Raw genomic sequence first — 63,565 nt, 5'->3', positions numbered from 1 at the left:
CCCTCCGTCTCTACCTATTTGAGGACCTAGCCTAAATCCGAAGATCCCTAGACAGAAGGACGGGCATGTTATGTCGCCCCTCGTGATACTCAAGATTAGGCTTTTCGGTTGATCACTTGCTTTTTAGAAAAAGTTTATATAAGGTTGTAATTTTAAAATGTAGAGTTACATATGCATTTCAAAATTTTATTAAAAAATATTATTTTATCATTGAAAAACCCTCTAATTGATCATCTCGACAACGAAATGTATGAATGCTATAAAAAAAAAACATTTATTTTGAGTCCCATAAATAATACAACTTAAAACAAATTATCTAGACCGTTCATTTTTAATATATTAATATGTTTATATGTCTACTTGATTTTAACCATTTATATAGCTTAAAATTTATAATTAGATATGAAAATAAATTTTTAAATAATCTTAAAAATATTTCACACTAAACTATTATATTATGATAAGTTTTTAAGATGAGCTTTAATTGGATTGTTTAAGGTTGTAACCTTATAAAAATCACATCCATTATTTTTATTATCGTCATCATCATTATTGTCATAACTTTTATCAACTATTTGGGTCATTTGTATGAATCATGGTATGCTCTTTTGCTTTATTAAATATCATACATTTAATAAAGTTGTAAATCTCGTTTTTTTTTTTCTCTTTTAAAGGCATTTAAAGCTTACCATTTTTTAGTATAAGGTGGTCAAAATAAATATTTCAATTTATCTCATGTCAAGTTTTAGTATAAGGGGGTCAAAATCCAATTTTCAAGCTATCTCATGTCAATGTCGGTCATAATATTCAACAATCTTTTTTTGGGATTTTGTGCCCATGAAACATCCTCAAACCCAATTTTACATCTTAGGACGATAACTATCATGATATTATGATATTGGTGTATCAAAAGTCAATGACAAAAGTTTATATAGAGCTGAGGCTCTAAATAATCAAATTAAAGTCCATCTCAAAAAACTTCCTCATAAAGGTTGTTTTGAAGCTCAAGTACCTTCAAATTGATCATCTCGACATCAATACGCATGGTTACGAGAATAAATGGATTTCAAGTTTTGAAAATAGTGCATCATGGAATGTCTCTTTTTACCTACAATTTTCAAGATTTTAAAGTTTTTATCCATCTACTTGATCTATAATATTTTTACGCTTTAAATTTTATAATTAATAATGAAAATATATTTTACGACTGTCATAAAAAATTCCAATATTGAAACCACAATTCTCGTTACTATTTGAAAATAGGCTTTACGTTGATTGTTTAGAGCCTTGGCTCCATACAAACCGCACCCTAAATAAAGTAAATAGGCTTGTTATATGGGAACAATTTAGACGTAGGGTTGCAAATAACACAAGGGGCCTCACAAGGCCGAGTTTGGCACTTTCAACAGGGCTTCATTAACCCGGATGTGGGACTATGTTTAATGCCCATTAGCCTAATAGATAGGGCTTACATTTACAACCATGCGATTTGAAATTTGCCATACGATAGTGATTGCGAACTCTTTATATTAAGAGTGAATAATATTTTTGTATACTTTTTCAATACAACTAAATGAATCCAATCTTGCCCTTAATGGTTTCTTGATTAGTCAGTGGCAGAGGAAAGCCATGTGAATTTTAGAAGAGACGGGTCTGTGCGTCCATTGATGCACATGTTGCAGCATAAGTAGGCCCCATAAATCCATATTGGATTTGGAGTTTGGATTCCAAATATTGGAGGTCTATCAGCTAGATCACCATTATCATAAATTAAAAAAAAGGAAATCAAACCTTACAAATAATGTTTTAATGTATCACCTACTTAAAATTTTCAAACTACCGATTTTTAGTTATTAAAAGATTGATAGACCCACATTAATTTTGGGCTCTAAATTATTTCATGCAGCGGGGACTAGATTTCTGCTTTTGCAATCCTTGAAGTATAAAACATCTATCTTAAAAATGGATGTAAATAGGTAGTCCATCTAAAAATAATAAAACTAACGGTCCACAAATTATTTAATAGAAATATTATTTTAAATTTAAAAAATTGATTTATTTTTTACATTCCATGATATTCGTATTAGAGATTACATGTTCTTAAAAATTAAGTAAAAAATCCATCTTAAAAATAAATTTTTATGTGGTGATTCATATCTACATAGACTTATAGAAACCTTGTCCTCCATAGATTTGAGACTGAAGTGGAATTACACTAACGAAAAGTCCTTTATGCACGTGGGGACGCACTCCGATATTGCTTACCCAAGGCGTCGTACATCCAGATGGATGTAAAGCGGTAGTCCTTCAGAAAGAATAAAAACCAACGGCCATAAAATTTTATTTGAAAAATATCAGTTTTACCTTTTTTATTTTTATTTATTTATTAACATAATAGTGATCTCCATTTAAAATCTATCTCAAAAGTGGATCATACGCACATGGGGATATGAGTCATGAAACCCATAGAAACCTTGTCTTACACTTATTTGGCATGTATTTCGAGTCTGAAGCTATCTTATTTGGCATTTATTTCATTGTGTGACAATGATTGAGCAATTTGTTGTTGGGATTGTCTACAAAGAGACCATTTATCTTAAAAAAATTGTTTTATGCGAGTTGGATCACATTTTTACATAATGCGATCCTAAAGTATAAAACATTTATTTTAAATAAAAATGCAAATAGGTGATCTATCTAAAAACAAATGAAACTAACCGTCCAAATGATTTATTAATAAAATTATTATTTTTATTTTTTTTTAAATTTTTGTATTTATTAATATTAATGATCTCTATGAGATTACATGTCCTTAAAAATTAAGTCTAAATATCTGTTTCAATAAAATAAAATTTTAAAAAGTGACTCATTTCTACGTGGACTCATAAAAACAATGTTACGTTTTGTACATGGAGTTCACAGTTATTATGACATATTAGATACTAAGTTGGATTATCCAGAGTAAGTCATGAAGCATGAGATTTATGGGTGCAATTAATGAAAATATTGGTGCGAATAGGAAACCCAAAATAAAACATTAGTAAATCACGATTAGCCGAAGGCGGGAAACTGCGTTCATTTAAGGCGGGAAACTCCATGGCCCCAAAAAAGTTGCCGCGCTTCTCAGTGAAAACCCCAGTAGAACTGGCGAAACCCTAGGAAAAATGGCTTGCAGTCATTACATATTCAACAAAGGTTTTAAATTTGGAAGGTCCTCATTGTGAAAGCCCTAGAACTATGGCCTGCAATAGTCATATATTCCATCAAGAACCAGCCATTGAAGACCCCATCCTGAAACTTGTGGACATGGCCCGATCCATGATATCAGAAGCATTCAAGGAATCGGATGAGGATCTTGGACCTTCGTGGAGCTGGGTCTTCTCTCTAATTCTCAAGACTTGCAGAGCATACACCACTGGCGTCACATCTGCTATTCTACTATCAGATGTGTTTCAGGTTTGGGACAGTTATTTTATAATAATTATTAGAAATATTTGACATTTGGAAGTATTTGACATTTGATTTCTGCAGTTTATTTCATTATGCTTCAAGTTTGGTGCGTTTTTAAGTGGATTGTGGGGATTGATGCAATTATCAATTCATTGTGTGAAAATGATCGGGAAATTTACCGTGGTCTGTTGTTTGCTTAAAGAATGTCGCAAATGATGGTTTGATGATTTGATCAGTGTGCTTCAGTTCTCTCTGTCTTTTGTATCAAAGTTGATTGTGGTTCTTTGCATTTTAGACAATTTTCATTCATCCATTTCTCTGTTTGCAAGAAAGTTATATTGTGACGATACCCTTTACTGGTTTGATGCATTTTTGTGGTTTCTGATGCATTAGTCAATTACCAAGGACGGAAATGATATTCATAACTCTTCTATTTTTGTGATGGTGTGCTATATAATCAAAATTTTGAACCTGGAGTATCCGATGGAACCTCCAGTTGTAAAATGATTATGGATTTGCGAGTATAATAGATTAACATCACATTTTCACTTCCCACATCTATCGAGAGGCCAGCATGGTAGTATAAACACTTGCCAAGAAGGCACTATCTTTCTCTACTTCTTAATTTGGCACAACTGCCCTACTATGGTGTTGTAAAGTTTTGATCTGTATTTCCTCCATTCTCATTTATGAAAATGGGTAGGGGGCCTTCTCCCCCACTGACTTACCCAAAAAAGATACCACATTTTTACATGCTCTTTTCTGTGATATGCTGAACTACCAGAGCATCTAAATTGGCCGTTACTTATTTATGACTGTGTTGTCTTCCCTTTGTCTCAGTTGTCAATAAGGCATTGTTGTTTGTTCAATAAAAGAATGGATTGTGAGTTGTCGATTTCTATTAATGCAATATTTAATCCTTCAAACCATGAACACACTTATAAGTATCAAAGATCAATATGAGATTCTTATAATGCTGATGCAGTTTATCAGTTGGTACTCTGTTATGTTATGGAATTGATTTTCTTTGGAATATCCCAAGTTCATTGCATTCTGAGAAGTAATTGTTTTGGAAACTGATCGTGTTTCTATATTCAGGCTTGGTGCGAACAGCACAAGGCAGAAAGTTCAAGAAGGAGATTGAAATGCAAGATTGATAACAAAAAGCAAAGGAAGAGATCGAGAAACTCAAATACTGTCACTATTGATTCAATATACGAGAAAAAGTTTTTGTCTATCGAGGGTGTTTTGGAAGTGGCTATTTTGGATGCATTTAGTCTCCCAGGTGACTTCAAGCTCAAACTCATCTGGGTTTTAATTCTAAAACCCTTTATGTTTGGCTTTGTTTTTTGAAAGTTTAATTTCAATTTACCTTGTTAATGATGTTCTGAAAAGGAAGTAATGTTGGTGACTCAAAAATTTTATTTATGACTTGGAATAAGCTCATATACATGTTTTCCTTGGAGAAATTCCCAATGCAAGTCCAGAAACTATAATGTGTTGTTCTCATGTTTTATTAGCTAATTGAAATTTGAATATGCATCTGTGACTGTGTTCTATACTCACTGATGTACATTTTCATTTCTATGCATGTATATATGATTTGGACATACGTTTCTAATTATTCCAACATTTGTCAATACTAATTTACATGGCCAAGAATAATTTTGTTATTCTTGATCATCTATTTTTTGGGGAGGATGAATGATCATGTTGATTCTCAACATATTAATGCTTCATTGTCAAATTTACTTGTTTTTCATATTGTAGGTACCAACATACACATGCTTTCTTTGGGTGACGTGTGGAGCTCGAGCACCATTGACCTTTACCTACATCGCAAGTAAAGCTACCTTAAGCACGTAATTTTTGTTCCAATTCCCGAATATTCTTGTGAAGACTGCAAAATTAATTAAGGCGCTTTTTCATTTAATTTGATTGTTTGCAATCCTTATGTTAGGACTATGCAATTTATGACTCTCACAGTGATGTTAGCTTTCGATATTTAAACTTGTTTTTAGCAAAATGTTTAGAATGTTGTGTCTTTTAATTCCCAGATACTATGACTTGGTTGATCCAGAATATGGTGTCCTTAAGAAAGGCCGAGAACTATTTGTCACAGGATGTTATCTCAGGAGCACAGCTGAAGGATCTGGCCATCCAAGACTTCTACCCACCGAATACCTTGTGATTTTGTTAGATGAGGTAGCATATTTTTCATGCATTTCCTCTTTTTTTGTCTCTTTGATCTTTTTCTGGATTGATCAATGCTAGCTGTTTGTGCTTAGTTTGTGAACTACTAATTTCTTTCATTGAGCAGGTAAATTTCCTAAAAGACTCAGTTTATCTTAGAATCTGAGCTCAAAATGTGTCACGTGCATAGAGATTGTTGACTGGTTCTGTGAATCTCATGATACTATAAAGCTACATAAATTTTTAAACAACACATGAGTATGCTATTCTGAAAAATGTTCCATATAAACTTCAGCATACCATGTCGGACTGTCCATTTCTCTTAAATTGAATATTTGTATTACCATTACGGATCATGTAGGAAGAAGTTGAATAATAACTTCAGTCATGGTATCCATAGTAACCAGATCAGGTGAGAAAATGGTAGTGCTGTTGTAGGTCTTACTTGTCCTGGCAATAACATGGGCTAGTTTATGTCATAATTAGCTTGTTGCTATTTGGATTTATTCTAATTGTTTTGAAATTCAGGACTTTATCTATGGCGTTAAATCCTAATGATGCTGCTATCATTTGAGGAGCATAACTTTTTATTTGTGTCTGATCCAGTACTTCAAGTTGCATCCTGAAGATCTCTCACTTATCTATAAAGGCTGTTTCTACGGTTTTTTCATAATTCAGTTCATTAGGCATCAAATCTTAATTTAAAGTATAAGTGTTAAAATAGCAACAAATTTTAGGACTATGGTTATTGTTTCATATTATTTTTTTGTCAACAGATGGATTTATCGTTTTTCAAGTTTTATAGTTTTCTTTAAAGTTGGGATTCACATGGAAGTCCTCAAATTGTGGGTAACTAGGATTGGGTTGAATTTTAAGTTTATAAATTTCGGAATGGATTCTCGATTTTATTGGAACTTTAGGGTTTATAGATTATAAATAGAGTATTATGTGTCAAAGGTTGAATTTTTATTCTATTTTATTGAAATTGTTGCCCTACCCAATTATTGCTATATAACTGTATCCATTGTATGCTGGCGTCAAATGCCCAGATTTTTCTAATATTCATTCAAATTCTTGGGGGTACTTTGAATGCTGATGTTCATGTTGTGGACTTCTTAGCTTGTTCTAGATATATATTCAGGTTTTCAGTTTTATGGAGGATCTCTCTCTATCGAGCTTCTTTTCTGTTTGTTTATTTTTGGTTGTGTCCAACTGAATGTTTGCTTTAGTTTCTGCTAGATTCTTATGTATTTAAAAGAAGTTCTCCTTTTCTATCTTATAAATTTTGATTTTGGATGGATATATCATTTGCAATTTTGGAGAAAATATTTGGAATATTGGTTTTCATATTATTTGATTCAACAATCTCTATCTCCTTGGTAGGACCAAGATGAAGATATGATGCTTCTTGGAGCTCAGTTCTGTTCAGATTCTTTCAGTTCTATCTCATTTGAAGCATTTAAAAACTGCGCAGATTATTCATTATATGCAAGGTATAGGAAAACTTTCAAGTGGTCATGTCTTGCCTCTGTTGATTAAATATCAGTTTTTGCTTTTGCAATTGTTTCTATTTTTATCACTTTGCATTTTTATTAGCTGTGATTTGGTTTTTATTGTGAAAATTAGAAGGGTTTGTTGGGTGTAATATGGGAAAGAAGTATATGATATAACGATGATAGAGTGAGCTAGCAGATCTATTCCAAGGCTGCATTCAATTTGCATCCCAGAAGTTTGGGTTTTAACTTCTATACATCATGAAAGAATGTGGATGCCTGTGTCTTCACTTTATCGGTTTCTTATCCCAATTTTAAAATATGACCTGGTTTTGGTTTATTTTTCTTTGGTTGTTACAAGACCTTCAACTATCAACCCTGCATCACTTTCTAGGTTTCTTAAAACCTTTATTACCTTGTTCTTTGTTATTGTTCTACAGAATCGAATCAATTGGACCATTAGAGATTTTGGGTGCATATGGTTGTTTAAGGCGGAAACAGATCACTCTTGTTGACAGTGATGGTAACAAGTTAGAATTTCTCTTATGGGGTGATCAGGTTCTCCTTGCAAACCTCTTCAGGTGAGTTTTTGTGTCCTGCAACTTGGTCGTTTGCCATATTTGACTTCAACTTGTGTTTTTCTTTTGTATTTCATCATCATCATCTGAGTCTCTTCCCAACTATTAGGGGTCAACTATACGAATCTTGTTGCGCCATTCTGCTCTATCAAGGGCCACAAATTTAGTTAGACCATAAGTCATTATATATCGTTTCACTACTTCTATTTATATCCTTTTGGGCCTTTCCCTTGCCTTTTAGAACCTTCCACCAAACCAAATTGCCCCTCCTGACTGCATTGTGTTAGGTCTACGCTACACATGACCAGCCCACCTAAGTCTACTTTCCCTTGTTTTATTGCCTATAGGAGCCACCTTTACATTTCCTCCCATGTATTCATTCCGAATTCTATTAATTTTTGTCTTGCCACTCATCCATCTCAACATCATCATCTCAATTGCACTTATCCTAAGGATACATTTTCTTAACTGCCCAACATTCTGTCCCATAAAAGCATGAGTGGTCTTATAAAACTTTCCCTTCAGTTTCATTGATAATATGGCGATCACATAAAACTCCGGATGCATATCTCCACTTTTCCTACACAGCTCTAATTCTATGCCTAATATCTTCCTCAAATCTCTCCATTTTCTTGGATTATCAACTCAGGATATAAAAAATAATACCTTTTAAGTATTTCTTGGCTATCAATTTGAACTACTTCCTCGTTTCTACTCCTATTATTACTAAGCTTGTATTCCATATATCGTGTCTTATTCCTGTTAATTTTAAAACTTTTAGATTTTAGAGCATCTGTCCAAATTTCTAACTTTGCATCGACGCTGCTTCTGTATTTCATGCATTCCTTTTATTTAATTTTATGTTTCAGTGTAGGGAGTACACTTGCATTGCATAGGCCATTTATTGCAAATGCTCTAGATAGTCGCATTGACACAAGCGCAGAAATTTGTCTTGAATATGGTAGTGCTACTCAACTCTATTTAATGCCATTTATCCAGCCCAAGGAACAGGTAAATTTATATTATTGTTATATCTTGTAATAATGATATGCACGTGATGCAGCTACTTGTTCCCATTGGTGCTGCACATGCAACATCTACTTTCTTCTTGCAAGTATAACTATTGTGTTCTTGTCTTTTGTATGAAAGTGGAAATGATTTGCATGGGCACTAGGTACTTGTCGCTTCTTCACAAAGTAGACTTTCTGATTCAAGGCTCATGAATGGAACAAGTCAAAGCCAAACTTTTAAAGTCTCTCAAGTGACATTACCCTGTGATTCTCATGGTTCTCTTGACTTCAGTAATTATCCTTTCCGAGTAAGTTTATGTGTTGTATTTTTTGAAGGAATGTCTTTTGCCGATTTGATGTTTCTTTTTCTTGGTTTTGCTCTAATTTAGAATTGACTCCAGTCTTATGGTTAGCAAAGAAGTGGTTATTAAATTCTAAGTATGTTAAATCCTTAAAACTGAACCTTTGCCCTCATATTACTTTAAGATTTCATGATTATGGTATGGATTAGAAAGTGTTTATAGTCCTGAAGTACTGAGGCAAATTATTTGTGCATAAAGCAAAGGGAAAATTACAAAAAACCCCCAATAATAGATTTCCTATGCAACTTATCCCCAACCAAACTTTTTTTCTCACTTTTTACCCCAAATTATACTTTTCTAACAAATTCCCCCCAAGTAAGAAAAGGTACACTTTTTGGATGAAAATACCCTTTTTTCTTATATAAAAAATTAATTTTGGCCTGACATTCGCATAGGCTTATGCATAGTACCAAACGCTACATGGGAACAGCCATGTACCAATTAGTGGACCCTGTTAAACTAAAAAAGGTGCTGGACCACCTTCATTATCTGCCGGACCGCATATAGATATGCCGGACCGCATTTTGTCCAGGCAAAAAGTGCTGGACTGCATTGTACATTTGCTAGACCGCATGTTTATCCAGAAAGAATAGTGCCGGACCACCATGTATATCCGTCAGACCGCACTTTTGTTCATAGGTGAGAAAGGTGTGGGTAAAATCAAGGAAGGGTAGTTTACTCTTTCTTTTATTTTTATTTTTGGTTAGGGAAATTTGCTAGGAAAGTTTATTTTGCGGGAAAACGTAAGCAAAATTGGGGGTTAGTTGCATAGGAAGTCTATTTTTGGGGGTTATTTGTAATTTTCCCTAAAGTAAATAATAAATGTAGATTTGACACTTTCTTGACTAGAGAGACGTGACCTCCATCTGCTTGTGACCTCCATCTGCTTTTTATAATTTGTTTTGTTTTGCTGAGGAGCCTTATATGGATGATATTGATTCTTATAGAGCAGCTATATTGTTAATTGTGGATGCGACTGTTCTGTCGCATTTTTTGTTTTATTTCTTCTGGAACAATTACTATCAGTTCTGCCATAAGCTCTCTTCAGAAGGATACTAGCAATAACTTCTTTGCATTTTGATTCATAGTCTTTTTCTTTTATTTCTTTGCCAGACACTGCCCATGAAGACCAGATTTCTTACTTTATTTTTCTGCTTTTAACATGCATTGTGTGGCAGCATGGCTAGAACTTGCTAACATCTCACTGGCAGCAGAAAATGAATGTTGCAATCAGGCATATCAATTAATTTGGTACTATTCTCAAAATAGAGATGGACATGGTTCTTGAACTTGCTGGTTGTAGCACTTGAATCAATCAATTATTGCTGTTCCCAATGACCACCATCACCAGTGTTCGAAGACTAAGCCGAGTCAACCTGGACTCGATTGAGTTACTCGGTCTTGGCAGGGTGCTGAGCCAAGTTTAGCTGTGCATACTTGCTGGGGGGTAACCTGTTTTGCTCAGCTGCTTTTACAGCTTTATGCTGTATCTTTTGGCCATTTTGGTCAGTAATTGATCAATACAATTATTTGTTGGGTTATATTAAGCCCTATTGTTGATCAAAATCGAACATTTGATTAATGCATGGAGAATTTGTCTTTTTTTTCTTCTTCTACTTCTTTTCTTTTTCTTTGGTGAAATACACCACTTTTTTTTTGTTTTTGTTAAACCCTACTCCAATCCGTCACTGCTTAGATTTTTCTCTTATTTTTGATCTACTTTCGTCAAGGTTCTTGTTGAACGTGATTCAACCCTCTACTAATTTGTTGGATCAAAGCCTAGAATTTGAGAGATTTGGCCCAAAAATTCTCGGTTTTGGGGAAAGAAATGCAGTTTTGATTTCTGCCTCATTTTTTATCCAAATCCATTGAAATTTGGTTCTAGTTGAATATGATTTAATTCTCTTCAAGTTCCCAATACTAATTTGTTGGATCAAAGCCTGGAAAATTTAAGAGTTTGGGTCAAACATTCTCTATTTTGGGGTACTGGGTAGAATGCAGTTTCTTTGTTAAATCCTATGATAGTCTGCCAATGCTTAGATTTTCCCATCATTTCATCCTGATTCATCTTTGTGTTCTTCATTAAGGTTTTTTTTCCTCATTTAATTGCATTTACATTTTTTGGATTTTTTCTTATTTTCTGGGCCCTTTGTGGACTGGAGCAGAACTTGGGCAAGTCCACTCGGACTTGCCTGAGTTACCGGCTTGGGCAAGGCTGAGTCCTAAGCCTGAGCCGTGTTTTGAAAACTTGACAGTTACTGATTTGTTTTGTGCCGTTAGATTGAAATGGAATCTTCTTCTACCAAGTCACCTTGTCTTATATATATTCTATCCTGTTTAGCTCTTCTTAGTGATGAGGTGAAAATTTGACCGGAATTGCAGAAAGAAATCCCTGCTATCGAAGACCAATCCCACTGAGAAGAGTTGAAATGGTTACAATGAACATGCTTGGCTGTTCTCATGACTTTCATATCTGTCTCTTCACATTTGATAGTCCCTTTAGTTTAACATGGACACATGGACCCACCCATGTTCAGCAACACACATTACAGATAATACATAATCCTGATCCTGATCCACATCATAATGTCCATACATTTATACATGCATCTGTATATATATAAAGTCTGAGCCACTTTCCAAGTATAATACAGTACTCTTGGCTCAAATCTTTTTATTTTTAAATCGTTGTTTGTTTTTAGACTGCATTCCATGTGCATCTATGATTGAGTCAAATTTGTTTCAGTAACTGATTATATTGTAACCACTAATTAATTTTGTTTCAGCAACTGATTTTAATGTAACCGCCACCAATTTCTTCTAGTTTATCAATTATTTTGGTGTCTTAGGGTTATGACTATACTTTTTTATAGGCATGCTCTATATCCATGATTTATTATTATATGGAGCATGCACCGTTTTGTACCTTTTGGAATTTTTTGACTTGCATACTCTTGCTGTTAATAAATCGTACCATATTCAAAATGTGCAGTTATGTGTGGCTGATCTTAAAGAAAGGATGACAAATATCAGCCTGTATGGTTATGTTACAAACATCCGCCAGGAGCTCAACGGTGAAGACATCATATTTTCCATGAACATTAATGATCATACAGGCACTATTGCTGCAAAATTACATCTTATTGGTTCTCAGTATGTTTAAGTGATATTCCTGCTCATGTCTTTATTATATATTTATCAATTAATCGTCAATTGAACCAATGTATTCTTTTGTTGTTTTCATATGAGTCTTACTGTGTTATATTAATCCAGTGAGAAAATACATGCATTTGGGGTAGGTCTGCTAATCAGGTCAGACCAGTCCGCTGGACTCGTGGCCTGGCTTGGACAGCCCTAAAAGTAAGAGGCACATGGCGTGAGCCAGGGCCTTGCTTAAATTATTTGGGCGAGGGCCCGAGCCTGAGCTTAGCGATATAAGTTTAGGCAGGGCCCAGGCCAAGATTGGACTGGCCCGAACGTGGCCTATTGGCAGCCCAAAAGTGTAGGACTTACATCTGGGATAGGCTGGCCTGGTATGTAGGCCATTGGCCTTGGCACTGTGCAGGCAGGGCTTGGCTAGCCCTACAAGGCTCATAGTCTAGGCATGTCCTTGCTTATTATTAGGCCCTGTGCTGAGCCAGGGCGTAGCCAGGCGTTCGGCCCAGGCCCAGGCCGACCATTGCCTGCCTTGGTTGACCCATTGGCAGCCCTAATTAGAGGGATTCTCTCTTTCTCTTTGAGAGTGTCTCTTAACAGGAATTCTCTAGATTCCTTTTCTCCTTTTCCTTGCTCTATGGGCAGCAATGAAGAGTGTCTATTTTTTGTTTTGGTCTCTTTTTTTGTATCTTTCTTCATAAGAATAAAATATTTTTATATTAAATTCATATAGAAATGCTAGTATTTGACATGAATTGGAATAGTTCTTTGATAGCCTTTCTACGCTTCGTGAACATTGTGATTTTTGTGACTGATATTTACCGTATTTCCAGGTCGTTTGGCCAGTTGTCCAATGGCCACATGGTATTTATCTCTGGACTGTCATGTTCTCGGACTGCCCAAGAATTGTGAGTCATACAAATTCATTATGTATTATATTCTATTTTTCTATTCTTGTGTTCCATGAGCAGGATATGGTGTTTGTCTCTGGGTGGATCGCTTGATGCCAAATGGGAAAGCTTTCCTCTCTCTTTACAATGGGCTGTTATTTTGTTTTTTTTCATGCATTGATCATTAACTATCATTTGGAGATGGTTAAATTGTGTTTTATGAAGATGCTCCAGCCAAATATGGCTACTAATTATATAATTTTTCTTTTATCTGAGACTGTTTGAAGGGATTGTACATTATTTATCTCATTTCTTGGTGTCATGGGATCCTTTTTGTCTCACAGGCTTGAAGTGTCATGGTTTGAGAAGGATTGTAGGGCTTCTTTGGTTAATCTGAGTTGCTTGCCAGCATTATTGAATTCCCCTTGTCTCCATAAATTATCCATTCTTTCTGATCTTGCAGACCGGCCTGATATGATGCATGTATGCTCCTTTAAGCACAACTTTCATCTGTTCCATCATTCAAAACTATAATATTTTTGCTGTCTCGTTTGTTTGTATCATATCATTTGAATAATATATTTGGTGATGCATGCTTTTATCTTATGGTAAGTCATTGGACAAAATTATATTGAACGGTAGCTTGAGAATTAATTCAACCACTTATACATATGAGGTTTTGCTCCACTGTCTTATTCACACTCATTATGTTGGTCACAGAATGCCAATACAATTTGATAGAGTAATTAAAAACCTTTTTCGTATTCTCTGTGAACTCGTTCTACCTGGCCTTACTGGTGAATGGAATGTGTGAACATGTACTTTTATTCTCTTTTGTTGCAGTACTTGTAGAAAAAGTTAGCTTCTAAGAGGATCTCTTTCGTCATCTGGGAAAGCTGTGCTTTCGTACTAGGTGTTAAAGCATATGAATCAAACCATCTCATTCTGTTCTCTAAAAGTTGATATGACATCAATTCTCATGGTGACCAACCTCAGGTAAAGGACTTTCGCAAAAGACAAACCTGGAGTGAGTGGCTATGTCATTGGAGAAGAACCCATTGAAGAAAAACCCTAAAATGATCTAGCTCTTGTCTCCTCAATCCAGTAGGAATCTGCATCTCTGTATTATCCTAGTTTTACCTCTCTCTGCCAAAATTGTGCAACCCTCTACTTCTTTCTCCGTATTTTCTCAAATCCCATATTTCCTTGTAAAATGGTGAAGCATTTATCTTCCTCAGCCAAGTTGGAATGCTTCTTGCCTTCTTGGAGCTAACATCATCATCATCATCACCATTATCATCTGAGCTTATCCCTTCTACTTGGGGTCTTATCCCTTCTACTTGGGGTTGGTTACATGAATCTTGTTTTGCCATTCCGCTCTATCAAGGGGCCATACCCTGAGTTAGATCATAAGTCACCATATAAGGGCCATCACTTGTTCCCTTTATTTAGCCTTTGGTCAGCCTCATATTCATCATCTTTAGACCTTCATGTATGTTCGCTTCCACCATGGATTATGGAGTGTAATGTGCGAGGTGCTGGCAGTGTATGTTTCACTGGTTTGGGAGACACTGTCCCATGCTCAGTGTAATGCAAAACACTCAAATAAGTCATGCATTACATCCAAAAAGGGGTTGGGACCCCTTTTTCTCCTGAACTGTACAAGGAGCTTGTAGCGCAATGGAGCATTGCGTGCAAGGCATTATGCACATAAAATGAAGCCTGATCTGTCATCTTCTGAAGTTTTAGTTGCTCCCCTTTTTCTACTGTTCGGATGTAAACGTGTTCCTACATATGTAAAATGTTTGAACATATTTTTAATAACTTTTTGCAGTATATGGATTATACCTTTTACTTCTTCTCTATATGAAAGCAAACCACTAGTTTGGCTTCTCGCACAGAAGTTGTTTCTGTATGATTTGGGACTCATCATTGCGCTATGATTGTTTTCTGAGTTTTTTGACCTCTGCATGTGCCAAATTCTTTCCTTCTGGCTATATTGCTCGTCGCTTATTGCATGTCTGATAAAGTGCACACATTGCAACACATTCCTTATTCTAAGCATTAATATTCTCAATAAAATTATTGCTTTTTTCTGGATAATTATTTTTTCATTTTTAACTTACCTTTGAATCATAAGGCAGGTATGCAAGGTTCAATTCAATCAAATAGATCTCCATGCGAAGGCAAAGTTTTCACATTCTTTATGTGGACATTTTGTGAATGAAGAATTGGACGGAAGTCCAATATGCAGCTTTTGCCTTTGTAGTTGTAGCAGCAAGTCACTTGTCTTCCATCTTAAGGTGACCCTTAAGGATAAAAGTGCCAAGGTTTTTGCACAATGTTCCAGTCAAACTGCAACAGACCTGCTACAAATTTCTCCATCGGAATTTTATGAATTGCCAGATGTAAGTTTTGTTTTTATAGGAAACTGATATCCTGTAGTTATATCTATTCTATTAGTAGTCCTGATAAGTGCCCCAAACATGTGAGAAAAATTGCTATGTTGGAGTTCTGTGCAAATCTATCCAATTTTATATTTGTTGAAATGTTGACAACTTTGCCGTTGTAAACAATTATATTAAATGTTTTCTTCTTACTTGTAGTTTTCTCTACTCATTTGTCATATAGCATTTCCAATAAGATGCAAGATATTTCATATTAAGCAGAGATGCCTCTGTATCTTTTCCTTTTTCTTTTTTTTTTTTTTTTTTTTCAGGGAGACGCATTTGTGAAATTATGGCCATATTGCCATCATTTACCACATATTAGCTAGAATCTGATTAAAAAATTGTCTGGTCCTTACTAGCTTTTCTGTCGCCATTTCAAGCATTTTTGTTTTTGCCACTAGCACAATCAAATGAAGTTCTTAGTGTTTAAATTCTGTCTGCCAGTTGTTCCTTTCACATCGTTAGTATTTTACGTAGGCCATTAGAAACTCTTTAAATTGAGTAAAACAATTAGGAACTAGGAAGACAAGGTAAATCAACTGTCTTGCCATAATTGAGACATCAAACTTGACGTCAGTGTCTGTTCCTGTAGTCAGTGCCCTGGTGAATCCCACCTCTTGAAGAAGCCCTTCTAGATCTCACCTATTTGAGGACTACTGCAGGGCTTGGGCTTCTATTCTCTCCTGCAGTTTTTTTCAGTCTCTTGCTTGTTAGCTTGTTATATATTTAACTATTCATTGGGCAATATTACCAAAACAGGAAAAAGAAGAAAAGGAAAAACACTAGCGTGTTGGACATTTCTTGATTGGATGCATGTTGATGGTGATGGATAGATTTGCTTTTCTGTGAAGAAGCACTCACAACTGTGTAATGACAAAATGATCCAGTATAACCACTTCCCTGCTCTGGTTGCCATTGTGAAAGTCATTTGTATTTCCTAGGAACTGTATAGTCACATTCCTTGGTCTATGAAGTGTTACACCTTTGATGTATCTTGAAGAGGATAAGCTCTGACTTGTCAGGACATAGAGCCATAAAGTTTATTTACTAGGCGTGTTCTGCTAGAAGACATATAAAAATATCATATGTTGATGAGTGATCATCAATGGGTGGAAGAGTTGCTCCATGAAGTATAGATGCCTGAATATTTCTTAAATCAGTTAAGAGCACTATTAACCATGAATAAGAAGAAAACAGTTCTAATTCTAGTAACAGAATGGCTTCAATAGTATAGATTGTGAAAAGAAGTATATGATTCTTGGATATAGGGATCCTTTTAGTAAGTGATTGTGCTGGTTTGGATTTTGGTGATATCATCATCCGTGATTCCATGTGTCTCTCACAGCATTATAGTGAACTGATGCCTAGGTAAATGAGTAATTAACAATGCTAACCAACCATGGGAGAATCCGCTATTTTTAGATCTTTTCACTGAACAGTTATCAGGTTATTATGCAATTAACACCTTGTAGGTGCTTGGATGGATCCATCAATGTAACACCGAAGCTCTTTGCCTAAAAGATAATTTAATTTAGCAACATGAATAAAGAGTACGAGATAAAAGATTTTCCAAGTGGTTAAATAACCATTTCTGTATCTCCTTAAGCAAAAGTTACAAAGCTAAAACCCAGAAAGCTTGCCAGGTATAAAATAATCATTCTTAGAACACTTTTTAAACAAAACTAAAACACATAATATTGACTATTATCATGCCAAATTTGTTAAAAAAGCCACTCCTCAAGTTCAAGATATATGGACCCTCTAAAATTAAGTAATATGATCATGTGCCTGTAAAGAAAGTTTCAGTATACTTGATTCAAATCATGGTTATAAAGGGTTTCCGTGATCCATGGCTAGATCAAGGGTTTTCATTATATATATTTAGCAGGACTTGCATTGTGAAATGAGATTGTGGATAAATAAAAATATGGTTTAGCATATAGTTTGATATGCTATCGTAGATTGAAGCTATTTTGTCCTATGTCACTCAAGTTTATGTTGCCTTGCAAAGAAAGAGATTCCTTGGCCTAAAACAAATGAGATATTTGGGAGATAGCTAGTAGTACATTTTCCTTTAAAGGAAGCTTGGCCATCTGTAAGAACCTAAAGCCGAGGACCTCGTGAGAATATACTAGTAATGGCTTGGAATTAGTTTCCATGGCTTACTTTTACATAAACATATTCCATTGTAGTGTCTTCCACATAGGATCTCCATTTACTTGGAATATATTGAGCCAGTTCAATGCATCTTATGTGGGTGGAATGTATTATGTATATAATCTTTTGTCACAGAGGTAAATAGATAGGCTGATTGATCCATTGAAGTATAACTTATATAACACCATAAGGGTGTGCTCTCCCCAACCACCATTTGGTATTTTTATGGAATGGATGAAATAACTGATACTGTGGAAAACATTCAAATGAGAAGATTTAATTAAAAAAATCTTATCTATTTGAAAATAAAGAGTCGGTTTGTCCTTATCCCACAATTTTGTTAGAACTTGCTATTTTAAAATTGAATATCAATGGTTCATTTCTTGGTAACTCAGGCAATCCGGTTCTGGTGCGTTATTAGGAATTTACTTTGTAACTTTGCAAAAAATTGGTGTTCCATGTGGGTTTTCATCACAAGATTTAGCTGAAGCTGATGATTTGTTGAAAGTCCAAATGGATGTGCTCACTTTGAATCTCTTTTCGCAAATTATCATCTGTGGAAAATCTAGTAGATTTATCAACAAAAGTATGGTTTCTGTTGATTTATTGGTGTATAGAGGATAAGGATGGGATAATGCTTAATTTCTCCTTGTGCATTCTTATGTGTTTTTTCTTTCGTAGGGCTCATGTGCAAGTCTTGTGTATTAATCTATGGTAGGGTTTTGCATTAACCCCATCTGTATTGTCTAGAGAAGGAATCAACTAAAGTTTTCCAAATTGCAAGATGAATTTTAATGAATCTTTATACTAAGATGGGCACCTTCACTGGACTTGTATCTTAGATGCAAATAGCTCATTTAACTGTTTCTATTTCACATTTTTTTAACCATTTCTCAGTAATTATAGTGTACTATATTTATGACACTCCTGGCATATCCTCTCCTTTCAAACATTCCTCTAAACGTACTTGGCTTTGATATCTTTTACACTCTGATTTTCCTCAATCTCAGACATAAACTGACATCCAAACACTGCATGGACACGGAAAATTTTTGGCTTGATTCTGAATTGTTAGTAGTTCAGAAGTTTGTTTATACTGGTTTCTTCTAATGAACTAAAAAATTGTTTTACTGAAATACCAGAATAACTTCTAGTAAAATTTGCTTATACTAGTTTCTTCTAGTGATCTTGTTTCATGTGTCACTGGTTTTTCTGCTTTAACTGAACGTTGTCCGGGTTGTTTCCCGGGTTAGTACTTGTTGGAAAACTAACTATGCTTCAACAACTTTTTTTGGGTGAGTATGCTTCAACGTCTTGCAACTGCAATCGTGTTATTTATAGTTATATGCACAATGACGTTATCTTCATCAAAAGCTAGTATGATCCATATGGTCCTGATAAAAACATGTTGATAATGGTTATAACCATTCAATCAGGGAGTTGGATTTAACAATCATTTTCTTGTAAAATATACTGATTCCGGACTTTATGTGAGCATGTATATTAGTTTCCCTTTAATGCTCATAATTTATCTTGTACAAACTATTTGTGTTACTTATCAGGACGAACAAGCTATGTGTCTATTTGGGCTTCAAACAGAAACATTCATCGTGATACTTGTAAATAGTTGGGGACGTAGTAGCGATACTGTGCATGACAGGAACCAGGAAGGTCATGTCACATGGGAGATAGCAAGTGCTCTGAAATGCGAGTCAGATATTACATGATATTAATTCGAGTGCAGATGCTCATTTGGATCTCTCTCTCCCCCTCTGCATGTGCGTGTGCGCACAAGGGGTTTGTGCATGTTGGTGTGCTTGCGCACATGCTGCTTTATTGAAGCACTGCACCGGCAAAATAAGAGATGTAAATGTGTAAATGACTTGGTAAATGATATGAGTTAGATAGGAATAATTCAATTGCCGGTAAATATTTTGATCACTCAGCAACATTGGCACATTTGAATTCACGTTATAATGTTCTGATCCATACTTGGCATAGTAATTATTTCATGGGTGTGGTTTGTATAAGGCTGACACCCTAAATAGTGTTAAAAGATAAATTCAGTTATAAACATCTGTGATGGTCTGAAAATTCATTTTCATCTCATAAGTAGAAATTTTAAAGATTCAAAATTAGTGTAGATCGAGTAGATCTATAAACTCTTGAAACTAATGAAAATTGATGGACTAGATAAATGCATTACAAAATGCACTATTTTCTATATTTGAAATCCATTTTTTCTTTCTATACATGTCAAGGTGGAGATAATTGATTTGAGGATTTTTCAATACATAATCTCTGCTAGTGAACTTTTCGAGGTGCACCTTGATTTGATTGTTTAGGGTTTCAACCTTACAAATTTTTTCCTTATTTCATTGTATTGCATACGACTTGTTCTACCATAAATTGAATTATTTATGAGAGTAGGAAATTTGAAAAAGGTGCAGTTGGCATACGGATGCCTATGTAGGTGTAGAGGTAAGGAACCCTTCAAATTTTATCATGGTATATAATTTTGATGTAAAATGTTAATAGGATTATCTCAAAATCTATTTTTATATTTAATTATAAAATTTTATATTTAATTATAAAATTTTAAATTTAAAAAATGGTTAAAATCAAGTAAATCTATAAACATATGAAAATCTTGAAAATGGATGGTGTAGATAATATGTTGTAAAATACAGTATTTTTGAGACTTCAAATCTTTTTATTTTTCATAGTTATACATCTTGATGTCGAGATGATCAATCAAGGGTTTTGCAACATTAAAACTACCTTTTCAGATTTTTGAGGGGCATCTATAGATCTACTTTATAAAGTTACATCTTTATGTAAACTTTTGGCATTTGAAAATGGAGGTTTATGATTTGCAACAGCCCTTTATGGTTTAGCTTTCCATGGCTCACTGAAATCCATTTCATCTAAATTTAATTATATATTCTACTAAATCCATAAATCAAGTGATTGTTGAAATGATTGCAATTTCATATTCTATATGCATTAAGTTTGTAAAGTTTTAATGGTTCTGAAAGGAAACTGGAAACTTTTCCAATGTCAACTCAACAAAAAACAATGATACAAAATACTTAAATACGGGTGCGGTTTGTATAGAGCCTAGGCTCTAAACAATCAAATTAGAGCCTACCTTCAAATAGTGTCAAGAAATGTGGTTTCAATATTGAAAATCTTTGTAATAACCTTAAAATATATTTTTATATTTATTTATAAAATTAAAGCTTAAAAAATAGAATAGATTGACAGATCTATAAAAACTTGAAAATCTTAAAGATTGACGGCTCAAAAATGCATTACAAAATATACTATTTTCAAAACTTGAAATCCATTTTTTTCTCATTTCCATGCATCTTGATGTCGAGATGATCGATTTGAAGATATTTGGGCATCAAAACAATCTCTTCTAATAAAATTTTTGAGGTAAACTCAAATTTGATTGTTTAGAGCCTCTACCTAAACTTTTCCCAATATTTAAATTATAACCTCTGAATTTTGAATCCAACACACAAGATTAAGCTCAATTTCTCATCAACCGAATAAAATTATACTCAAAGAACACTCTTCTATTCTTTTTTCATATTTCTATTTTTAAGACTGGGAATTGTCTCCTTCACTGAGCTCGTGGGCTTCTCCTTGGTGTATCTGGTTGTTTCTGTTCTGTAAGGATCTTAAACACATTAATCAGCCCTCGCAGCCTATGCCAGACATTCAAACCATACAGAGCTTCAACAAGGGACTCCTGAAACTCAAAAGAATTGTCTGCAATAGGATACTGCAAAAGGGTAACAAACATTAGGAGCAAAGGAATAAAAAAAAGGCATCACCAAATTAAATAATTTAGGAACATCATATAACCTCAATTTAAAATGAGATTCATATGGAAGTATATCATAATCTAATTGACTTTGTTCTGTGTTATTATATTGACATCCACCTGTTCCCACTGACAGAAGGTTGGAGATTAACTGTGTTTGGGTGAATCTCCTATGGGCCCCACTCCAGTTAATCTCTATACCTTCTGTGAAGGATGCCAATTCACTGAGTTTAATCTCCTATGGGCCAAACACAAGTTAACCTCTAACCATCTGTCAGTGTGAAAAAAGGGTGGTTGAATAGACTAGGAGTAACATATACCATAGAAATCAGACAATGGAATATACCTGTAGTGGATTTGGTATCTTAGTCTTGATGTATGGCCACCACCTATCCTCTACAACCGACTTCACAAGGCAGCAAGCTCGCAGCCCTTCAACACCCGCAAATCTCCCAAACCCACTATGTTTTACACCACCAAATGGCAAAGACTGCATTGGTAAAGCGAATACATTTAGGTACTCGTTAAGGGAGAGGGTGAGATCTCATAGAAGTCAGATGCATAGGAGATGAAACAGTATTCACTAGAATGTATGTCCCTTGGTAAAAGACCAGCAAATGAATATTGATCATTGCTCCTTCAGAGATAAGATACAGTTTATTAATTCCAGGAGTGGGATAAGCATGTCCACAAAATATTTTCCTGGCAATTACTTGGCAGTTTAAAAACGAGTTTTTTAAGATTAAAACTTCAAAAATATCATAAAAAACAGCCTAAAACTTGTCAAAAGATTAGGTAAGATACTAAAATCACATATCTAAGTTAGACATTGAAATGGGATAAAAACTGAGTTAAAGGCAATTTTAATTAAATTGTTAAAAATGGTTATTTTACTTTCAAAACTGAAGGTTTCTAGGTCCAATCTTACTTAGGTGAAAGATATCTATTTTTTTTTTTTAAAAAAAAAGAATCTATTCTTGTGACTATATAACCATCTATTTTTATTGAGACTAACAGGGTACCTGGCACATATAGTTTGACGCAAAATCATTGATTGCAGCAACACCACAATGTAGCTTTGAGGCAATTTCCCTGGCTCGACGTTGGTTTTGGGAAAATACAGCACAACCAAGTCCATAGTTACTATCATTGGCAAGCCTGACAGCCTCTTCATCTGTACTGAATTTCATAATTGGAATTATTGGCCCAAAAGCCTGCATAAAACCATGGGAAACGCATATATCATGAGGAACTTGTAAACTGATCAAGATACTTGGCATCTTTAAATTGTATATGGAAAATTATACAATAATCCAATGGTGTAGCGTATACTGTGCTCCAAAGGGGCATTCCTAATGATGAATGGTGAACATTTGTTGTAGTGGGCTGATTGTGACATTTATAGGGGTACAATTAAATTTAATGCCCATCATTGGACAATGGATGCCCTTGGAGTACAATTATACCATGCTTCAATGGATTATTGTAAACTTTGCCTTGGTTAGATTACCTCTTCCTGCATCAGCTTCATAGAGTGATCTACATTAATAAGTACGGTGGGAGGAAAGAATTGGGCAACCACATCTCCCGTGTTCTCAAAATTTCCTCTACAAACAATTTGGGCCCCTTTCTCTAAAGCATCATTCACAAGGTTTTGAAGCCTGTCAGGATGCTCTTCCATACATATTGCCCCCACATCATACCTACCTTTCAGTGGAGGCCCCTGCACATAATAGAGCATGATGAAATAACAATTATAATTTCCAGATTGACATGCATAAAGTTATACTAACACTTTAGGGCAAATTCACAGGATAATAAATAATGACAAAAGCCCAATTTCATTTTTATTTTATGATTGCAGAGAGTCACCTTGTTTCCAATAAAAAAAAGCATAAACCCACTTTTCTTGTTGATAATTGTATTTTTAAAGTTGACTTGAATCAATGAACGGTTAAATGCTGCAACTGTAGGAATTCGGAAATAGACAACCATAGGATCTTATAAGTGCAAGTTGTTCACTAATTATAGTTCCAATCAGCTCCAACTGAGCATAAGAAGTGATAATGAGGCAATAAAAGAAAGAAAAAAAAAAATTCACAAATCACTAATAGGTATGCAAATCATTAATATAGAAGAGGTGTCTGAAAGTACTTACAACACGAACAGATTTTATAATTTTCACAATTTGTGCAACAAAATCAGAATACACATTCTTGTGGACATAAAACCTCTCAGCGCCAGCACAGTTTTGCCCACTTGATTGAAGAGAAGCTCTAACTGCTATTTGTGCGACCTAAACGATAGGCCATCATGTTAAGAAGTGCCATAAAATTAAGTTAAAATGTTTGCATCAATGGTGCCATTCAGAGAAATGTTTTTGGTAGAGTTGTAAATGCATACATGAGGCACATCAACATCTTCACACACAATGAATGCATCTTTTCCACCAAGCTCAAGTGTTACAGGTATTAATGTCTCAGAAGCATTCCTCATAATCTGTAAAGCAAATGAGGAATAAATTAAATCAACAAAAGTTGAAAGATAATATGCAAAACATATATAAGTTACATGAAAATTGAAAGATAATATGCAAAATATATATGAGTTACATGAAAATTCACAACACAGATAATATCTTGCATGATAAAGGTTTTTATTGTAGTTAGTTTTGGTTAGACTCTAAAGACATGTAAATAGGAGGGATTCCCAGAGAAAGATGGAAAGGTCCAATATGAAAAAAAATCTAGAAGTAAAAATATGGGACCCGTTATTAAGATGTTTTAGAAGATGATCCACTATAAGGGCCATTTTTGTAGTGCCCTTGGGGGTTCTATTTATATCCTTAGTAAGGCTAGTTTGGCTACCTTTCCAATTTACTAACTGGCACTCTTTTAGATGCCTGTGTAAATGGTCTTGAAACTAGAAATATATCAACATGGATTTCTTTGGAATAGAAAGTTGACATTATAAAAAAAAAATTTCTTTGGAATAGCTAAAAGAGAATATTCATGCATTCACTAAGCAAGGTGCATAAGAGGTTGCAAATAAAAAAGTGGGGATTTAGGGATTACAACTTTAATGGCAGCAAATGAAGCAAGCTCTTCTGAGTTCTGGAAATAAGGGAGATTTTCTTTTGTCAAGGTGGATAGGTAAATTCCATTGCAGGTGAAGTGGGGTTTTGCAGAAGTCATACTGGAAAAGGGTGGTCTTGGAACTTTGTCAAAAAATTTGGTGTGCAGGTTTATGAAATTGGGGGAAAATAAATAAATTTATATATCAACTATAAACGGCTCAGCCAAGGAAAAAGGCATACCATCTTACCAATACCAGGTGATCCAACAAAAATGACTTTGTCAACTGAAGAAACAAGTGCTTCTCCAGTTTCAGCAAATCTGCAGGGTCAAACACAAATCAGAATTACACGAATATTTGATTATCCACTCCAAAGAATGGCTGGGCCAAACTACATATATCTACCCAGTTATAACATGAACCAGATTCTCTGGGGCTCCAACAGCAACAAGAGCAGCTTGAATAATTCGGAGGTAGAAACACCCTGACCAGCTTGCATGTTCTGAAACCTTCATCAAACTAAAACAAATTTACTTGGAAACTTAAGAGGGCCATGATGATGAATACATACTATTGTGTATCTAGGATTTATGCTTTACATCATTAAGAGAGGTGAAAAAATTATCCGCATGTTTTACAATTTATGAGATGAATATACCTAAAGAAAAGAACAGACAAGAAAACCATATCATCCACAGTACCTTTATCACAATGCTGTTTCCTGAAAAAACTGCTGCTAACATGGGATTGAATAGGTTGTGGAATGGATAGTTCCAGGAAACAATCGCCCCAATCATTCCAAGGGGATAAAATTCCACTCTTGAAATTTTGTGCAGCATGGACCTACCAGAAGACCTAAAAGAACGGGGAAAACTCATGAAGTTGCATATCCAGTTACGTTAATTGCACTTATATGATGTTGTAATATATGCATTGAATATGACATTAACAAGTGTAGTGTTATTTCAAAGGATATAAGTTTCAAGAATGTGATATTTATTTCACAAATACAATTCCATCATCTGTTCTTGATGGTATTCCTCTTCCAAACTGCTAATCAGATTGATTGGAAATAAATTATTCTTATACCTGTGCTTCACAGTGGAAGTGGATATGGGAGCAGTAGTTCTGATAAGGTTCAGGGTGAACACCAAAGCAATGGATGCATTCCCCCCCCCTCCCCCCTCTCTGGATAAGTAGGTGTACATGAAGTTCCCCAAGAAAAATGAGAGGATGTACAAATGTTAGTGAGTCCTGATCCTGAGTCAGGTTGGACAGACACAGCTGAGTGCAACCAAAAAAATAAAATAATGGGAACCAGACAGCAGGCAAGTGAGTTGTGCAAGTCTTAAGTAGAACTGCCCCAGTTTTCCAGCAGTGATAAACACTACTGTAATTATGTAATGAACAATTAATTAAATTTGTACCTACAGTTATCCGAAAACACATACTGGCATTTGTGAAAATAATGTGACTTTCCAAAAACACATACTGGCATTTATGAGAATAATGTGACCTTTCTCCAAAATTAAAGTACAAAAATGACTAACAAGAATATGGGCATTTTGAGAAATCAAATTATCATTCCAGTTGTTAAACTGAAGAATAGAAGTCTTGTATCCTATAATAGAGTAAAATGCAAGTTATACTTACTCCTAGTTGAATGGCCAATGGCTAAGAATCCAAAGATATTGTACTAACCATACAACATTACAGATCCATAAGGGAAAGTCAACCATCACCAAATGGATATGAAAAACGAACATTTAATTGGGTCGCATCATACATTGAGAAAATGATTGGTGATGGGGAGAGAGTGGAACCGACCATTGGGGTCCCTGCATGTTCTGCTGGGTCCCGAGTCTCCATCAATTGACGGCTATGACTCAATAGATCATAGTTCTCCTAAAGTCTGTTGGACTGTAGCAAGCTTTGCCAATTCACAATGCAGTACAGCTTACAACATGTATTAGGAATCAATAACACTCACATTTGTAGATAGGAGAATCAGAAAGTAACCTGTATTCAGGCTTTAGCCACTTCTCACCCTCTGCCAGCAGCCAAGTAATTTTCTCACATGTGGTCATTATCTCCCCTAAAGAAGCATCCACCATTGTCTTTCCAGTGTCTCGAGAAGAGATTCTAATCATTTTCAACATGAGTACGTGTAAATACAGAATTTGTAGAAAACCACCCAGCGGATGAAGACATTAGATAGTGAGTTTAGAAACAAGCAAAAGCATTTAAATCAGATACCAAAGCAAAATAAGCAGCATCACTTACTAATTGATAACTATAGAGACAAACCAATTCATTCTGATTCCATTGTCCATGGTATAGCATTGTTCCAAAAGGCAGATTACCAAGCAAAAAATATCATGAAGCATATCTTGTTCCCCAAACGAGTGAAAATGATTGGGTGAATTTGTCAAACTTCTCTTGATAACTTTTGAAACTTAATTTTGGAATGCACTTTGATGCAAGTCTTGGATGGGACATCAACCAGGGTGCTATAAATAAACTAATATAAAGAATATTAGGGCATCGGTATTTATCATCAAACATTTAAAATCAAAAGAAACATACATTCCGAATAAAAAAAAAGTAACGGTATTTATCATCAAACATTCAAAATGAAAAAGAAACATATATTCTGATTCAAAATAAATCACCCTAAGTTCCTAATCACCTCGCCCCCTCCAGTCAAAATAAAAACTTGAAATCAAATGGGATCTATACATTACATTCCCAGTTTGGAAGAATCTATGGACAGAAGTAGATATGTTGAGGATAAATTGGAAATAAAACTATCAAGGAAATCTAGCTCACAAAAGTTTTGTTTTTCAAAATACACTGGGTTCATTTAAGAGTTCTTACAAGTTACTCGGTCTCCAACTCAATAAACTTGTCCCCAAGTTTTAAATTACACAGCTCAATAATTTAATATAATAATCATACTAATATTCTTCTATGTGACCTCGAAAATTCCAGAGGTGCACCCCTATGCGTTCTCAATTCATTGCAGATATGAGTATTTGCACAAATCTACAATTCTAGTAACACATAAATCACCCACAGATATACAAAATGCAGCATCAAAGCCTTAAATGTAAGTATAACAAAATTTATAATGAAAGGATGTGCTTTAATCTTTACTAATTGTCACTGTTCTAATGTTTCCTAACTGAACAATTTCGGATGATTGTCGCTTTGCAAGGGACAAAAGTAACAGGATTTGTGACCCCTCATATCCATAATTATCAATCAGTAGACATGCTCACCAAAGTAATAAGTGAGAAGCAATACCTGTTTTTTATAAGAGAATTACCAATTCCTGGCAAATATCACAGGCCTCAGTATTTTAGTGTTGTTCCTTTTGTGAAATCCATGTGTTTATGTGCTTTTGTTTCTTTGCTTGTTTGGAAGATACAATTTCAAATGTATAAATAATTAAGCATGGGTTTTTTTTTTTCTTTTGAATGTTGGATAATTAAGCATTGGCATCGGTATTAAACTATGGCAGTAATCAATACTTACTCGCAAATAAGTTCTTGATGTTCTATAATGTACTTCAGGAGTATTCTCAAAAACTGACGTCGTTGTTTGAAAGTACTCTTTGCCCATTCCTTTTGTGCTGTCCGAGCTTGTTTAACATGTTGCTTGACCTATTCAACATGTTGAACGCTTTATCTCAGCTGAAGGAAAATTTGAAGTCAATTGTAACTTCTCACATCATACTTGTAATGCTATTTTCAAAGAATAAAAGTATAAAAACCACCACAATGAGGTAGAGTTAATTGTTTTCTAAAAGAAAGAAAAAAAGAAAAGAAACGAAGGTTGTAATGATCATAGTGCTGCAGCCCTTATGCTCTAACCACTAAGCCTGGAGGTTGAACCCCGAATACATAAAGTACACAGAAAGGTAACAAAATCTACACCTTGTACCATGACCATGTGTGAGCAGGAAGTAGCTTCTACATACAAGGAGTGATTCAGTAGCACACTTCATGCATTTAACTGTTTCTATCATTAGATGAAATATTACAATAGGTAGCAGACATGAATACCAAATAGCATAGAAGACACATTTAAAGACAGAATACAGTGAGACACTGATACTGTTTCAGACTTTTCTTTGGCTATAAGATCCAGTATCGGCGTCATTTGAAGGTGGATGTGACTATCTCCATATCTTCATATTTGAGTTTTATAACAAGTTCGGGTATCAATAAGAAGAGTAGTACACCCAAATCTCTCCAGCATGTCCATTGAAAAGTTTGACAATTCAATACCAAAGATTCTTTCTTGAAATTAATTTAGAAACTACTGAATTAATCTAGATCAATGCAGATAAACAGCACCTCGTCGGGGGTCAATAAGAAGAGTAGTACACCAAAATCTCTCCAGCATGCCCATTGAAAAGTTGGACAATTCAATACCAAATATTCTTTCTTGAAATTAATTTAGAAACTATTGAATTAATCTAGATCAATGCAGATAAACATCACCTCGTTGGGGGTCAATACAGGGCAGTATCCTAGATATCTCATTGTTGCAGGCTCATAGCATTGAATCTTGTCTGCCTGTGCCAACTTAACCTTCCTTGGTACCTGCATGGAAATTCATAAGAACAAGAAGAATTATCTGGTCATTGCAATAACTCAAAAGCAGTGAAGAATAACCAAATAGACTATATTCACAATGGAGGACTTTATTTCAATTTTTGCATCAATGAATGCTTTCTATATTACATTAGAAATTACCATATTTGTTTGGATGTTCAGAAATGCTCATATCTAACACTAAACTAATAAGGCGACAGTTTTCTCAACATTATCGAGTATGACTCAAATAAATGACGAACCCAAAATTCCAACTAACAATGTAAGAGGAGTTTTTCTTTGTCAGGCTTCAATGGAAAGGACCTTTTAATCATCCCACAGTTTGAGCCTAATAACTGACCAGGAAATTGCGAATTCTTCTACAGAGGCTGGAAAAACCTATACATATGAAGAGGCAAAGAGGTCCAAGCAAACAAAAGAAGCAAAGTCATCCTGTCTTAGGCTACAAACATTTATCCACAATAATGGTGTCCTCTGAACCATATTTTGTTGTTTTTTATTGCCCTTCCTACACTTTTGAGTAGAAGATGGATTTCAGGTCAGCACCGATTATCATGGGTTGGTATCTTCTGTGAATAGAGGTGATACCTTTGCACAACGTAGCTCCCCAAGAATCAAGATGGCAATAATAATAAGAAAATTAATATTAAGAAAAAGCAAAAAGACCAGAAAAGAACATCAAGCCATTGTTTGAATTTGTGGAAAACAAGATAAAAGGAATGCTAAATAAAGATAAATCACTCGGTATCAACTGATTTGAAGGAATTGCAAAGCATAATTAACATAAACAGCAATATTTAATCAACATAGCACTAGGATGCATCATAAAATGGTGACAATAAAAACTTACATAGATGTAGGCACCCTCCTCCGTTTGGTTTCCATCATCCAACACTGCATCCACCACCCATTATCAAGTAAATAAATAAGCTCATTTTTTTCAATTATAAAAAACTTTGAATAAAAATCCAACAACCCCATTAACAAAAAAACAGAGGAAAAATAAACCTATATTGTAAAACATCAAAAAGGGTTTAAAGAAGCAAACCTTACTACTAATTATATTTCACATCCATGAACTAAATAAAGTAAAATAAAAAATGCAGACCCATCTTGTGAAAAAAACATTGGATGATCCAATATGTTTATTCAGTACATGACCATAACAAGGGAGAGAGAGCGAAAAAATTCATTACGTTTATTCAATACATAAGCGTAACAAAGTTCTCGCTCTAACAGCATGAATGAGAGAGAGAGAGAGAGAGAGAGAGAGAGAGAGAGAGAGAGAGAGAGAGAGTACTATCAGAGGCATCGACATCAATGGAGGGGACTACAGGGGGTATGAGCATCAGCAAGAGGCGACAGACGGCAAAGGCGCTCCCAAGAACCAGCAAAATCCACCAAAGCTCCATTGAAGGAGGACCACCAAAACTATCGCAGACCCACTAATTATTTAAGTGATCACTTCTCTTCAAAACCCAAATGCAGGATCAAATTGGGGGGAGTCCCATCACAAGAAGAACACCAACTCGTTCGGAAGGAACTCTTATTTCCGAGTTTCTCTCTCTAGAACCCCAAATGCAGGATCATATTGGTGCGTGATCCACTATGAGTAACATGATAACTGCTTCATAGAGCACTCCGCTTTTGAAGTTCTTTCTCACTCTGAAACCCAAAATGCACCGTCAAATTAAAGGTTTTATAGTGGGGTAAAGGCAATGAGATTCATTTCTTTTCCTTTCGGGTCTTGACCAGTATTGTGCTCTATATCGATGAAAGAAAGGAATCAAGTATAGGAGAGAGAGAGAGAGAGAGAGAGAGAGAGAGAGAGAGAAATTCTAACTCTATGGTAGCTGTGTGTAGTTGTGTTTGAGAGAGAGATTCTAATTCTATTGTAATGCGGCTTTTTCAAAAATTAAAGTAGATGAGTGGGGTTCGATGGACGGTTCAGATCGGCCTGTTTTTATCAGATAGTCGTATGCTAACAGCTACGAAAGTGTTGCCCGTTTTAGAGATAAACTAAGAAAGGGGCTGGGGTCGTCGTGGTGGCATCTTGGTACCGCATGTAACACCTTTAAATCGTTGTGGCATCCTGGTACCACATATAATTTAAAATGTAATTCCCATTTAACAAAAAGAAGACGAACGGGCAGAAGCCCGTCTTCCCCACTGTATTACCGGAAAAACAAAAGTGATGCGTAGCCCCACCTCTCTCTCCACGGAATCAAGTGCCTTGTCTCTCTCTCTTTAGAAATTAAAGACTACCTAGCCCCCAATCTCTCTTTGGGCGTGGGCGTCTTTCTCTCTAGTCCCCTACCCACCCACACCCTCTCCCTCACTTTCACTCTCACTCTCACTCACCTCTCTCGTACCGAGGTTTAAAAAAATGGACGTCGGTCACACCCATACCTATGTTGGATCGGATCGAATTAATAATTTTTGTTTTAATTTTTTTTAAAAAAAGTACTTCAAGAAAAAGCTGTGCATCTTTTTTCTTTTCTTTTTTTCTTTCACTTGACTCGGTGAATAATCAGTCGGACTTGGTGAAGAGTCGTCGGAATCGGTAGTTCCACAAAAAAAATCGGCGATTCTACTATTTGGAACCGCCCGACTCTTGTATTTTGGCCTAATCCAGAGCGTCATGTGTGATTCCCAATCCGGATCGCCCGATTCAAGATTGGGTCACCAATTTTTTAAATCTTGCTAATAGAATAAAGTTTAAAGTTTGGGAAAGTTCATATAGAGTCAGGGCTCTAAACCATCAAATTTGAGCCTACCTCAAAAATTTTACTAAAAGAGGTTGTTTTGATGCCCAAATATCCTCAAATTGATCATCTCAACATCAGGATACATAAACATGAAAAAAAAAAAATAGATTTCAAGTTTTCGAAATAATATATTTTGTAGCGTATTTTTGGACTGTCAATTTTCAAGATTTTCAAAGTTTCATAGATCTGTTGATCGACACTATTTTTTAAGCTTTAAACTTTATAAATAAAGATAAAATATATTTAAAGACTATCGCAAAGATTTCCGGTATTAAAACCACTCGACACTATTTGAAGGTAGGTTCTAATTTGATTGTTTAGAGACTGCACTCAGTTTGTTTATAGGGTGCGGTTTGTATAGAGTCGAATCTCAAAATAATCAACGTAAAACACACCTTCAAATAGTATCGAGAAATGTGGTTTCAATACTGAAAATCTTTGTGATAGTCTTAAAATATATTTTTATCTTTACTTATAATTTAAAGCTTCAAAAATAGTGTAGATCAAGCATATCTATGAAAACTTGAAAATCTTGAAAATTAACGGTCAAAAAATGCGTTACAAGATGCATTATTTCTAAAACTTGAAATCCATATTTTTCTCACATCCATGCATCTTGATGTCGAGATGATCAATTTGAAGATATTTGAGCTTAAAAACAACCTCTTCAAATGAACTATTTGAAGTGGGCTCTAATTTGATTGTTTAGAGCCTCAGCTCTATATAAACTTTTCCCTTGTTTATATAAGGTGTTAAACTTGTGCTTGTTCCGTACTTTAAAACCTCAAAAATCATTAAGGTGTTAAACTTGTACTTGTTCTGTACTTTAAAACCTCAAAAATCATTACGATGAGAGTGTTTTAATAATTGAAATCCGCTAATTGATTATCTCGGTCTTGAGATGCACACATTGAAAAAAAGGAGTTTTAAGTCTTAAAAATAGTACATTATGTGACAAGTTATTTGGACAGTCTATTTTTTAAGAGGGTGCGGTTTCTATAAGGTTGCAATTTTAAACAATCCAATTAAGGAGCACCTCAAAATTTTATCATAACATGTAATTTTGTTGTAAAAAATTCTTAGGATTGTCTTAAAATCTATTTTCATATCTAATTATAAAATTTTGAATTTTAAAAATGGTTAAAATCAAATAGATCTATAAATATATGAAAATCTTGAAAATAGACGGTCTAGATAATGCGTTGTAAGATGTACTATTTTTGGGACTCAATTTTTTACTTTTTTATATTCATACATCCTGATATCGAGAGGATCGATTAGAGGATTTTTCAACATTAAAACAACATTTACAATAGATTTTTGAGGTGTATATGTGATTCTACATTTTAAGGTTGCAACCTTATATAAACTTTTCCCCTTTTAAGACTTTCAAATATTTATATTTTTCTAATTTTAAAATTTTATAACTTAAGAGGAAAATAGATTTTGAAACATCATTAGATTTTTCGACCCTTAAACAACATATCTAGACAAAACAATGCTATGAGACTATACAGACCTCGACCAAATTAATATAGGTAAAAGGTACTTTTGAACCCTGCAATTAAGATTGGGAATCGTTAATCCGGACCTAGAATCAGCGAGACCGAACCGATCTTAAGAAGGTAACAAACGGCTAGTTTTGGCCTGGTCCTTTCCCCTAAAACTCCCATGTTCATTTTCTCTCTTTTTTTTCTTCTCTTTCTTTTAAGCGTATCTAATATTGTAAATCCATGTCCCATAAGCTCCTATATTAAATTTTATTTTACTTTTTATTCTTTAAATTTTTTAGATTGCCAATCCAGATCACTAATCCAATGATACAACATGAACATGGATACATGGAGATGATCCGGCCCACTGATCTGAGTTTTGAAACAGTGAGTAAAACACCCTCACAGGATGCATGGTTTGACTCGAAGTATTGAAACATAATTACGAGAAATTCACCAAAGTACGAGTAAATCATAAACCATTTGAATTTTTATCCTTTTTTGTTTTTGTTTTTCCTTTCTTCAATTTCAAAAGTAAGACAAAGAATGGCAAGTTGAAATACTTGGAGAATGATACAATGTTTAGTAGTTGAAACTTTTAATGCATTTTAATAAACTTCCCTAGAATTATTAGATGTATATTTCAAAAGATCGATTTTTAAATTCCTAACTACCTAGATCTAAACATCCAAATAATAGATGGGCTGTGTTGGCTCTCGAGACTAGAGTTTCTAAGACCGTTGAAGGGACCACATTTAACTTAGGGTTTGTAGATCGGGTAGGTTTTTACCAAAAATTTGGGGTGGAGAAAGAATCCTCGATAGGTTCATGTAACCAAGAGATCGGAACTTTGAAGAGATTTTTTAAGTGCTTTGAGGTTGTGACTGGGCAAAAATTTTAATCTTCAAAAAAACACAAATTAATGACGTAGCTTGTGAAGATGATAGAATAGGCAGTTGTGTGGTGCAGAGAATCTCCTTATCAAATATTTGGGGTTGCCTTTAACAACAAATGTGAGACCTATTGTTTTGTGGGATCCTTTAATACAAAAGATGGAATACAAATTGGATTCTTGGAAATTCAATTTGCTATTATAGGAAGAGAGATTTACTTTAGTAAACGCAGCTCTTGCAAATTTGCCCATCTATTATATGTCTCTTTTTCAAATACCGAATAAGGTGATAAAGAAGTTCGAAAAAATTATGAGAGATTTTTTATAGGGAAGAAATGAAGATAAGGCAGTTTTTAATTTGGTAAAATAGAGCAAAGTATGCACACCCACTTGTGACGGTGGTATGGGAGTGAAGAAACTCAAAATGATGAATGGTGCACTTTTAACAAAATCGTGGTGGAGATGTGCAACAGAGAAATACTAGTTATGGAGATGCATTCTTTCAGAGAAATATGGTGAAGATTTAGAAAATGGTTTGGTGGCAAAAGGATTAAAGAAGAAAGGTAGATCAATTATGTGGAAAGGCATTGTATCCTATAGAATTTTCTTTCAAAATGATTCAAGAATGATGGTAGGAAAAGGAGATAATGTGAGATTTTGGCAACAAAATTGGATAGGCAATATGCCTTTGAAAACACAATTTCCAAACTTGTTTGCAAAGGTAACATCAAAGAGTAAGATGGTAAATGAGATGGTAGAGGGTATAGGTTTCAATGCTACCTGGAATATTAGATGTAATTACAGAAGAGTAAGCAATCAAGTTTCGGATGAATATGTACAATGTATAAGTACTTCACGCCAATTCTTTTATAGCCCCAGTATCAAAGACAGAGTGGTATGGGAGCAAAGCAAAAGTGGTAAATTTTCAGTTAAATCCAGTTATGCATTATTTTATTATGACATAAATAGATGGAAGGATAATGATTGTGCTAAAATATGGAAATGGCCTATTCCCCAAAAAAATCAGGTGCTTTATGTGGTTGGTTCATTTGAATAAGATTTTAAAAGTGGATATGTTAAGAAAGAGAGGTAAAATCATGCCTTTTGATGGGGGATGAGAAATCTGCAGATCATTTGATCTTAAATTGCAGGTATGCTAGAACTATCTGGAAATGGGTTTTAACTTGGCTGGACAAACCGATGAACATTCCATCTCAGGCTGCTCATATAATCAATCATTGGATGATTGAAGAATAAGGAAGAAAGGAAAGATTATATGAAAAGTAATTAAAGGAGTGGTGGTTTGAAGTATTTGAGAATTTGAGCAAATGAGATGGAGATACTAGATATATTATCAGGGTATCAGTAGCAAAATGGTTGGCACTGAGTTGAATAATGGGGTGTTAGTAGAATTGATATTATGTATATTGTTCATGAATTACTCAAAGAAAAGACGACAAAGAAAATTAGAGTTGGAATATGGAAAGCACCTGATATGGGATGGATCAAATTAATTTTTGATGGAAGCTCAACTAGAAATCCAGGTCCAGTCGGTATAGGAGGCATAATTAGAGATTGTAGGGATAATGTGCTTTTGAAATTTTGGGGACCCTTGAGAAGAACTGCAAATGAAGCAGAGATGAGAGCTTTACTTCAAGGATTAAAATTAGCCAAAGAGTTTAACAGACCTTAGATGGTGGAAGGTGACACATTAAATGTTATAGAATGGATGAAGAAAGAGAAAACTGGTGACACATTAAATGTTATAGAATGGATGAAGAATAATGTGTTATAGAATGGATGAAGAAAGAGAAAACTGGTGACACATTAAATGTTATAGAATGGATGAAGAAAGAGAACAACTGTCCATGGATTTTGCAGAAGCCAATTAATGAAGCAGGACCAATATGTAGTGATATGTAGAAATGCGGGCCTCTTAATAAATCCATTTTTGAGATGGATTTTAAAACTTAATTTTCAAGGACATGTAATCTCTAACATGGAGATCATGAATATGAATAAATAAATAAATTTTTTAAAATAAAAATAATAATTCTAGTAAAAAAAACATTTGGACCGTTAGTTTCTATTGTTTTTAGATGGAACACCTACTTGCATCCGTCTTTAAGATGGATGCTTTACACTTTCTGAATGCGGTCCAACCCACATGAAACAAGTTTCCTTATTAAATGGGTGCAGTTATTAAATGGGTGCAGTTTGTATGGAGCCAAGGCTCTAAACAGTCAAAGTAGAGCACACCTTCAAATAGTGTTGAGAAATGTGGTTTAAATATTAATTTGAGATAGCCTTGAAATATATTTTCATATTTAATTATAAAATTTAAAGCTTCGAAAACAATGTAGATCAAGTGGATATATGAAAACTTCAAAATGTAGAAAATTGACGATCCAAAAATGCATTACTAGATGCACTATTTTCAAAACTTGAAATCCATTTTTTTTTCTCAGGTCCATGCATCTTAATGTTGAGATGATCAATTTGAGGATATTTAAGCATTAAAACCTCTTCTAGTGAAATTTTTGAGCTGGACTCTAATTTGATTGTATAGTGACTCAGCTGTATATAAACTTTTTCCTTATTAAAAAGGCTGAAGGCTGAGTGCAGTACAAATTAAAGTACGGAGCCCTCGACAATTTCCAAGGAGCTTAAAGAGATAACCCATATAGCTAAAGAATACGCTCCTTCAGCTCTATAGACATGATTAAATGATACCTCCATACCACTGCATAAATCAAGTCTGCCCAAATTGGTAGTAATCGCCTAAGGGGGTTTGCTCTTATTGGTTCACAAATTTAGACACATATCTTCCCAAATCTTCTAATTTTTTCAAGATTTTAGGATTCCAAACGTCACAAAGATATATCATAGCTTATAGTTAGTTTAACAGGTCCGATCAACCCAAAGTAAAAATTAGAATTGATAAAAAAACTGATCACTCCTAATAGTTGACCAGTAGGATCGAATGATTGGATTGGTAAAATAAAATTGGGCAATTACCTTTAAATGTAAACTATTATTCTTATTCCTTCTTTATTTTCTCAAAATCCAATCCAACCAGCAGTGGAACTGATTTTGACTAAGCCAAATTCCTCATAAGTTCAATAACCAATCTTAATAACTCTAGCATTTTGTTTGTATAAACCACCACGTATTAACTTCCATACAAAAGCAGCACTTGAACCCCCCCCTCAACAAAGTCCCCCATTATCTCTCTCTCTCTCTCTCTCTCTCTAACCATTGTACATTGATTACCCAACTTATGATCACATGAGAAAACAACGCAACATGCACCACGAGGGAATGGATGAAAAAAATTAAAAGAACAAAATAACCATCTCCTACATATTCCACAATGCCTCCACAAGGGGCCACCAACCATATCCACCATCTCAAAAAAACAGGCAACCAAAAGGAGTGGGCATCGTTGATCATTTCTTGGCATAGGTAATGAGCATTGGGTTTTGTGGAGTTATCTTGAAATTTTGAAGCCCATTCATAGCCATGGTCGCCTGCACCTCGTCCCCATACTCCACGAATGCAATGCCGGGCTTTGCTTCCACCATTCTGACCTCCTTGAAACCCATGTATTGGCAGAAGAGCATCTGAAGCATCATAGGTGTTGTCTCGTTCGGTAGACCTTGAATGAAAAGGATGTTGTTTGGAGGGGCTGGAGCCTCCGGGATATTTGACTTCGGGGCTCCAGGATATGGCAATTGAGAGAGCTGCAAGCACAATAAAATTGGTCACGAGTTACTGATGCGAGAGAGAGAGAGAGAGAGAGAGAGTCAAATGTAATATTATGCACTTATTCAACAAGGCTTCAAAGTATACGAAGCGACTACAGAGAAGAATGGTTAAATTCAGGGGCAGGTATATGAGATGCTCAATTCATGCTCTGCTTCATATCTTATTCTTCGGATACCATTGGTTATTCAGTTTGCCATATACCATATCCACTATCATCAGACAAGATTCTTGATGGCTTAAGGATTTCAGCTGAACAGAGTCAATCAACAATGTAAGGAACAGGTCCAACTTCAAATTTTAAACAAGTCTTACATCACTGCTTGCCAATATTGGGGAATGAAAAACTGCTAATACAATTCTCCCAACCTTATTACAAAAGTTCCTTCTTTTTCCCCCTTCACAGAAAGTACTGTCCAGGAACAAATCAACATGTGGAAAACACACACGACAAGAGACTGGCATCTCAATTGAACGCAGGCAAGCGAAGGTAGAACTTCTTTCTAAAACTATAGAGAATTCAGCCATTCTCTTCCTACATTGTCCTACATTTTTGCCACATATGGCCCATCCTCAGACCAAATTGCAAGACCTTTCTCCAGGAGGGTTGGAACCAAGGCTATGTGATTAATTTTGTACAGTGGAAAGAGGTTTGTGTGGGACTGGAAATGGGCCCAAAGGCAAGACCAAGCCCAGCCCAGCCCCGCCCGTCCCTGAGAAACTAAGGCCTTGGCTACAAAATGTGGCCCGAGAGCTGGGCTAGGGCTAGGGCCACACCACACCCGAGAGCTGGGCTAGGGCCACACCACAACGGGCCCGAGGGCCAAGCCTAAGCCACAACAGCCTGTCCCCTCTCTCCCTCTCCTTTTTTATTGGGTCTATTAGGCTCAACCGGGCCTGGATAGGGCCAGGGCCCAGCCAGGTCTAGGGTTAAGGCTGGCCGGCCTGTTGCCAGCCCGAGGTTTATGGGCCCCAAAGTTAGTGCACGTAAAACTTAACTAGAGTTTCTTTCAGTTTTATTATCCTAATAGACAGGAGCAATGAAAGGTTGCAGCATAATGTGATCCTGCAGAAAGAGGGATTCGACTCTCAAGTTCATTGTCAAATAATTTTAGCCTAGACATCATTCACATCGCAAACGGTGAGGAATGGGGGAGTAGACTGAATGACAATCAAGAGTTTATCCAGGAATAGTATGGGCCCATGGGGCTGTGGGATGAGATACCATGTAGGACCTTTTCGCTTGCTTGGTGTTCTGAGTTTCTTCTGAATGTTTTTGCAATGAATTATTTATTATTAAAAAGGAAAACTGGACCCTGTCCAACCTAATAGCTATAAATTCAGAATATATAATCTCAGTAGACTTGATTTAAAAGAAGAAAAACTTACAGGCTCTTTTCCTATATTTGGAGATAATTCTTGTGAATCACTCTTCATTTACCGATGACTAAATATCTTTTTTTTTCTCTTAATTTATTGATCCAATAAAATAGTTCATAGTTCTCATCTACATCAAGTTCAACCCATAATTATTTTCAATACAAACCCATGTGGTTTATCAAATGTTTCCATATAATGAACCGAAATTAGATGTGCATGTCAACAGAAGTCATCTTCACCAAACTACTTCTTGTTCTATACTATTAGTTAAATCTCTACATAGGGCCACAGAACTTGGGAAAATAGAGATGTAGTAAAGCCATCATAAAAATTACTTAGCCAAAATCATTCGAGGCAAGGAAGAAAAAGGGATCCATAGAAAAATATGCCATAATTTCTTTTCTTTTTTTATGAAGAAAAATATGCCATAATTTCAAAAGAAAACAAAGAAGAAACTGCACAACCGAGCATACTCACAGGAGGTGCGGCGCCATAAGCATTAGAATAATTCTGACCCATTCCTGCTTGATTAGCATCGTGTTGGAGGTCCTTGCGCTTTCTCTCTGCAAATGACAAAGTATGAGAAAGCTGTATATTTCCCTAAACAAAAGGCAGCAATAATATGATAATGCTATTATCAAGTAAGGCAAAATATAAAACAAAATAAAGGGAGTAAGTGAACAACAACCTTGTTTAGAAGTTGCATTCAAATTAATTTAGAGACAAAGTGGATGGACATATTATGGCACCTAAAAGACCATGTAAGGTGGAAGCTTTACACATAAATTAGATGGCCACATATCTGCTACTATATTTATTGTAGGGCCCTGATGCACACAAATTGAGACAATCATGGTTTAGTCCGTGGTGGAATAGTTGCAGCTCACCTTAAGGATCTGCTTGTGAAAGCAAATGATTGTCTCAATTTCATAATACCAAGATGGCCATATATCTGCTGCTATATTTATACTTTCTTGACTACAAATTAAATGAAGTGGGACCTTACAGAAACATGCAGAACTGTATCCCAAAAGAACTAAAGAATTTCATATGATTTAAAAAGGTCCGGAATAGGGGTTTTTGTGGGGGATGGGTTGCAGATAGAGGAGAAAAAGAGGAGGTACAGAAAATGAATATAGAGAGATATGAGAATGCATAAAAAACAAGAGAAGATAGAGGAACAACAGAGAGACACAACCAAGGTGAGTAGAGGGAAAAGATTCTGAGAAGGAAACCATCAATAGTCAGACCAGGGAAAGGTCCCTTTAAGGCCAAAGTTCAAGCATTCTCAAGCTTTGTTTCAAGTCCTAAACAGAAACAATAAAATAAAATCTACCAGATGAAACAGCCCATTTGTCGTACTGCCTTGAAATTAAATCACAGTAGTCCAGAAATGGTCTATACTGTCACCTAGCTCGAAGGACTTGGCAAGCCTTTCAATCGACTAGCAATTTAGGTTAACTGATCAAACCTTTCGCAAAAACATAAAATCATGACACTTCATGACTTGGTTCATCATTTGAGTTGTCTTGCAGGGTCAAACTATGGTCAAAATACTTTGAATAAGTGTAATGAGCGACTGTTATCTATTTGCATAAAGATTGTTAGCACTATGACCTTGAGTTCAAATCCAACCTTATCCATAGAGAAAGAATTACATAACAAAAAAACAGCACTATGAGCAGTGTGAAGAGTTAAAAGAAGAAAGCCAAGTATGGAGTTTATTAAATATAAAAATATCCAGCTGAAGGCATTAGAGAAAATGAAAAATAATTGGCATCAAACATATGTGACCTCTTTCCTTATATTCCTATAATTTTCCTTTCATGGAGCACAATAACCAATCATGTAAACTGGACACTTCCAACCACATAGCAAATTTGCAGCAAAACATAACTAAGATTAGAGCAGAAAAACAACAAGGAAGGGTATCTCCTAAAAAGTCCACTACTAACCTCTTTCATCATGTCGCTTGCGTCTTTCTCTCGGTACAAAAGTACCATCTGCCTTTGAAATGACATCAGACTTTGTTTTTGCATATTGTATTCTCTGTATACACAATATTTATTGTCATTTCTGTATAATTTAGTGAAAGAAACAGCTCTCTGCGTTGATGAACAAAAAAGGAAAGACCAGAAATCAAAGACAGGTGAAAATTCATAGAAATATTCAAAATCACCACTTAGCTCTATTTCTTATGAATATGGTTGATCACATTGGGATGACAAAGAAAGAAAAAATTTGCAATGAGACAAACATAGAAGGAGAATTTGGGGAGGTATCACACAGTCTCTAACTGGACAGGAACATTGTTTTTAAATGCCGCCGCATCCCGCATTATGCGCTTACAGACTGAGGCAGATCGCATCAGGCCGCATTTGCGCTATTGGGTGATGCGTCACCCACATATGGAGCCCATGCTCGTGGGCAAAAATTTGGTCCACAAGCATGGGCAAAAAGGTTATTCCAACCCCCCCACCACCGCAAAAAAAAAGAAAAAGGAAAAGAAAAAAGAACAATAGTACCACTTTTGGTGGTCCTTGATGATTGAAAACCAATAAAAAATTGTATTTGGATTATTTCTTGAATCTAAAGTTTCTGAAAAAATTTGTACGTGAATTATTTGTTAATAGTTGATTATCTTTTTGTTTTAATGTCTTTATAAACTTTTGGTGGTTCTCTTTGGAGTTTGAGCTCTCAAGTTTGGTATTTTGGACATGTTAAATGAGATAGAATGGATTGTTTTGTTTTACATGTTACTTGTATTAAAGATTAGCACCGAAGCAGCAAACTCTATTACTCTTTATCAGGCTATTAGGAGACTCAGAAGTCTCAGCCAACTAATATGTTGGAGATATTGAATAAACCAAAATACCTACTATTACATAAATCACATATATTTTTTATATGCATTCTTATAATTTTATAATTTTTTAGATTTTTTTAGAAATTTATTGACCACATCGGAGGTGATGTGCCTGCATTTTAAAATGGGAAAAAGGCACCTGGATAGGGGAGCAGAGGCAATTTGTTTGATTCCTCCCCTCCTTTCTCCTGGCCCCCCTTCTCTTCTCTCTCCTTCCCTTTCCCTCCCGATGGGTTTTGGGTTGTATTCTAAACCCCCAAACCATTATGAAGCTATTTGAGAGGGCCATGAAAAAAAACACTCGGAACATTTTCTTTTAAATATTGACAAATTTTTTGGTACTTTGGAATTCTTGCAAAATTGTAAAGGATAGAAAGAAATTTTTTATGAGACGAAAATGTGTCAAAGGAGGTGTTTTTGCAATAAAATCTCTTGGATTCAAGGCAATTTTTATTAGGTTTCAAAAGGTTAGCGTATTTTGAGTATGCAGTTAGGTAATGTTTATCAATATTACATTTTTAATTTGTTTCTTACAAGATTGGTTACAGTTTTTGTGCATATTTTTTCAAGTTTGGGTTTGGCACTGTTGCCCCTTTTCATGATTGGGTTCTGGTTTGGGTTTATTGAACTTTTCTCAAGATGGCCTATGTTATTTCATTGTTTTAGTTTATTGTTCCTTTTCAAAATTTTGATAACTTTTTTCAATAGTTGGTTTTGGTTTAGATGCTTTTTCCAATACTTGGCCTTTTGTTTCTTGATTATTTTAGTGTTTGGTTTTGTTATTGTTTTCTAGTTTGGTTTAGGGTTTCTTGATGATATTTTCTAGGATTGGGGTTTGACATTTTGGTTTAGTAAATGTTTTTCAATATTTGGAACTTGGATGTTTATTCATTAAAATTGGACTATAATTTGTTGCATCTCATAGTATACAGATTCAAGATTGGGTTTTCATTGTGGATTTCCAGGTTTGGGTGTTAGTTACTCATTTTGTTAAGTAGGTAAAAATGTCATCTTCTAGTTCAAATAAACAAGGTGCCATGGGTTGGAAATATGCCATTTTCCCAAATAAAAATGATGAAAATAGGGTTGCATGCAAGTTTTGTAACAATATTTATAATGCCGGCATACATCGAATAAATAATCATTTGGCGGGTATTAGAGGTGATGTAGCCCCATGCACTCAAGGACGTTACAATGTTAGGTGAGAGAAGTTGGCCAACCTGGAGTTGGGCCAAAATAATGAAATATATATATGAGAATGTCGTGAAGCTTGAATGTTTTTTGAGAAGAACAAGATAATGGATATTACCATGTTGAGGAAGGGAAGCCAGAGGTGGGCTCAAGTGAAAAATAGTGGGCAAAAGGGGTTGGGCAGAAGAAGCGTCAAAGGAAAGTGGCCAATTGATTCTTAGTTTTCCCCTCATCCTGGCTGGGTTAGAGATAAGACACAGACTACTATAGGAAACTGCTTCAAGAAGGACGACCAGGATTAGGTATGTCAATGCATAACCTGATGGGAATAACAAGTAGGCATTTCTTTTATTGCTGTTACTTTGAAGAGCTTTGATAAAGAAGAACGGCAGACTAAGATTCTTGTAGCCAACCCCAATCAGTTGGGAAAAGGACGATGATGATGATGATGAGCTTGAAGAGCTTTGAAGCTATATTGGAAGCAACGGGACAGTTTGGGCCCAAGTTGAAGGCTCCTAGACCTCATGAGCTCGAGGAGACTTGCTTCGAAAAGAAGTGGACCATACAGGGTAGAAGTTAAGAATTATATGGTTAATTATCCAATAAGGACAATGACACAATGTTTTTTAGTCCCATGAAGCATCCAAGCAAACTCATAATGAAGTGTTCATTTTCAGTAAACTAGACCTTTATATAAGGCAGCTGAGTGAGGGGTATGTCATTCAAGTGGTTATAGATATGGTTGTAATCCATATGTTGCCTACCAACCTGTTTTGTTGTTGGAGAAGAGACCACACATTTTTTGGACATTTTGCGTTGAATAGCAAGACCTCATGCTTAAGGCAATAAGTTGAAAATTGTACACGATATAACAGCACACAAGTCGTAGCCATGCTGAGGAAGTTCATAGGGAAGACGGAGCTGGTGAGGCCAGGGGTGACTCGATTTGCCACTTCTTATCTGTCCGCTACTCTATATTGGCCCAAAACAACAAGACCATATTTTGTTTTTGAACAACAAACCAAAAGCAAGTGGTCCAAGCATACAAAGGAGAAGATAGTGATATTGTCCAGCAACCTCAGTTTTGGAATGAGTGCAATCCTTTCAAGAATTTGATCCATTGGAAGGTATTGCATTTGGTGGAGAGTGACAAGGAACCACCCACGGTATTTACAAGACGTTGCAAGGAAGAGATATTAAAGACAGAACTTTATCTGTGAAGAGAGACGTATTCACTTTTTTTGAAGATTTTAGATGATAGGTGGAACAGGCAGCTGTTTAAGCCCTTGCATGCCACAAGGTATATTATATTGAATTGGATACAAGGGTTTAATCACAGATGGATTCAATATGTACAATGTAAAAGTCAACCTCAAAGTGGAAGTCCAATACCTCATAACAGGGAAGTTAATTATGTATAAGTTCTCTATGGAATCATTTGGGACAGATATAGCAATAAGGCAGAGGCTAAAACCCATCCAGGTAATCTTTGTACTTTGTGAATTGTCAGTTTGTAATTTGACCACTTGACTTATATAATAATATCCACCACATTATAAGTGAACTAATATAAGGGCCTATTTAGGTGTACTCGTGATCCTTGCTAATTCATTGTTTCAATAAAATTAATCTGCATAGTGAATTATCTTGTTTGGTGATTTGCTGAAAATCACATGTTTTAGCGAGAAATAACTAAAGAATAACTGGAAATCACCCAAAAAAATTAAATAATTAAATAATAATGCGCATAATACAAGGTACACACAAACAGCTAACAAAATTATATTAAGCAGAGTATATTAGTTTTAGACAAGACAGTGTAATCTAGAAAAACATTAATTATCATCCAGTCACGCCCTAAATATACTGATATAGTCTTTTCGTCAAAAGAAAAATACTGATATGGTCTATTTTATTTAATAGAGCTATATGGTGGGTCACATGCAGGAGAAAAGCCAAGTATTTGTAGAGAATGGCTGTTTGAAGATGAACTTTGTCTTGTAGCTCATCGAGTTGCAATAATAGATTTAGCTCATTCAAGTAGGTAATTTCTTAATTCATTGTCCAAGACTCCTAAGTCTGATCAGTCCTCATATGCCCTCTTCGAGCAACCATAACTTCTATAATATTTTTCTAAATCATGCATTCATGCAATTCAGCAGAAAGGTGAATGACGTTATTTATATTCAACTTAATCAAAGTTTGCAAAGCACTCTATTAAGAACCCTAGCATAGCGATCCCATTGCTGTAAGAGACATGTATGATTTCAGTGAGGGTTGGTCGATGCTGAAGATGATGAAGTGTTCCTAGGAGAGAGTTTGAGCTGGTGCCAAGTTCGTGAAGTTGTTGGAAGCTCATTGAGCCTTGTATGGGCCACTAGATCTAGATCTTCAAATAAGAGCATGAGATCAATATAGGAGGAAGAGAAGATAGACTCGAAAGGAGATAAGACAAAGACGAGCAATATGTCGAGGAGGGGGCTGACTCCGATGATGATGACTTCGCAAGTAGTGATGGTGGAGATGGTGGTGGCAATTGACGATGATGATAATGACAATGAATCTCAATTTGCAATTTGATAATTGTTTCTTATTTTCTTATTTCAGTCTTATGACTTTTGTATTGGTAATGATGATGGAGATGGTATGGCATGTTTGTAACCGTTTAATCCAAAAGGCCTATGTGGCCCATGAAAGGTATTCTCAAATCCATATATAAAATGTTGTATGAACAAAGTGTTGTTATTTTATTTCAAGTTCGCCTTTCAAGTTTGGGCAAGTTCCATTCTTTTAGGGGCCGTTTGGATACATGTATTTATATTACGCAGAAATAGACTACGAGGAAATATACCATATCCAGTGTTTGGGTACGCACATAGTGGGCAGGAAATGAAATATAATACCTAAAATTTCCTCAAAAACCATGAACTCTATTACCCACCCCAATAGCTAAAAAATGTAATACAAAGAAAGACGGGTAATATGAACCCAACAGACCCACTAGAAAATATTAAGTATGCTTTATATATTTGAGATCCGCTTCTTCGCTATCTTCCACCTCTCTCTCTCTCTCTCTCTCGCTCAAAAGACTTCCTTGTGCCTGCAATAATATGGCATCGCACCTGAAAGATCAGCCCTACATCCCTCAACTTGGCACCTTGGTGGTTGCCTAGTTTGGCCTGAAACCCTAGTTTTTGACTCGAACTACTCAGATTTTCATTTTCCGGTGGTTTTTTAGCCGGATTTCCAGAACCCACATCTTCAAATTAGATCCTCTTTTCAAGCTTTAACCCATTCATGGTCTCATACTCCATTTCTCTGTCTCTCTAAAACTGTCTCTCTCTCCAAGATCCCTCAAATGATTTAATAGTTTCCTGGCTCTCTTCCCCTTGAGTTCCTATTAAGGGAAATATTGACGAGATAAGGGAATCCCTTCTGTCATAACTGATTGGCAATGATCATAACTCTGTGTGCAGAGCGAGAGGAAGCAGATCCAATGCTCAAGAAACTTTAGAATGGAGATAGTACAGCCATCAGTATTTCTATATAAAGATCGTTCTCCTGGTTCTTAACATCCAGAATATCGAGTTTCTTATTGGGAATTTTGTTGACAGATTCCAAGACAGGTTTTTCAGAATATTGAATGATAGTGATCATCAAATAGCCATTTCAAAGACTGACAAGATAGAAATCCTAGGAGAAAACCTAATAATTTTAGGAGAATAAACTAATCTTAAGCTCTCTTCTCAAAGGATGTCAAAAAATTTGATAGTTTGAAAATTTTCTCTCTCTAGCCACTCCACTCTCTCCTAGCAGCCCACGCACATAGGAAGATCCCATCCATGTGTGCTACAAAGGGATGGTATAATTAAGCTTGACTTACAAGCCCACGGGACTGGGCTCTCTTCCTCTCATCGCTATAACAATCGATTTGGTATAGTGTGTGCTTTTTTTTTTTTGGATAATTTATGTAGTGTAGTAATATGGTGTTTTTTGAGTTAGATCGGGATTACGGTTTTTATTGGCTGATTCCTTGTTTTTTTTTTTAATGTGATTCTTGAGTAAAGTGTAGTCATAGTGGGGTAAGAATTTTATTGAGTTATTATGGGTTTGCCTTTTAATGTTTTTATGGCGCAAATTCAAACTTGTTGGGTAACTGTTGCCGGATAAAATTAACCCTCGCGGATATTACATTTACATATTAGAAAACAAAGTAGTTTTAATTGATTTTTTATCCTAAAAAGAAAATAAAAGGGAATTAAAAAAAAAACCACATTACTATAGATAAAATTAACACAAAAATTCCTAACCCTGATGTCGGTAATATATTTCTCAAATTTCTTCCAAACATAGCCAAACAGTAGCAATTTATTTCCCAGGTTGCATCTAGACACTACCCAAACACTAACAATCTATTTGTAGGTAATGTACTACGCCAGTAATATATTACATCAGTAATAGATTTCGCAGACAATATATTTCCAGGTACCCAAACGAACCCCTTAAGAGTTTTAATTATTCAAGTTTCAAACTCATGTATGAATGCACAATAAGGGTAGGAGCCCTCTCCCCACTACCTCACTCAAAAAAAACAGAAGCACACAAAACACACTAAAACTCAGGCTTTTTTAAGCTCTCCATGAAAAAAAACCAAAAGAAAAAAACTATTTTAGGGTGCATCAATCATGAGGCACCTCCCTAGCTGGTGCCCCATGCCTTCTTAAACATTGGATGAAGTATCAAAATTAATGAATAAAAGACCACTGCATAATAGTCAGTCAGTCCTTTCAGTATTCCTTTTAGTTATTAGTGGAGTTTTAGTTTTTTCCATCATTTATCCACACATAAGGAAACTACGCCTCGAGCAGCACATTTTCATTTGGTAAATGAAATTAAAATAAGGCTCCAATATTATAGCAAATATTTATATCTATGCATATCTTGCATGGATATAATCACGTCCCTCAACTCCCATGTGAACAACAAATGATATGGGGCCTTCAATACCCCATCACTCTAGATGTTTAAACTAACTTCAACTGAAGAAATGACACTTATTGGCCATTCATTATCAACATCAGATAGTCTGGGAAGTAGTTTATATCAAAGCAAGATATATACAGGTGCATGGTATATTTTCCCAACATAATTTACATCCTTCCATATTTTTAGTTTGATTTCTAACTAATATTTATTTTAATCTTTTTAAAAAATTAAATGTTTTTTATTGTTTTAGAATTCAAATGCGTCAAGTATGTTCTTAATCATGCTTAATTACGAAGATGATGCCTTGCATATGTGCTAAAATTTTGCTCTACAGATCAATCAACTAAGCTGTAAATGTGACGTTTGCATTGTAAAATGGCCAAACAAGAATGCATAACACATACATGTATCATCATCATCATCATCATAGCCTTTTCCTAATTAATTGGGGTCAGCTACACGAATCCTGGTCCGCCATTCTGCTCTATTTAAGGTCATACCCTCAGTGAGGCCATAAGCCTCATATCTTTTCAGGCTACTTCCAACCTCATCCTTTTGGACCTACTCCTTGCCCTTTTCAATTCTTCCACTTGAACTAACTCACACCTCCTAACAGCTGATGTATTGGGTCGACGCCACCCATGACCAGCCCACCTAAGTCTACTCTCTCTCATCTTATCGCCTATTGGTGCCACACCTAAACTTTCCTAAATGGATTCATTTCGGATTCCATCCCTTCTTGTTTTACCACTCATCCATTTCAATATCCTCATCTCCGCTACACTCATTTTATGGGTATACTATTTTTTGTCAGCGTAACATTCCGCCCCAGAAAACAAAGCTGGTCTCACAATTATTCTATAGAACTTTCCCTTCAGCTTCATTGGTATGGCCACATAAAATTCCAGTTGCACATCTTCACTTCGCCCACCCAGTTCTAATTCTATGTGCGACATCTTCCTCAATCTCTCCATTTTCCTGGATTATCGACCTAAGATATTAAAAGTGCAATCTTATTTGTACTTCTTGGCCGTCAATCTTAACTACTTCATCGTCTCTACTCCTATTATTACTAAACTTGCATTCCATACCGGCTAATTTTATAACACATGTATGAATATTAATTTTAAACTTTTTTGATCCACTTGCTGAATCATTCAAGCTAACAAACATCGACTATGCTACGAAACCGTTCTTACTTATGACTTAATCAAAGAAAATTTATTCATTCATATTGTATCACATTTGATAAGACAACATAATCAAAAGTAAAATATTAACAAATAACATCCAAAACACCGTTGTAGAAACAAGAAGTGCAAACATAAGTTATAAAGTATAACCATCCAATATGCCTACCATTGGCTTGTCATAAAAGGGAAACCCTTGCATTTGCCTTAGTGCATTAGTTGCAGATTGGACATCATCAAAAACAACCCATGCTTGCCCTTTATGTTTCAACGTCTTAAATGCAAGAACCTCCAATATCTTTCCAAACTGAGAGAATATAGCATAGAGAGATTTCTTGAGCTCTGAGAAGGAATACAACATAAGGTCAATTAGACTATAGAGATCCATTTCCTAGTAAGCATTTCCTATAGAAAGTTAAGGACTTAATCATTATCTTCAAAAGATGAGGTTATATGAAAGATGCATGCCAAGACTACAGCACTATGGACTCGAGAACATAGAGGGTTAAACGCATGGTCTAACACATATAAAAAAGACCATAAGACAGTTCCAAATCCACATAAATAAACAACGAAAAACCCACAACATCTCAGAGAACTTAAAAGGAATATGGTAATTCTTGTCTTCTGAGAAATTTGTGTAAGAACAACTAGACTGATTCCTTCTTTAACTCCATAGAACGAAGCTAAGCTTAGTCCATGCTAGTTGTATAGGGCAAGAGTAAATAAAAGAATTACTTCAAATTTTCCTCAAGCATTTGGTGAAAGCATATTTTCCTTAACTAACATTCAAGAAAGTTGATTCCAAAATGCCCAAGAAGCCAGAACTCCAAATACTACGCTTAATTACTTCCATAAACATCAAATTAACTGCATGTCGGCCATGGAGAAGAAAAGGTAAGATTCTAGCTATTAAGGAGCTATAACACAAAGTTATGACTCTTGTAGAGAAAACGTCTTTAGATTGCAGTAACAAAGCAAAGAGCTAGCCTATCACTCAAACAATAGAGGATTGCCAGAGATTATTATACAGAGAGAGAGACGATAACATCTCTATGGTGTATTTTGAAGCAAATAGTTAGTCGAATCAATGTGGTATATGGCAACTGCAAGAGAGCAGCAATGGCTGAATAGAAGACTGGGAGAACAAATGGTTCCCAATAAGAGATACCAGTGCACTAGAGAGATAAACAAAAGAGAGAGAGAGAGAGAGAGAGAGAGAGAGAGAGAGTACCTGGGGGCTTGATTTTCTCGTTCAGGTTGTTGATGTAGATGGTCATGTTCTGAGGTATATCTACGCTGCTCATCTTGCTCCTTCTTCTGCTTCGCCTTCTTCCTCTCTCTCTCTACTCCAATATTACGGTCTCTCTTTCTCCCTCTAGGGCAAACTAAAATCCTCGCACCCCCGAGACACTGGAACACTGGAAATGCCTTCTCGAGATCTTAAACTCCCTCTTATGTCGCGTTTGGTGCTCCCAGAAATGGGACTCCTGGAGTCTCATTTCCATGGAAACAGCCCATACATATTTAGTTCATTTTGAAAAAAGGTCGAACACTAACCGATAATCATAGGTCGGACTGGCCCACCGAACCCATACGAGCCGGTCCACTCAAAACTGGGCGCGGTATATATATAAAAAGGAAGTAGAAGAAAAAAAAAAAAGAACATACAAGTAGGGATTAGGCTCGGGCTTAAGTGCTCAGTGCTATATCTTAAAAAAATTGAGATGCATCAGACAAAGTTTTAACTTTGATTAGCTAAACGAACTAGTCAATATCATAACATCTAAATAGCTAAAGCTAGTCAAATACTCATTTTGATCGATTTTCGATTGGATCAAAGCTTTTGTCTTAGATTAGACAGGTGAAGACACTTACCGATGGTCCAACTGATCAAACAGATGGCTTGATTCGATCTTGATAACTATGGTCAAAGATATTATAAGCCAAAATAAGTGACAATGTCATAGTTTGATCATCTTATATGCAAATTTTCCAATAAATTTATTGCTATAAAGCATGCTAGTATATAGTCCACGGGACTACGAAAAATACCAAGAATTAGGCCATCACCGTCTTAGAAAATAATAGACGGTGATGCAGAGGTACCTGTACGACTAGAGCAAGCCACGACCTGCAACAATGGCTTCTACTCTCTGTAGTTGCTATCCATCTTAAGTTTGCTTTTCCGAATTGTTCTTTGGTTTGTACTAGAATAGGTCACACACATTGTTCAAAGTATCTAGTTTGTATAAGGTTGAGGCTCTAAACAATCAAACTAAAGCATACTTTTAAATAGTATTGTGAAATATGGTTTCAATGCTAAAAATCTTTGTAATCGCCTTAAATATGTTTTCATCGCAAATTCCTTGAGGAGGGGCATTAAATTAAATTACTACCAAGGCTGTTCTCTAAATTCCATCTTGTGCAAGTGTGTATCTTCTTTTTGTACCCTCTGTAGGCTGAATCTACCTTTCTTCTATTTTATGGTTTAGTAGGGGGAAGACTCAAAGGGGCATTTGCCATTCAATGGCATTCAATTAGGCTTCTTGGCATGCTCAGGACTAACTGTAGTAATCCAATATAAATTTTGTTTTGAGATTGGTAATAATTGATTGGTTTGGTCAATTGGACTTAGTTAATTTTGACTCGTCAGAACGGTTAAACAAAGTTGTATATTTTTTTTTTGCAATATATTTAAGAAAAATGGCTTGATAGGGCTGTGGCCCTATTAAAATAATTAAAGCTTCATCTCATAACTCATCGAAAATTGCAATGCAAGCATTGAAAAACCTTTATATCGATCGTCTTAGATTGAAAATTATGGTTGTGAAAAAAAGGATTTCAAGCTCAAAAAAAAATGAAAACTAGAAATAATAATTATATTAAAAAAACATTTGAACCATTCGTTACACTTGTTTTTAGATAGATTACTTATTTGCATCAATCTTTAAAATAAATGCTTTATACCTCTGGATCGCATATTGTAGAAATGTGATCCAGCCCGCATGAAACAATTTTCCTTACGTTTAATGTCCCGTCTCCCTCCACTTCATCTCTCTGCTCCCACACCCCCTCTCCCTGCGTGAGGATACAAACTCCATGATTTCAGTATTCTTCTTTATTGTTAGTAACTAGGGAGGGAAATCCAATTAATTTGTTTATCATGCATTTTACCTTGCATTGTTTCCTCTTGAATCGTGCCTTTGAGAGCCAAATTAGGGTTGGTTCCATCTGTTTCGAATATTTCATAACGTTGAGTGACGAGGTATTGTTTCATTTTTAAGACGGTCCCATGTTTAAAATAGCAGATGAATTATAAGGTCCCACTATTTCAAACAGTTCAATGTTTGAAACATCGAACCTTTCAACCTAATGAAAATTTTATTTTTTTCATGCAATTCAATGTTTCAAACACTGAATCGCTTCATGATCCGGTTGCAAAAGATATATTTAATCTATTTTTTGTTACGTTTATTCTTGTACTTTTTTTAATGGAAAAACTTTATATAGAGCTGAGGCTCTAAACAATCAAATTCAAACCCACTTCAAAAATTTCACTCGAAAAGGTTGTTTTAATGCCCAAATATCCTCAAATTGACCATCTAGACATCAAGATGCATGAACATGAGAAAAAAAATGGATTTCAAGTTTTGAAAATAGTGTATCTTGAAATGTATTTTTGGACCGTCAATTTTCAAGTGTCACACCCAGCCCCCTGACCCCTACTGTTCCCAACTGGAGGACGACAGAGTATGGGATCTCCACCGGAGGTCGCGTACGTCACTCAGGTGGGAGAGACATCAACACGTATTATAAATGCGGAATCAAAGCAAACCATGAATCAAAAGAAACTCATAAACAAATGGCCACAATTAGAACAAAATAAAACCATTTATACAAATCCAGCCTTCAAATATTCTTTTACAAGAGGTTCAAGGCGCTACTTGCATGACAACAAAATACAATATTTCATCAGAAAGACATTGTGGCGCCGCCACCAGAAGCCTACAATCAAGAGATTTCTGGACAGAACTGCGAGCTTCAAAAGTCTGCTACCATCGTCTAGCAGTTCACACATGAGCTATCGATGCTCACTCTACAAAGAAGGGAAAAGAGAGGCATGAGCTAAAACCCCAATAAGTAAAACAATACATTTGCATTCCTGCCTAAAATGCACACATACGAGATAATAGGCCCACAGATTATTATAGTTCACGTGGTATCAGAGAACAAGGTCATGCATCAGAGTGTTCAAGCGAAATAAACAAAGTAAAGTTCAGGTATTAAAACTTCGCATATTCACATGAGTTAAAAGTTACATGAACATTTCTCTAAATCACACAGTCTGAAACTCAGCTAAGCATACAGTTCATAGGGACAGAAGCTAGCAGAGCTTATTCTCGAAGTAGAAGCCCCATCGATCAGGTTAAGCCAGTCCTGTAACTTGGGACTTCTAGGCTAAGCCAGTCCTGTAACTTGAGACTTCTACCTTCATTCAAGAGGGATGACAATAGCAAATGGAGGTCCTATTTCGTAATGTCTTTACTCACACACACAATCCCCAACGCGCTTTAGGGTTTTTAATAAGTTGAGGCCTTGCAAGCCATCTCCTCGCGCTTTCGGGCGAGAGGGCATAACACTACGATTGGAGGACCCCATGCGTAGTGCCTATAATAATTTGGGAGGTGCGACCCACCCTATTATTTACAGTTATCTCCTGACTCCACTCTTATCATTGGAGTCGGGGAAAAGTCATAACTTGTCAACAAACACAGTATCCACTACCAATGGAAGACCTATTGCGTAGTGGCCAGAAATCACATATATCAATCTCATATAGCAGAATCACAGTATCCACTACCAATGGAGGACCCACTGCGTAGTGGTCAAAAATCACATATGTCAGTCTCATATAACATAATCACAGTATCCACTACCAATGGAGGACCCATTGCGTAGTGGCCAGAAATCATATATATCAGTCTCATATAACAGAATCACAATATCCACTACCAATAGAGGACCCATTACATCGTGGCCAGAAATCACATATATCAGTTTTACCATGTACAAGCACGTACAACTTTCATCCATTCATACTTTACTCTTTTAAAAAGGTCAGGAGCATTCAATATTTGTAGGGTCATAAGCATGCTATTTCGATGTCTTATAACATAAAATTTCAATCACCTTGCAAAAGGGATTAAGCTACGCTCAGAAAGAAACGTCGATACATGACATGTGCATAATTCATATACAACTTAAAATTCATTGTTATTCTTATCAATCATGGGCATAAACATAATGAGGCATAACACCCGAACTATGAGAGGAATTTTGGTTCCAATTCGCTAACTGAGTATTACTTGATCAATTAAGGGTCTAGTATATCGTTCTGAATCTTGTTGAATTCTGCCAATAATGACATATGTTCACAATTCAAATCATAGCTTTCAACCTAGCAGAAATTTTGAAACAATTTTAACATGCAATTTTTAGTAAACATTTAGAGCTTCCAAAAAGCTGTGGCTTTGGAGTAATTGGACTCCATTTGGTCGGTCAAAATTCATGACAACAGAGACCAAAATTATGAGTTTTTGTGAAAGCTGTCAATAGTGACATACTGAAACATTTTATAGCATAGCTCCCCATTTACACAAAATTTAGGTAAGGTTAAAACATGAAAATCATAAAAGACTTATGGATCTATCAAATGTTGTGTTTTTGTATCATTTGGACCTCAAGAGGTCAGGTAAAGTTTCAATACAATAGAAGCAATATTTATGAAAATTATCACAGTCTGCTAACAATGATATATGAGCACAAAATGAAACATATCTTCTAAACTAGCAAGGATCACAACTAGACATACACAAAAAACTCAAAGTAGACTCAGAGATCTTTCCAATGGTGGAAATTTGAGGCAATTCTGAGATAATTTGTTATGGTAACAGGGAGTCACAAAAACCTTAATTTTCCTTAGAATTTCACAGTCCAGCCATGACGCACTTCCAAAATCATTTCCTAACTCTTAATTTATGCAAGGTAATAACATGAAGCCAATCTAGCTTAAACTAGGCTCGTAAAGGTATCACTCCACCAAAATTTAGGGCCATCAAAAGGATTTCAGTACTCATTTTCATCATACAAAGGAAGACAAACTTTCTGGAAAATGCAATCATCATTTTTTTACACATGCTTATTGCCAAACCATGTTTCCTTCATGTTTTCATGCTCATAAGTATGCAAGGTAGTGATCTACTTACCTTTGTGTCCCAATGGTGATTCCAATCTCCCTCCACTATCCACTCCAGCAAGCTTCTCCAGCTCTCCAACTAATGGCACAAAAGGGCTGAACTTGGGATCCAAAATGTGAGGTGTAGATAGAGAAAGACAAACTTATACTCCAAAGGTGGGAAGGTGGCACTCTGGGCTTGCCAAGTGGCCTTTTCAAAGGCATGCAAGTTGACAAATGGCACACATGGTAGCATGCACAGGTAGGTGGCCGTCTTGCCTCATGCACGGCAGTGACTCTTCTTTTTTTCTTTTTCTCCCATCGCTGTGCGTACTTCTTCTTTTTCTCATATCACCCCGCACTTCTTATTTTTCTCGTATCGCCGCGGGCTTCTTCTTCTTTCTTTCCTATCGTCGCGCACACACTGCTTCTTTCTCTCCTATCGCCGTGCGTACTTCGCCGCAGGCACTCTCTCTTCTTCTTCTCTCCTATTGCCGCACACACTCCCTCTTCTTCTTCTCTCCTATCGCCGCGCGCCCTTCGCCTCACACACTCCCTCTTCTTCTTCTCTCCTATTGCCATGCGTGCACTCCCTTCGCCGCTCCCGTACTCCTCTTCTTCTTCTCTCCTATCGCAGTACGCCCTTCGCCGTGTGTGGACTACCTCTTCTTCTTCTCTCCTACCACCGCGTGCCCTTCGCTGCGCGCGCAGTCCCTCTTCTTCTTCTCTCCTACCGTCGCGCGCGCAGTCCCTTTTCTTCTTCTCTCCTACCACTGCGCGTGCAGTCCCTCTTCTTCTTCTCTCCTACCGCCGCGCGCACAATTCCTCTTCTTCTTCTCTCCCACCGCCGTGCGCATTCCCTCTTCTTCTTCTCTCCTACCGCCGCGCGCACTCCCTCTTCTTCTTCTCTCCTACCACTGTGCACCCTTTGCCACGAGGCAGCGACTTTATCATGCTCAAGAAATTTGGGTCGTTACATCAAGTTTTCATATATTTGCTCGATCTACACTATTTTTGAAGCTTTAAATTTTATAATTAGAGATGACTATTGGTTTATTGGTTGTAGAAGAGGGTTTATTTCTACAATGCGTTAGTTTATTTCGACTTGTTACAATTCTTTCATTTAATCTAGTGGTTTGGTTTTGATCATTGTTTAGTTATGCATATTGAAATATGGGTTTTTAATTCTAATGGAGTCAACCTACCAATAGATCTCGAAAGTTACATCCCAGGATATTGGATGCTCACTGCTAGAGTGTATGATAAAATATTTGAAAATTACGTAAACAACCGATCTCAAATAGTTGGGAAAATTGTCTGTTGGGAAAATGCTTTGATGAGAGTGTTTGTGATTATTAATTGTATAGATTTTGGAGCATGAAACAACTTGTATCAAAACTTGGTAAAAATGTGGAAGTTATTTCATAAAAATAACTTATTTGGAAATTAGGATATGAGCTGTCTTGTGGCCCCCATAGACTTCTATTCTATTTTTGTCTCCTGTAGTATTTGTATGAGATTTTGGAGCATGAGTGTAATTTCCATAATTTTAGGTCAAAGTTGTATAAACTATCGAAAAATTTGTAAACTTTGAATCAGATGATGAAACTTGCTACCCGAAGATTGAAGAGACCTAAGATGCTGGTAACATGAAATGCTTCTATTATTCTAGTCCTCGAGTTAGTTATGGTAGGAAAGAAGGGAAGAGTTTGATGCTATTTGCAAGTCATTTTGAGATTTCATTTGTCTCGAATGAGCCGACCCCAATTAGTTGGAAAAGGGTATCTGACGATGATGACGTGTCTCGAATGTTGGTTCACTCTTTATTGGGTAGATGCATTTATGAGTTCAATTTCGTGCTCAATCTATCTAGATGGCTCATCTCATTTGGATAAAGAAAATTGTATCATGCGGGCTAGACCGCATGACTACATATGCCGGTTCAAAAAGTGTAAAGCGTCCATTTTAAAGACCGATGCAAGTAGGTGTTTTATCCAGTGTGACTCGCTCGGTTCTACTCGGAAACACGCGTGCCCGTACCGATTCCAACCAAAAACCGGGAACCGCCAGGTTCTAGAGTGGAACAGCCTGTTCCCATCCGGTTCTATCCGGTTCAGCTCGATTCTAGAGTAGAACCGCCGGTTCCCATCCGGTTCAACCGGTTCACACGCGCACATGTGTCAGAGCGCACGTGCGAGCGTGCCCCACACATACTCACACGTGCACATGTGTGTCAGAGCGCACGAGCGAGCGTGCCCCACACACACTTACTCGTACACACGTGTGTCCGAGCACACATGCGAACGTGCCCCACGCACACTCACTCGTGCACACGTGTGTCCGAGCGCACATGCGAGGCTGCCCTAATATTCTTATACACATTTTATAATTCATATTGCATAGATATTTATATACCAAATTTGAATATCTATCTTTCGATGTGGGATAATTTCCAAACATCATTAAATGAAAATGAAATGTAAATATAGTCTATTAATCAGCAATTTATAATCACATGTGGTTAGATGGCTTGATGGTTATGATTTTGATTTTTTTATTTGAGGTCCCAGGGTCGAATCCCCTTGGGCATCCCTTGGGACATCCTCTTAGGCATGTGTTGCATTCGAATCCCTTTAGGCATGTATTGCATTTTTGTTGTGTATATAGTGGTTAGTATAAATATAAATATTTTTATTGTATTCGAATCCCCTTGGGCATGTGTTGCATTTTTGTTGTATATATAGTGGTTGGTATAAATATAAATATTTTTGTTGTGTATATAGTGGTTGGTATAAATATAAATATTTTTGTAAATAATATAAAAGACATAAAAAAACAAAAAATAAAAAATTAATTTTTTATATAACAGTTAATTTTTGTTGCATATAGTGGTATAATTATTTTTGTAAATAATATGAAAGGTATAAAAAAAATAAAAATAAAAAAGTTTATTCTATTTGAAATCTCCATCTTCCTACTAACAATATCTTTTACTAAATTTATTATAGAAACCTAAAAAATAAATTTTTGAAAAATTGAAGTGTTATTTCCAAAATTTGTATCATTTTATTAATTTTTACATTGATAACCAAATCTTTTATTTTATTTATGAATTTTTACATTATAAATCATGTAATGTACTATTTTTCTTACAGCTGTCACCAATACATTTTAAATTAGATAATATTATAAAATATTTTTAATTTGTCATTATTTGTCTAATAAAATAATTATAAAATGTAAACTAATAATTATAATTTCAGTATATAATATTATAATTAGTGAGGTTGTAATAATTTTGGATTATAGTTAGTTAGGCTGTAATAGTTTGGGTTTTTTTAGCGGGTTAGGGTTTTTCGCCAAAACGAGATTTTAATGACCATTCTTTCATTGATTAGTCTACTCTTTATAATAGTTTATATATAATTATATATTTTATCCATGATAATTCTATGATTTTTTTTTTATGTGATGCAAATTTAATAGTTAAAATAAATTTATACAGGGAAAGAACATCTCAATATTCATAAATTAATAAAAAAAATGAAAGTTAATAATGTAGTACCCTCATTTTTTATTGGATTCCTAAAACACAACATTTATAATGAATTTTAATAATTTTTTCGGATTTTTATGAAGCTTTAATCCGACCGATTCAGCCGATTCCCGATCCGAATCACCGATTCGCCGATTCGGATCGATTTTAGAGGTGCCCGATCCGGCTCACCGATCCGCTTTTTAAACCATTGGTTTTATCTAAACATACTGGAAACTAACGGTCTACAAGAATTATTATTTCTAGTTTTTAAATTTACTTATTTTTTCATATTCATGATTTCCATGTTAGAGATTACACGTTCTTAAAAATTAAGTCCAAAAATCCATCTTAAAAATAAAGTTATTAATAGACCAACATTTCTATATATGCGGGCTTGGCCGCATAGAAACTGGATCTTTTGGATAAATATCCCTTGGATTTGTTGTTAAGATTATTTTCCATGCTTTTCTGGAAGAAGGTTAGAAAACACTGCTTGGAGAGGTAGGCTAAGTAAGAACTTGTTAAACACGCTCTTGTTTTGAAGAAGGTTACAAAAAAAAATTAGGAAATGCAGATGATTGCTAGGCTTTAGTGAAGGGTTCATATTTGTCAATTTTGGAGTCTTAATAGAACCTTGATGACTTAAGCCCCACACAAACACTTCCGCGAAGGTATTTGAGTAAAAAATATGTAAAAAGTGGTTAAAAGATGCACGTATCAGGTTTTTAAAAAATTTGGGGTTTATTTTTAATCACCTTAAGGCTCCATTTGGATAGGAGGAAAATAGGAATCCTAGATAATTGAAATCTAGGGAAATTTATAGATTTTAATAGTAGGATTTTTGTCATGGATTCCTCAAATATCTTGATTGGATAAACTATACAAATTTCATGGATTCTTTGCAATCACTTCTATATCTATTGCTTGGTAACAAAACTTGATACAATTTCTCTCTCTAAATTTTTTTATATACATTCTCTCTCTAAAACTCAAAATTTGGGATGGTGTATCTATAAATATTTTGAGATAGTTTCTCTCTCTAAAATTTGTTATGGTTTGTCTCTCTAAAATTTAATATATTTCTATCCAAAATTTAAAATTTGAAATTGTCTATCTAAAATTTTTGAGATAATTTCTCTCTCTAAAAATTTTAGGCGCTTTACTCTCTCTAAAATTATAAAATAGTTTCTCTTTCTAAAATTTTAAGATACTCTCTCTCTAAAACTTAAAACTTGAGATAATTCCTCTCTTCAATAATTTTGAGATAACTTCTTTCTCTAAATATTTTAAAGTAGTTTCTTTCTCAAAAATATGATATAATTTTGCTTTCAAATTTTAAGATACTCTATTTCTAAAAAATTTAGGTGCTTAACTCTCTCTAAAATTTAATATAGTTTCTCTTTCTAAAATTTTAAGATACTCTCTCTCTAAAACTTAAAACTTGAGATAGTTCCCTTCTTCAATAATTTTGAGATAATTTATTTTTTTGAACATTTTTAAGTAGTTTCTCTCTCTAAAATATAGTATAGTTTTTTTTTCAAAATTTAAGATACTTTCTCTTTCTAAAAGCTAAAATTTGAGATAATTTCTCTCTAAATTTTTTGCAATAGTTTCTCTTTCTAAATGTCTTTGCGTACTTTCTCTCTCTAAAATTTGATATAGTTACTCTCTTAAATTTTAACATACTTTCTCTCTCTAAAACTTCAAGTTTGGGATAGTTTCTCTATCTAAAATTTTGAAATAGTTTTACTTTTTAAAAAATATGCAAAAAGTGGTTAAAAGATGTATGTAAAAGGTTTTTAAAAAATTTGGGGTTTTTTTCTAATCACCTTAAGGCTCCGTTTGGATAGGAGGAAAATAGGAATCCTAGATAATTGAAATCTAGGAAAATTTATGGATTTTAATATTAGGATTTTTGTCATGGATTCCTCAAATATCTTGATTGGATAAACTATACAAATTTCATGGATTCTTTGCAATCACTTCTATATCTATTGCTTGGTAACAAAACTTAATACAATTTCTCTCTCTAAATTTTTTTATATACATTCTCTCTCTAAAACTCAAAATTTGGGACGGTGTATCTAAATATTTTGAGATAGTTTCTCTCTCTAAAATTTGTTGTGGTTTGTCTCTCTAAAATTTAATATATTTTCTATCCAAAATTTAAAATTTGAAATTGTCTATCTAAATTTTTTGAGATAATTTCTCTCTCTAAAAATTTTAGGTGCTTTACTCTCTCTAAAATTTATAAAATAGTTTCTCTTTCTAAAATTTTAAGATACCCTCTCTCTAAAACTTAAAACTTGAGGTAATTCCTCTCTTCAATAATTTGGTGATAACTTCTTTCTCTAAATATTTTTTAGTTTCTCTCTCTAAAATATGATATAATTTTGCTTTCAAATTTTAAGATACTCTATTTCTAAAAAAATTAGGTTCTTTACTCTCTCTAAAATTTAATATAGTTTCTCTTTCGAAAATTTTAAGATACTCTCTCTCTAAAACTTAAAACTTGAGATAGTTCCCTTCTTCAATAATTTTGAGATAGTTTATTTTTCTGAACATTTTTAAGTAGTTTCTCTCTCTAAAATATGATATAGTTTTTCTCTTAAATTTTAAGATACTTTCTCTTTCTAAAAGCTAAAATTTGAGATAATTTCTCTCTAAAATTTTTGCAATAGTTTCTCTTTCTAAATATTTTTACGTACTTTCTCTCTCTAAAATTTGATATAGTTACTCTATTAAATTTTAACATACTTTCTCTCTCTAAAACTTCAAGTTTGGAATAGTTTCTCTCTCTAAAATTTTGAAATAGTTTTACTTTTTAAAATTTGATTTAGTGTTTCTCTAAACTTTGATATACTTTTTCTATTTAAAGTTTAAAATTTGAGATACTTTCTCTCTCTAAAACTTAAATTTTGATATAGTTTCTCTCTAAAACTTTTTGAGGTTGTTTCTCTGTCTAAAAATTTCATGTACTTTCTCAATTTAAAATTTGATATAATTTATCTCTCGAAAATTTTAGTATACTTTTTTGTCTCTAAAACATAAATTTTGCAATAGTTTCTCTCTCCAAAAATTTTGAGATAGGTTCTCTCTCTAAATTTTTTTTAGGTAGTTTCTCTCTCTATAATTTCTATAATTTATATTTCTAAAATTTTAATATATTTTCTCTTTCTAAAATTCAAAATTCAAGATAGTTTCTCTCTAAAACTCAAAATTCGAGTTAGTTTCTCTCTCTAAAAAACAAGAGATTTCTCTCTCTACTTTTTTTTTTGGCCATTTCTCTTTCTAAATTTTATAATAGTTTATCTCTAAAAGTTTAAGAATACCTTCTCTCTAAAATTTTAAGAATACTTTCTCTCTCTAAAACTTAAGATTTGATATAGTTTCTCTCTAAAAGATAGTTTCTATTCTAAAACTTGTTTCTATTTCTAAAACTTTTTAGGTACTCTCTAAAATTTGATATAGTTTCTCTCTCTAAAAATTAAAATATGAGATTGTTTCTCTCTCTAAATTTTTTGAAACAATTTTTCTCTAAAAAATTGAGATAGTTTCTCTCTCTAAAATTTTGCATGTACTTTCTCTTTCTAAGATATGATAGTTTCTCTCTAAAACTTAAAATTTGATATAGTTTCTATCTAAAGCTTAAAATTCGATATAGTTTCTCTATCTAAAATTTTGAGATAGTTTCTCTCTAAAAACATTTTGGTACGTTCTCTCTCTAAAATTTTAACATACTTTCTCTCTCTAAAAGTTAAAATTTGATATAATGTTTCTCTTTAAAATATTAAGATAGTTCATATCTCTAAAAAAATTGGTACTTTCTCTCTCTAAAATTTTGATATGCTTTCTTTTTCTAAAATTTTAACATATTTTCTCTCTCTAAAAGTTAAAATTTGAGATAGTTTTTCTCTCTTTAAAAAATTTGGGTACTTTCTCTAACTAAAGTTTTCATACCTACCAAATGTTCCTTATGTTTCAGGT

The 63,565-nt window shown here is 35.0% G+C and overlaps 3 protein-coding genes across 26 annotated transcripts; 1 reads left to right on the top strand and 2 right to left on the bottom strand.

Annotated features, from left to right (window-relative positions):
* Window positions 1-2,918: 2,918 nt before the first annotated feature.
* Window positions 2,919-19,813, top strand: LOC18430249 (Nucleic acid-binding proteins superfamily). 19 transcript variants are annotated; one of them, XR_016050234.1, is made up of 13 exons: window positions 2,919-3,456; window positions 4,549-4,735; window positions 5,221-5,293; window positions 5,508-5,655; window positions 7,027-7,136; window positions 7,577-7,717; window positions 8,584-8,725; window positions 8,889-9,032; window positions 12,079-12,160; window positions 13,076-13,150; window positions 13,477-13,615; window positions 15,277-15,540; window positions 19,302-19,813. XR_016050234.1 is itself a non-coding variant. In XM_020664915.2 (13 exons), the coding sequence occupies exons 1-13, from the start codon at window positions 3,238-3,240 to the stop codon at window positions 19,464-19,466; spliced, it is 1,968 nt and encodes a 655-aa protein (XP_020520574.1). In that variant the 5' UTR covers window positions 2,919-3,237; the 3' UTR covers window positions 19,467-19,813. The 19 variants fall into 19 exon arrangements, 5 of the variants coding, with proteins under 5 accessions (XP_020520574.1, XP_088715695.1, XP_088715694.1 ...); XR_016050231.1 differs by having other exon boundaries at window positions 12,079-12,202; XR_016050232.1 differs by having other exon boundaries at window positions 12,079-12,202; window positions 15,273-15,540.
* Window positions 19,814-21,210: 1,397 nt separating this feature from the next.
* Window positions 21,211-30,945, bottom strand: ALDH22A1 (aldehyde dehydrogenase 22A1). Of its 6 annotated transcripts, none has more exons than XR_016050242.1 (14): window positions 30,572-30,945; window positions 30,122-30,165; window positions 29,158-29,259; window positions 28,187-28,314; window positions 26,669-26,791; window positions 25,351-25,504; window positions 25,055-25,158; window positions 24,899-24,969; window positions 23,978-24,073; window positions 23,733-23,870; window positions 23,085-23,297; window positions 22,597-22,788; window positions 21,921-22,064; window positions 21,211-21,532 (listed from the first exon to the last, which is right to left on the bottom strand). XR_016050242.1 is itself a non-coding variant. In XM_088859572.1 (14 exons), exons 5-14 carry the CDS (start codon window positions 25,855-25,857, stop codon window positions 21,371-21,373), a joined length of 1,401 nt encoding a protein of 466 aa, XP_088715698.1. In that variant the 5' UTR covers window positions 25,858-26,791; window positions 28,187-28,314; window positions 29,158-29,259; window positions 30,122-30,165; window positions 30,572-30,945; the 3' UTR covers window positions 21,211-21,370. The 6 variants fall into 6 exon arrangements, 4 of the variants coding, with proteins under 4 accessions (XP_088715698.1, XP_088715699.1, XP_006840472.1 ...); XM_088859572.1 differs by having other exon boundaries at window positions 24,891-24,969; window positions 25,739-26,791; XM_088859573.1 differs by having other exon boundaries at window positions 25,739-26,791.
* Window positions 30,946-37,515: 6,570 nt separating this feature from the next.
* U1A (spliceosomal protein U1A) lies at window positions 37,516-51,217 on the bottom strand. The gene is made up of 5 exons (XM_020664744.2): window positions 51,037-51,217; window positions 49,972-50,144; window positions 41,525-41,618; window positions 40,047-40,132; window positions 37,516-38,167 (listed from the first exon to the last, which is right to left on the bottom strand). The coding sequence occupies exons 1-5, from the start codon at window positions 51,107-51,109 to the stop codon at window positions 37,874-37,876; spliced, it is 720 nt and encodes a 239-aa protein (XP_020520403.2). The 5' UTR covers window positions 51,110-51,217; the 3' UTR covers window positions 37,516-37,873.
* Between the last annotated feature and the right edge of the window lie 12,348 nt (window positions 51,218-63,565).

This window comes from Amborella trichopoda, chromosome 2 (genome assembly GCF_054954075.1).
Source record: "Amborella trichopoda isolate Santa Cruz 75 chromosome 2, AtrichopodaSantaCruz75HAP2 v2.0, whole genome shotgun sequence".
In the NCBI taxonomy this organism is placed as follows: domain Eukaryota; kingdom Viridiplantae; phylum Streptophyta; class Magnoliopsida; order Amborellales; family Amborellaceae; genus Amborella; species Amborella trichopoda.
This window is presented reverse-complemented; position numbering and strand designations above follow the sequence as displayed.

Bases quoted from the DNA above. Each gene is read 5' to 3' on its own strand.
- LOC18430249 (XM_020664915.2), top strand. From the start codon at position 3,238: ATGGCCTGCAATAGTCATATATTCCATCAAGAACCAGCCATTGAAGAC. The intron at 4,736-5,220 runs GTGACTTCAAGC...TTCATATTGTAG, and splicing joins GGATGCATTTAGTCTCCCAG to GTACCAACATACACATGCTT. The intron at 12,240-13,075 runs GTATGTTTAAGT...CCGTATTTCCAG, and splicing joins TTACATCTTATTGGTTCTCA to GTCGTTTGGCCAGTTGTCCA.
- ALDH22A1 (XM_006840409.4), bottom strand. From the start codon at position 30,683: ATGGAGCTTTGGTGGATTTTGCTGGTTCTTGGGAGCGCCTTTGCCGTC. The intron at 23,871-23,977 runs GTATGCATTTAC...CCTATCGTTTAG, and splicing joins AAGATGTTGATGTGCCTCAT to GTCGCACAAATAGCAGTTAG. The intron at 23,298-23,732 runs GTAAGTACTTTC...TATTATGTGCAG, and splicing joins TTATAAAATCTGTTCGTGTT to GGGCCTCCACTGAAAGGTAG.
- U1A (XM_020664744.2), bottom strand. From the start codon at position 51,109: ATGAGCAGCGTAGATATACCTCAGAACATGACCATCTACATCAACAAC. The intron at 50,145-51,036 runs GTACTCTCTCTC...ATTCCTTCTCAG, and splicing joins CGAGAAAATCAAGCCCCCAG to AGCTCAAGAAATCTCTCTAT. The intron at 41,619-49,971 runs GTAGGCATATTG...TTGTGTATACAG, and splicing joins CCTTTTATGACAAGCCAATG to AGAATACAATATGCAAAAAC.